This window comes from Thermobia domestica, chromosome 6, assembly GCF_964235325.1.
Source record: "Thermobia domestica chromosome 6, izTheDome1.hap1.1, whole genome shotgun sequence".
NCBI classification, from domain to species: domain Eukaryota; kingdom Metazoa; phylum Arthropoda; class Insecta; order Zygentoma; family Lepismatidae; genus Thermobia; species Thermobia domestica.
The window spans coordinates 215,547,549-215,619,637 of record NC_137459.1 but is presented as its reverse complement, the minus strand read 5'-3'; positions in this window follow the sequence as shown (position 1 = coordinate 215,619,637).

Genomic DNA, 72,089 nt, shown 5'->3' with positions numbered 1-72,089 from the left:
AAATTAATAATCTAATATTTTTATATTCATCTACTGAGTCCCCACTTACACTTTATCACAACATAAAAGTGGGATATGTATATCTCTATAAAATATGTACGAGGAAAATACACTAATTTTTCGGATAAAGATGAGCAAAATATTCCCTCAAATAAAGCTGAAACACGAGCAGTGCCGTCTTTAAAATTAATTAACTAATAATTTTATCTTCATCTAAAGGGTCCGCACTTACAGTTTATCACCTTATAAAAGTGCGATATGTATATCTCTATAAAATATGTACGAGGAAAATACATGAATTTTTCGGATAAAGATGAGGAAAATATTCACTCAAATGAAGCTGAAAAACGAGCAGTGCCTACTTTAAAATTTATTAACTAATAATGTTATATCCATTTAAAAGGTCCCCGCTTACAGTTTATCACCGTATAAAAGTAGGATTTGTATATCTTTATAAAATATAAACAAGGAAAGTACACTAATTTTTCGGATGAACATGAGCAAAATATTCCCTCAAATAAAGCTGAAAAACGATCAGTGCCAACTGTAAAATTAATAATTTAATAATTTTATGGTCATCTATAGGTACCCAACTTAGAGTTTATATCCATATAGAAGTGGGATATGTATATCTCTATAAAATATGTACGAGGAAAACACACTAATTTTTCGGATAAAGATGAACAAAATACTCCCTCAAATTTAGCTGAAAAACGAGTAGTGCCAACTTTAAAATATAATTAACAAATAATTTCATCTTGATCTAAAGGGTCTCCATTTAAAGTTTCTCACCATATAAAAGTGGGATATATATATCTCTGTAAAATATGTACGAGGAAAATACACTAATTTTTCGGATAAAGATGAGCAAAATATTCCCTCAAATTATGCTGAAAACGAGCAGGGCCAACTTTGAAATTAATTAACTAATAATTCTATATTCACCTAAAGGGTCCCCACTTACAGTTTATCATCATATAAAAGTAGGATTTGTATATCTTTATAAAATATAAACAAGGAAAATACACTAATTTTTCGGATGAACATGAGCAAAATATTCCCTCAAATAAAGCTGAAAAACGATCAGTGCCAACTGTAAAATTAATAATTTAATAATTTTATGGTCATCTATAGGTACCCAACTTAGAGTTTATATCCATATAGAAGTGGGATATGTATATCTCTATAAAATATGTACGAGGAAAACACCCTAATTTTTCGGATAAAAATGAGCAAAATATTCCCTCAAATTATGGTGAAAGACGACCAGTGCCAACTGTAAAATTAATATTTTTTTATAATTTTATGGTCATCTATAGGTTCCCCACTTACAGTTTATTTCCATATAGAAGTGGGATATGTATATCTCTATAAAATATGTACGAGGAAAGAACACTAATTTTTCGGATAAAGATGAGCAAAATATTCCCTCAAATTAAGCTGAAAAACGACCAGTCCCAACTTTAAAATTAATAATCTAATATTTTTATATTCATCTACAGCGTCCCGACTTACAGTTTATCACCACATAAAAGTGGGATATGTATATCTCTATAAAATATGTACGAGGAAAATACACTAATTTTTCGCATAAAGATGAGCAAAATATTCCCTCAAATAAAGTTGAAAAACGACCAGTGCCAAATTTAAAAATAATAATCTAATAATTTTATGTTCATCTCCAGGGTCCCCATTTACAGTTTATCACCATATAAAAGAGGGATATGTATATCTCTATAAAATATGTACGAGGAAATTACACTAATTTTTCGGATATAGATGGGCAAAAATTCCCTCAAATAAAGCTGAAAAACGACCAGTGTCAACTTTAAAATTAATTAACTAATAATTTTATATTCATCTGCAGGGTCCCCACTTACAGTTTATCACCATATAAAAGTGGGATATGTATATCTCTATAAAATATGTACGAGGAAAATACTCTAATTTTTCGGATAAAGATTAGCAAAATATTCCCTCAAATAAAGCTGAAAAACGACCAGTGCCAACTTTAAAATTAATAATCTAATAATTTTATATTCATATAAAGGGTCTTCACTTACAGTTTTTCACCAGATAAAAGTGGGAAAAGCAGTGATTCTAGCAGACATTTGTCCGCAGACAAAACGAAATTTCCAAGGGTTGCCAGTAAACTTTTTAAATGTGTACTATCAAAACCATTCACGGTACTTCTAGTGCAATGTCAATAACGATTCACGTCTATAACTTAATATGCACAAAATATGCTAACATGTATAATATCTAATTTAATTTTCATATATATAGCGATTAATTTTTCAGAAAATAACACCAAAGATGAGCAAAATATTCCCTCAAATAAAGCTGAAAAACGAGTAGTGCCAACTTTAAAATATAATTAACTAATATTTTTATATTCATCTAAAGGGTCCCCACTTACAGTTTATTACCATATAAAAGTGGGATATGTATATCTCTATAAAATATGTACGAGGAAAATACACTATTTTTTCGGTTAAAAATGAGCAAAATATTCCCTCAAATAAAGCTGAAACACAAGCAGTGCAGTCTTTAAAATTAATTAACTAATAATTTTATGTTCATCTAAAGGGTCCGCACTTACAGTTTATCACCTTATAAAAGTGCGATATGTATATCTCTATAAAATATGTACGAGGAAAATACATGAATTTTTCGGATAAAGATGAGGAAAATATTCACTCAAATGAAGCTGAAAAACGAGCAGTGCCAACTTCAAAATTAATTAACTAATAATTTTATATCCATCTAAAAGGTCCCCGCTTACAGTTTATCACCGTATAAAAGTGGTATATGTATATCTCTATAAAATATGTACGTGGAAAATACACTAATTTTTAGGATAAAGATGAACAAAATACTCCCTCAAATTTAGCTGAAAAACGAGCAGTGCCAACTGTAAAATTAATTAACAAATAATTCCATCTTTATCTAAAGGGTCTCCATTTAAAGTTTCTCACCATATAAAAGTGGGATATATATATCTCTGTAAAATATGTACGAGGAAAATACACTAATTTTTCGGATAAAGATGAGCAAAATATTCCCTCAAATAAAGCTGAAAAACGAGCAGTGCCAACTTCAAAATTAATTAACTAATAGCTTTATATTCATCTAGAGAGTCCCCACTTACAGTTTATCACCATATAAAAGTGGGATATGTATACCTCTATAAAATATATACGAGGAAATAAACTAATTTTTCGGATAAAGATGAGCAAAATATTCCCTCAAATTATGCTGAAAAACGACCAATGCCAACTGTAAAATTAATAATTTAATAATTTTATGGTCATCTACAGGTTCCCCACTTACAGTTTATCACCATATAAAATTGGGATATGTATATCTCTATGAAATATGTACGAGGAAAGGAACACTATATTTTCGGATAAATATGAGCAAAATATTCCCTCAAATTAAGCTGAAAAACGACCAGTGCCAACTTTAAAATTAATAATCTAATATTTTTATATTCATCTACTGGGTCCCCAATTACACTTTATCACAACATAAAAGTGGGATATGTATATCTCTATAAAATATGTACGAGGAGAATACACTAATTTTTCGGATAAAGATGAGCAAAATATTCCCTCAAATAAAGCTGAAACACAAGCAGTGCAGTCTTTAAAATTAATTAACTAATAATTTTATGTTCATCTAAAGGGTCCGCACTTACAGTTTATCACCTTATAAAAGTGCGATATGTATATCTCTATAAAATATGTACGAGGAAAATACATGAATTTTTCGGATAAAGATGAGGAAAATATTCACTCAAATGAAGCTGAAAAACGAGCAGTGCCAACTTTAAAATTAATTAACTAATAATTTTATATCCATCTAAAAGGTCCCCGCTTACAGTTTATCACCGTATAAAAGTGGTATATGTATATCTCTATAAAATATGTACGTGGAAAATACACTAATTTTTAGGATAAAGATGAACAAAATACTCCCTCAAATTTAGCTGAAAAACGAGCAGTGCCAACTGTAAAATTAATTAACAAATAATTCCATCTTTATCTAAAGGGTCTCCATTTAAAGTTTCTCACCATATAAAAGTGGGATATATATATATCTGTAAAATATGTACGAGGAAAATACACTAATTTTTCGGATAAAGATGAGCAAAATATTCCCTCAAATAAAGCTGAAAAACGAGCAGTGCCAACTTCAAAATTAATTAACTAATAGCTTTATATTCATCTAGAGAGTCCCCACTTACAGTTTATCACCATATAAAAGTGGGATATGTATACCTCTATAAAATATATACGAGGAAATAAACTAATTTTTCGGATAAAGATGAGCAAAATATTCCCTCAAATTATGCTGAAAAACGACCAATGCCAACTGTAAAATTAATAATTTAATAATTTTATGGTCATCTACAGGTTCCCCACTTACAGTTTATCACCATATAAAATTGGGATATGTATATCTCTATGAAATATGTACGAGGAAAGGAACACTATATTTTCGGATAAATATGAGCAAAATATTCCCTCAAATTAAGCTGAAAAACGACCAGTGCCAACTTTAAAATTAATAATCTAATATTTTTATATTCATCTACTGGGTCCCCACTTACACTTTATCACAACATAAAAGTGGGATATGTATATCTCTATAAAATATGTACGAGGAAAATACACTAATTTTTCGGATAAAGATGAGCAAAATATTCCCTCAAATAAAGCTGAAACACGAGCAGTGCCTTCTTTAAAATTAATTAACTAATAATTTTATGTTCATCTAAAGGGTCCGCACTTACAGTTTATCACCTTATAAAAGTGCGATATGTATATCTCTATAAAATATGTACGAGGAAAATACATGAATTTTTCGGATAAAGATGACGAAAATATTCACTCAAATGAAGATGAAAAACGAGCAGTGCCAACTTTAAAATTAATTAACTAATAATTTTATATCCATCTAAAGGGTCCCCGCTTACAGTTTATCACCGTATAAAAGTGGTATATGTATATCTCTATAAAATATGTACGTGGAAAATACACTAATTTTTCGGATAAAGATGAACAAAATACTCCCTCAAATTTAGCTGAAAAACGAGCAGTGCCAACTGTAAAATTAATTAACAAATAATTCCATCTTGATCTAAAGGGTCTCCATTTAAAGTTTCTCACCATATAAAAGTGGGATATATATATCTCTGTAAAATATGTACGAGGAAAATACACTAATTTTCCGGATAAAGATGAGCAAAATATTCCCTCAAATTATGCTGAAAAACGACCAATGCCAACAGTAAAATTAATAATTTAATAATTTTATGGTCATCTACAGGTTCCCCACTTACAGTTTATCACCATATAAAATTGGGATATGTATATCTCTATGAAATATGTACGAGGAAAGGAACACTATATTTTCGGATAAATATGAGCAAAATATTCCCTCAAATTAAGCTGAAAAACGACCAGTGCCAACTTTAAAATTAATAATCTAATATTTTTATATTCATCTACTGGGTCCCCACTTACACTTTATCACAACATAAAAGTGGGATATGTATATCTCTATAAAATATGTACGAGGAAAATACACTAATTTTTCGGATAAAGATGAGCAAAATATTCCCTCAAATAAAGCTGAAACACGAGCAGTGCCGTCTTTAAAATTAATTAACTAATAATTTTATGTTCATCTAAAGGGTCCGCACTTACAGTTTATTACCTTATAGAAGTGCGATATGTATATCTCTATAAAATATGTACGAGGAAAATACATGAATTTTTCGGATAAAGATGAGGAAAATATTCACTCAAATGAAGCTGAAAAACGAGCAGTGCCAACTTTAAAATTAATTAACTAATAATTTTATATCCATCTAAAAGGTCCCCGCTTACAGTTTATCACCGTATAAAAGTGGTATATGTATATCTCTATAAAATATGTACGTGGAAAATACACTAATTTTTCGGATAAAGATGAACAAAATACTCCCTCAAATTTAGCTGAAAAACGAGCAGTGCCAACTGTAAAATTAATTAACAAATAATTTCATCTTGATCTAAAGGGTCTCAATTTAAAGTTTCTCACCATATAAAAGTGGGATATATATATCTCTGTAAAATATGTACGAGGAAAATACACTAATTTTTCGGATAAAGATGAGCAAAATATTCCCTCAAATTATGCTGAAAAACGACCAATGCCAACTGTAAAATTAATAATTTAATAATTTTATAGTCATCTACAGGTTCCCCACTTACAGTTTATCACCATATAAAATTGGGATATGTATATCTCTATGAAATATGTACGAGGAAAGGAACACTATATTTTCGGATAAATATGAGCAAAATATTCCCTCAAATTAAGCTGAAAAACGACCAGTGCCAACTTTAAAATTAATAATCTAATATTTTTATATTCATCTACTGGGTCCCCACTTACACTTTATCACAACATAAAAGTGGGATATGTATATCTCTATAAAATATGTACGAGGAAAATACACTAATTTTTCGGATAAAGATGAGCAAAATATTCCCTCAAATTATGGTGAAAGACGACCAGTGCCAACTGTAAAATTAATATTTTTTTATAATTTTATGGTCATCTATAGGTTCCCCACTTACAGTTTATTTCCATATAGAAGTGGGATATGTATATCTCTATAAAATATGTACGAGGAAAGAACACTAATTTTTCGGATAAAGATGAGCAAAATATTCCCTCAAATTAAGCTGAAAAACGACCAGTCCCAACTTTAAAATTAATAATCTAATATTTTTATATTCATCTACAACGTCCCGACTTACAGTTTATCACCACATAAAAGTGGGATATGTATATCTCTATAAAATATGTACGAGGAAAATACACTAATTTTTCGGATAAAGATGAGCAAAATATTCCCTCAAATAAAGTTGAAAAACGACCAGTGCCAAATTTAAAAATAATAATCTAATAATTTTATATTCATCTCCAGGGTCCCCATTTACAGTTTATCACCATATAAAAGAGGGATATGTATATCTCTATAAAATATGTACGAGGAAATTACACTAATTTTTCGGATATAGATGGGCAAAAATTCCCTCAAATAAAGCTGAAAAACGACCAGTGTCAACTTTGAAATTAATTAACTAATAATTTTATATTCATCTGCAGGGTTCCCACTTACAGTTTATCACCATATAAAAGTGGGATATGTATATCTCTATGAAATATGTACGAGGAAAGGAACACTATATTTTCGGATAAATATGAGCAAAATATTCCCTCAAATAAAGCTGAAACACGAGCAGTGCCGTCTTTAAAATTAATTAACTAATAATTTTATCTTCATCTAAAGGGTCCGCACTTACAGTTTATCACCTTATAAAAGTGCGATATGTATATCTCTATAAAATATGTACGAGGAAAATACATGAATTTTTCGGATAAAGATGAGGAAAATATTCACTCAAATGAAGCTGAAAAACGAGCAGTGCCTACTTTAAAATTTATTAACTAATAATGTTATATCCATTTTAAAGGTCCCCGCTTACAGTTTATCACCGTATAAAAGTAGGATTTGTATATCTTTATAAAATATAAACAAGGAAAGTACACTAATTTTTCGGATGAACATGAGCAAAATATTCCCTCAAATAAAGCTGAAAAACGATCAGTGCCAACTGTAAAATTAATAATTTAATAATTTTATGGTCATCTATAGGTACCCAACTTAGAGTTTATATCCATATAGAAGTGGGATATGTATATCTCTATAAAATATGTACGAGGAAAACACACTAATTTTTCGGATAAAGATGAACAAAATACTCCCTCAAATTTAGCTGAAAAACGAGTAGTGCCAACTTTAAAATATAATTAACAAATAATTTCATCTTGATCTAAAGGGTCTCCATTTAAAGTTTCTCACCATATAAAAGTGGGATATATATATCTCTGTAAAATATGTACGAGGAAAATACACTAATTTTTCGGATAAAGATGAGCAAAATATTCCCTCAAATTATGCTGAAAACGAGCAGGGCCAACTTTGAAATTAATTAACTAATAATTCTATATTCACCTAAAGGGTCCCCACTTACAGTTTATCACCATATAAAAGTAGGATTTGTATATCTTTATAAAATATAAACAAGGAAAATACACTAATTTTTCGGATGAACATGAGCAAAATATTCCCTCAAATAAAGCTGAAAAACGATCAGTGCCAACTGTAAAATTAATAATTTAATAATTTTATGGTCATCTATAGGTACCCAACTTAGAGTTTATATCCATATAGAAGTGGGATATGTATATCTCTATAAAATATGTACGAGGAAAACACCCTAATTTTTCGGATAAAAATGAGCAAAATATTCCCTCAAATTATGGTGAAAGACGACCAGTGCCAACTGTAAAATTAATATTTTTTTATAATTTTATGGTCATCTATAGGTTCCCCACTTACAGTTTATTTCCATATAGAAGTGGGATATGTATATCTCTATAAAATATGTACGAGGAAAGAACACTAATTTTTCGGATAAAGATGAGCAAAATATTCCCTCAAATTAAGCTGAAAAACGACCAGTCCCAACTTTAAAATTAATAATCTAATATTTTTATATTCATCTACAGCGTCCCGACTTACAGTTTATCACCACATAAAAGTGGGATATGTATATCTCTATAAAATATGTACGAGGAAAATACACTAATTTTTCGCATAAAGATGAGCAAAATATTCCCTCAAATAAAGTTGAAAAACGACCAGTGCCAAATTTAAAAATAATAATCTAATAATTTTATATTCATCTCCAGGGTCCCCATTTACAGTTTATCACCATATAAAAGAGGTTTATGTATATCTCTATAAAATATGTACGAGGAAATTACACTAATTTTTCGGATATAGATGGGCAAAAATTCCCTCAAATAAAGCTGAAAAACGACCAGTGTCAACTTTAAAATTAATTAACTAATAATTTTATATTCATCTGCAGGGTCCCCACTTACAGTTTATCACCATATAAAAGTGGGATATGTATATCTCTATAAAATATGTACGAGGAAAATACTCTAATTTTTCGGATAAAGATTAGCAAAATATTCCCTCAAATAAAGCTGAAAAACGACCAGTGCCAACTTTAAAATTAATAATCTAATAATTTTATATTCATATAAAGGGTCTTCACTTACAGTTTTTCACCAGATAAAAGTGGGAAAAGCAGTGATTCTAGCAGACATTTGTCCGCAGACAAAACGAAATTTCCAAGGGTTGCCAGTAAACTTTTTAAATGTGTACTATCAAAACCATTCACGGTACTTCTAGTGCAATGTCAATAACGATTCACGTCTATAACTTAATATGCACAAAATATGCTAACATGTATAATATCTAATTTAATTTTCATATATATAGCGATTAATTTTTCAGAAAATAACACCAAAGATGAGCAAAATATTCCCTCAAATAAAGCTGAAAAACGAGTAGTGCCAACTTTAAAATATAATTAACTAATATTTTTATATTCATCTAAAGGGTCCCCACTTACAGTTTATTACCATATAAAAGTGGGATATGTATATCTCTATAAAATATGTACGAGGAAAATACACTATTTTTTCGGTTAAAAATGAGCAAAATATTCCCTCAAATAAAGCTGAAACACAAGCAGTGCAGTCTTTAAAATTAATTAACTAATAATTTTATGTTCATCTAAAGGGTCCGCACTTACAGTTTATCACCTTATAAAAGTGCGATATGTATATCTCTATAAAATATGTACGAGGAAAATACATGAATTTTTCGGATAAAGATGAGGAAAATATTCACTCAAATGAAGCTGAAAAACGAGCAGTGCCAACTTCAAAATTAATTAACTAATAATTTTATATCCATCTAAAAGGTCCCCGCTTACAGTTTATCACCGTATAAAAGTGGTATATGTATATCTCTATAAAATATGTACGTGGAAAATACACTAATTTTTAGGATAAAGATGAACAAAATACTCCCTCAAATTTAGCTGAAAAACGAGCAGTGCCAACTGTAAAATTAATTAACAAATAATTCCATCTTTATCTAAAGGGTCTCCATTTAAAGTTTCTCACCATATAAAAGTGGGATATATATATCTCTGTAAAATATGTACGAGGAAAATACACTAATTTTTCGGATAAAGATGAGCAAAATATTCCCTCAAATAAAGCTGAAAAACGAGCAGTGCCAACTTCAAAATTAATTAACTAATAGCTTTATATTCATCTAGAGAGTCCCCACTTACAGTTTATCACCATATAAAAGTGGGATATGTATACCTCTATAAAATATATACGAGGAAATAAACTAATTTTTCGGATAAAGATGAGCAAAATATTCCCTCAAATTATGCTGAAAAACGACCAATGCCAACTGTAAAATTAATAATTTAATAATTTTATGGTCATCTACAGGTTCCCCACTTACAGTTTATCACCATATAAAATTGGGATATGTATATCTCTATGAAATATGTACGAGGAAAGGAACACTATATTTTCGGATAAATATGAGCAAAATATTCCCTCAAATTAAGCTGAAAAACGACCAGTGCCAACTTTAAAATTAATAATCTAATATTTTTATATTCATCTACTGGGTCCCCACTTACACTTTATCACAACATAAAAGTGGGATATGTATATCTCTATAAAATATGTACGAGGAGAATACACTAATTTTTCGGATAATGATGAGCAAAATATTCCCTCAAATAAAGCTGAAACACAAGCAGTGCAGTCTTTAAAATTAATTAACTAATAATTTTATGTTCATCTAAAGGGTCCGCACTTACAGTTTATCACCTTATAAAAGTGCGATATGTATATCTCTATAAAATATGTACGAGGAAAATACATGAATTTTTCGGATAAAGATGAGGAAAATATTCACTCAAATGAAGCTGAAAAACGAGCAGTGCCAACTTTAAAATTAATTAACTAATAATTTTATATCCATCTAAAAGGTCCCCGCTTACAGTTTATCACCGTATAAAAGTGGTATATGTATATCTCTATAAAATATGTACGTGGAAAATACACTAATTTTTAGGATAAAGATGAACAAAATACTCCCTCAAATTTAGCTGAAAAACGAGCAGTGCCAACTGTAAAATTAATTAACAAATAATTCCATCTTTATCTAAAGGGTCTCCATTTAAAGTTTCTCACCATATAAAAGTGGGATATATATATCTCTGTAAAATATGTACGAGGAAAATACACTAATTTTTCGGATAAAGATGAGCAAAATATTCCCTCAAATAAAGCTGAAAAACGAGCAGTGCCAACTTCAAAATTAATTAACTAATAGCTTTATATTCATCTAGAGAGTCCCCACTTACAGTTTATCACCATATAAAAGTGGGATATGTATACCTCTATAAAATATATACGTGGAAATAAACTAATTTTTCGGATAAAGATGAGCAAAATATTCCCTCAAATTATGCTGAAAAACGACCAATGCCAACTGTAAAATTAATAATTTAATAATTTTATGGTCATCTACAGGTTCCCCACTTACAGTTTATCACCATATAAAATTGGGATATGTATATCTCTATGAAATATGTACGAGGAAAGGAACACTATATTTTCGGATAAATATGAGCAAAATATTCCCTCAAATTATGCTGAAAAACGACCAGTGCCAACTTTAAAATTAATAATCTAATATTTTTATATTCATCTACTGGGTCCCCACTTACACTTTATCACAACATAAAAGTGGAATATGTATATCTCTATAAAATATGTACGAGGAAAATACACTAATTTTTCGGATAAAGATGAGCAAAATATTCCCTCAAATAAAGCTGAAACACGAGCAGTGCCTTCTTTAAAATTAATTAACTAATAATTTTATGTTCATCTAAAGGGTCCGCACTTACAGTTTATCACCTTATAAAAGTGCGATATGTATATCTCTATAAAATATGTACGAGGAAAATACATGAATTTTTCGGATAAAGATGACGAAAATATTCACTCAAATGAAGCTGAAAAACGAGCAGTGCCAACTTTAAAATTAATTAACTAATAATTTTATATCCATCTAAAAGGTCCCCGCTTACAGTTTATCACCGTATAAAAGTGGTATATGTATATCTCTATAAAATATGTACGTGGAAAATACACTAATTTTTCGGATAAAGATGAACAAAATACTCCCTCAAATTTAGCTGAAAAACGAGCAGTGCCAACTGTAAAATTAATTAACAAATAATTCCATCTTGATCTAAAGGGTCTCCATTTAAAGTTTCTCACCATATAAAAGTGGGATATATATATCTCTGTAAAATATGTACGAGGAAAATACACTAATTTTCCGGATAAAGATGAGCAAAATATTCCCTCAAATTATGCTGAAAAACGACCAATGCCAACAGTAAAATTAATAATTTAATAATTTTATGGTCATCTACAGGTTCCCCACTTACAGTTTATCACCATATAAAATTGGGATATGTATATCTCTATGAAATATGTACGAGGAAAGGAACACTATATTTTCGGATAAATATGAGCAAAATATTCCCTCAAATTAAGCTGAAAAACGACCAGTGCCAACTTTAAAATTAATAATCTAATATTTTTATATTCATCTACTGGGTCCCCACTTACACTTTATCACAACATAAAAGTGGGATATGTATATCTCTATAAAATATGTACGAGGAAAATACACTAATTTTTCGGATAAAGATGAGCAAAATATTCCCTCAAATAAAGCTGAAACACGAGCAGTGCCGTCTTTAAAATTAATTAACTAATAATTTTATGTTCATCTAAAGGGTCCGCACTTACAGTTTATTACCTTATAGAAGTGCGATATGTATATCTCTATAAAATATGTACGAGGAAAATACATGAATTTTTCGGATAAAGATGAGGAAAATATTCACTCAAATGAAGCTGAAAAACGAGCAGTGCCAACTTTAAAATTAATTAACTAATAATTTTATATCCATCTAAAAGGTCCCCGCTTACAGTTTATCACCGTCTAAAAGTGGTATATGTATATCTCTATAAAATATGTACGTGGAAAATACACTAATTTTTCGGATAAAGATGAACAAAATACTCCCTCAAATTTAGCTGAAAAACGAGCAGTGCCAACTGTAAAATTAATTAACAAATAATTTCATCTTGATCTAAAGGGTCTCAATTTAAAGTTTCTCACCATATAAAAGTGGGATATATATATCTCTGTAAAATATGTACGAGGAAAATACACTAATTTTTCGGATAAAGATGAGCAAAATATTCCCTCAAATTATGCTGAAAAACGACCAATGCCAACTGTAAAATTAATAATTTAATAATTTTATAGTCATCTACAGGTTCCCCACTTACAGTTTATCACCATATAAAATTGGGATATGTATATCTCTATGAAATATGTACGAGGAAAGGAACACTATATTTTCGGATAAATATGAGCAAAATATTCCCTCAAATTAAGCTGAAAAACGACCAGTGCCAACTTTAAAATTAATAATCTAATATTTTTATATTCATCTACTGGGTCCCCACTTACACTTTATCACAACATAAAAGTGGGATATGTATATCTCTATAAAATATGTACGAGGAAAATACACTAATTTTTCGGATAAAGATGAGCAAAATATTCCCTCAAATTATGGTGAAAGACGACCAGTGCCAACTGTAAAATTAATATTTTTTTATAATTTTATGGTCATCTATAGGTTCCCCACTTACAGTTTATTTCCATATAGAAGTGGGATATGTATATCTCTATAAAATATGTACGAGGAAAGAACACTAATTTTTCGGATAAAGATGAGCAAAATATTCCCTCAAATTAAGCTGAAAAACGACCAGTCCCAACTTTAAAATTAATAATCTAATATTTTTATATTCATCTACAACGTCCCGACTTACAGTTTATCACCACATAAAAGTGGGATATGTATATCTCTATAAAATATGTACGAGGAAAATACACTAATTTTTCGGATAAAGATGAGCAAAATATTCCCTCAAATAAAGTTGAAAAACGACCAGTGCCAAATTTAAAAATAATAATCTAATAATTTTATATTCATCTCCAGGGTCCCCATTTACAGTTTATCACCATATAAAAGAGGGATATGTATATCTCTATAAAATATGTACGAGGAAATTACACTAATTTTTCGGATATAGATGGGCAAAAATTCCCTCAAATAAAGCTGAAAAACGACCAGTGTCAACTTTAAAATTAATTAACTAATAATTTTATATTCATCTGCAGGGTCCCCACTTACAGTTTATCACCATATAAAAGTGGGATATGTATATCTCTATGAAATATGTACGAGGAAAGGAACACTATATTTTCGGATAAATATGAGCAAAATATTCCCTCAAATTAAGCTGAAAAACGACCAGTGCCAACTTTAAAATTAATAATCTAATATTTTTATATTCATCTACTGGGTCCCCACTTACACTTTATCACAACATAAAAGTGGGATATGTATATCTCTATAAAATATGTACGAGGAAAATACACTAATTTTTCGGATAAAGATGAGCAAAATATTCCCTCAAATAAAGCTGAAACACGAGCAGTGCCGTCTTTAAAATTAATTAACTAATAATTTTATCTTCATCTAAAGGGTCCGCACTTACAGTTTATCACCTTATAAAAGTGCGATATGTATATCTCTATAAAATATGTACGAGGAAAATACATGAATTTTTCGGATAAAGATGAGGAAAATATTCACTCAAATGAAGCTGAAAAACGAGCAGTGCCTACTTTAAAATTTATTAACTAATAATGTTATATCCATCTAAAAGGTCCCCGCTTACAGTTTATCACCGTATAAAAGTAGGATTTGTATATCTTTATAAAATATAAACAAGGAAAGTACACTAATTTTTCGGATGAACATGAGCAAAATATTCCCTCAAATAAAGCTGAAAAACGATCAGTGCCAACTGTAAAATTAATAATTTAATAATTTTATGGTCATCTATAGGTACCCAACTTAGAGTTTATATCCATATAGAAGTGGGATATGTATATCTCTATAAAATATGTACGAGGAAAACACACTAATTTTTCGGATAAAGATGAACAAAATACTCCCTCAAATTTAGCTGAAAAACGAGTAGTGCCAACTTTAAAATATAATTAACAAATAATTTCATCTTGATCTAAAGGGTCTCCATTTAAAGTTTCTCACCATATAAAAGTGGGATATATATATCTCTGTAAAATATGTACGAGGAAAATACACTAATTTTTCGGATAAAGATGAGCAAAATATTCCCTCAAATTATGCTGAAAACGAGCAGGGCCAACTTTGAAATTAATTAACTAATAATTCTATATTCACCTAAAGGGTCCCCACTTACAGTTTATCACCATATAAAAGTAGGATTTGTATATCTTTATAAAATATAAACAAGGAAAATACACTAATTTTTCGGATGAACATGAGCAAAATATTCCCTCAAATAAAGCTGAAAAACGACCAGTGTCAACTTTAAAATTAATTAACTAATAATTTTATATTCATCTGCAGGGTCCCCACTTACAGTTTATCACCATATAAAAGTGGGATATGTATATCTCTATAAAATATGTACGAGGAAAATACTCTAATTTTTCGGATAAAGATTAGCAAAATATTCCCTCAAATAAAGCTGAAAAACGACCAGTGCCAACTTTAAAATTAATAATCTAATAATTTTATATTCATATAAAGGGTCTTCACTTACAGTTTTTCACCAGATAAAAGTGGGAAAAGCAGTGATTCTAGCAGACATTTGTCCGCAGACAAAACGAAATTTCCAAGGGTTGCCAGTAAACTTTTTAAATGTGTACTATCAAAACCATTCACGGTACTTCTAGTGCAATGTCAATAACGATTCACGTCTATAACTTAATATGCACAAAATATGCTAACATGTATAATATGTAATTTAATTTTCATATATATAGCGATTAATTTTTCAGAAAATAACACCAAAGATGAGCAAAATATTCCCTCAAATAAAGCTGAAAAACGAGTAGTGCCAACTTTAAAATATAATTAACTAATATTTTTATATTCATCTAAAGGGTCCCCACTTACAGTTTATTACCATATAAAAGTGGGATATGTATATCTCTATAAAATATGTACGAGGAAAATACACTATTTTTTCGGTTAAAAATGAGCAAAATATTCCCTCAAATAAAGCTGAAACACAAGCAGTGCAGTCTTTAAAATTAATTAACTAATAATTTTATGTTCATCTAAAGGGTCCGCACTTACAGTTTATCACCTTATAAAAGTGCGATATGTATATCTCTATAAAATATGTACGAGGAAAATACATGAATTTTTCGGATAAAGATGAGGAAAATATTCACTCAAATGAAGCTGAAAAACGAGCAGTGCCAACTTCAAAATTAATTAACTAATAATTTTATATCCATCTAAAAGGTCCCCGCTTACAGTTTATCACCGTATAAAAGTGGTATATGTATATCTCTATAAAATATGTACGTGGAAAGTACACTAATTTTTAGGATAAAGATGAACAAAATACTCCCTCAAATTTAGCTGAAAAACGAGCAGTGCCAACTGTAAAATTAATTAACAAATAATTCCATCTTTATCTAAAGGGTCTCCATTTAAAGTTTCTCACCATATAAAAGTGGGATATATATATCTCTGTAAAATATGTACGAGGAAAATACACTAATTTTTCGGATAAAGATGAGCAAAATATTCCCTCAAATAAAGCTGAAAAACGAGCAGTGCCAACTTCAAAATTAATTAACTAATAGCTTTATATTCATCTAGAGAGTCCCCACTTACAGTTTATCACCATATAAAAGTGGGATATGTATACCTCTATAAAATATATACGAGGAAATAAACTAATTTTTCGGATAAAGATGAGCAAAATATTCCCTCAAATTATGCTGAAAAACGACCAATGCCAACTGTAAAATTAATAATTTAATAATTTTATGGTCATCTACAGGTTCCCCACTTACAGTTTATCACCATATAAAATTGGGATATGTATATCTCTATGAAATATGTACGAGGAAAGGAACACTATATTTTCGGATAAATATGAGCAAAATATTCCCTCAAATTAAGCTGAAAAACGACCAGTGCCAACTTTAAAATTAATAATCTAATATTTTTATATTCATCTACTGGGTCCCCACTTACACTTTATCACAACATAAAAGTGGGATATGTATATCTCTATAAAATATGTACGAGGAGAATACACTAATTTTTCGGATAAAGATGAGCAAAATATTCCCTCAAATAAAGCTGAAACACAAGCAGTGCAGTCTTTAAAATTAATTAACTAATAATTTTATGTTCATCTAAAGGGTCCGCACTTACAGTTTATCACCTTATAAAAGTGCGATATGTATATCTCTATAAAATATGTACGAGGAAAATACATGAATTTTTCGGATAAAGATGAGGAAAATATTCACTCAAATGAAGCTGAAAAACGAGCAGTGCCAACTTTAAAATTAATTAACTAATAATTTTATATCCATCTAAAAGGTCCCCGCTTACAGTTTATCACCGTATAAAAGTGGTATATGTATATCTCTATAAAATATGTACGTGGAAAATACACTAATTTTTAGGATAAAGATGAACAAAATACTCCCTCAAATTTAGCTGAAAAACGAGCAGTGCCAACTGTAAAATTAATTAACAAATAATTCCATCTTTATCTAAAGGGTCTCCATTTAAAGTTTCTCACCATATAAAAGTGGGATATATATATCTCTGTAAAATATGTACGAGGAAAATACACTAATTTTTCGGATAAAGATGAGCAAAATATTCCCTCAAATAAAGCTGAAAAACGAGCAGTGCCAACTTCAAAATTAATTAACTAATAGCTTTATATTCATCTAGAGAGTCCCCACTTACAGTTTATCACCATATAAAAGTGGGATATGTATACCTCTATAAAATATATACGAGGAAATAAACTAATTTTTCGGATAAAGATGAGCAAAATATTCCCTCAAATTATGCTGAAAAACGACCAATGCCAACTGTAAAATTAATAATTTAATAATTTTATGGTCATCTACAGGTTCCCCACTTACAGTTTATCACCATATAAAATTGGGATATGTATATCTCTATGAAATATGTTCGAGGAAAGGAACACTATATTTTCGGATAAATATGAGCAAAATATTCCCTCAAATTAAGCTGAAAAACGACCAGTGCCAACTTTAAAATTAATAATCTAATATTTTTATATTCATCTACTGGGTCCCCACTTACACTTTATCACAACATAAAAGTGGGATATGTATATCTCTATAAAATATGTACGAGGAAAATACACTAATTTTTCGGATAAAGATGAGCAAAATATTCCCTCAAATAAAGCTGAAACACGAGCAGTGCCTTCTTTAAAATTAATTAACTAATAATTTTATGTTCATCTAAAAGGTCCCCGCTTACAGTTTATCACCGTATAAAAGTGGTATATGTATATCTCTATAAAATATGTACGTGGAAAATACACTAATTTTTCGGATAAAGATGAACAAAATACTCCCTCAAATTTAGCTGAAAAACGAGCAGTGCCAACTGTAAAATTAATTAACTAATAATTTTATATCCATCTAAAAGGTCCCCGCTTACAGTTTATCACCGTATAAAAGTGGTATATGTATATCTCTATAAAATATGTACGTGGAAAATACACTAATTTTTCGGATAAAGATGAACAAAATACTCCCTCAAATTTAGCTGAAAAACGAGCAGTGCCAACTGTAAAATTAATTAACAAATAATTTCATCTTGATCTAAAGGGTCTCAATTTAAAGTTTCTCACCATATAAAAGTGGGATATATATATCTCTGTAAAATATGTACGAGGAAAATACACTAATTTTTCGGATAAAGATGAGCAAAATATTCCCTCAAATTATGCTGAAAAACGACCAATGCCAACTGTAAAATTAATAATTTAATAATTTTATAGTCATCTACAGGTTCCCCACTTACAGTTTATCACCATATAAAATTGGGATATGTATATCTCTATGAAATATGTACGAGGAAAGGAACACTATATTTTCGGATAAATATGAGCAAAATATTCCCTCAAATTAAGCTGAAAAACGACCAGTGCCAACTTTAAAATTAATAATCTAATATTTTTATATTCATCTACTGGGTCCCCACTTACACTTTATCACAACATAAAAGTGGGATATGTATATCTCTATAAAATATGTACGAGGAAAATACACTAATTTTTCGGATAAAGATGAGCAAAATATTCCCTCAAATTATGGTGAAAGACGACCAGTGCCAACTGTAAAATTAATATTTTTTTATAATTTTATGGTCATCTATAGGTTCCCCACTTACAGTTTATTTCCATATAGAAGTGGGATATGTATATCTCTATAAAATATGTACGAGGAAAGAACACTAATTTTTCGGATAAAGATGAGCAAAATATTCCCTCAAATTAAGCTGAAAAACGACCAGTCCCAACTTTAAAATTAATAATCTAATATTTTTATATTCATCTACAACGTCCCGACTTACAGTTTATCACCACATAAAAGTGGGATATGTATATCTCTATAAAATATGTACGAGGAAAATACACTAATTTTTCGGATAAAGATGAGCAAAATATTCCCTCAAATAAAGTTGAAAAACGACCAGTGCCAAATTTAAAAATAATAATCTAATAATTTTATATTCATCTCCAGGGTCCCCATTTACAGTTTATCACCATATAAAAGAGGGATATGTATATCTCTATAAAATATGTACGAGGAAATTACACTAATTTTTCGGATATAGATGGGCAAAAATTCCCTCAAATAAAGCTGAAAAACGACCAGTGTCAACTTTAAAATTAATTAACTAATAATTTTATATTCATCTGCAGGGTCCCCACTTACAGTTTATCACCATATAAAAGTGGGATATGTATATCTCTATGAAATATGTACGAGGAAAGGAACACTATATTTTCGGATAAATATGAGCAAAATATTCCCTCAAATTAAGCTGAAAAACGACCAGTGCCAACTTTAAAATTAATAATCTAATATTTTTATATTCATCTACTGGGTCCCCACTTACACTTTATCACAACATAAAAGTGGGATATGTATATCTCTATAAAATATGTACGAGGAAAATACACTAATTTTTCGGATAAAGATGAGCAAAATATTCCCTCAAATAAAGCTGAAACACGAGCAGTGCAGTCTTTAAAATTAATTAACTAATAATTTTATCTTCATCTAAAGGGTCCGCACTTACAGTTTATCACCTTATAAAAGTGCGATATGTATATCTCTATAAAATATGTACGAGGAAAATACAAGAATTTTTCGGATAAAGATGAGGAAAATATTCACTCAAATGAAGCTGAAAAACGAGCAGTGCCTACTTTAAAATTTATTAACTAATAATGTTATATCCATCTAAAAGGTCCCCGCTTACAGTTTATCACCGTATAAAAGTAGGATTTGTATATCTTTATAAAATATAAACAAGGAAAGTACACTAATTTTTCGGATGAACATGAGCAAAATATTCCCTCAAATAAAGCTGAAAAACGATCAGTGCCAACTGTAAAATTAATAATTTAATAATTTTATGGTCATCTATAGGTACCCAACTTAGAGTTTATATCCATATAGAAGTGGGATATGTATATCTCTATAAAATATGTACGAGGAAAACACACTAATTTTTCGGATAAAGATGAACAAAATACTCCCTCAAATTTAGCTGAAAAACGAGTAGTGCCAACTTTAAAATATAATTAACAAATAATTTCATCTTGATCTAAAGGGTCTCCATTTAAAGTTTCTCACCATATAAAAGTGGGATATATATATCTCTGTAAAATATGTACGAGGAAAATACACTAATTTTTCGGATAAAGATGAGCAAAATATTCCCTCAAATTATGCTGAAAACGAGCAGGGCCAACTTTGAAATTAATTAACTAATAATTCTATATTCACCTAAAGGGTCCCCACTTACAGTTTATCACCATATAAAAGTAGGATTTGTATATCTTTATAAAATATAAACAAGGAAAATACACTAATTTTTCGGATGAACATGAGCAAAATATTCCCTCAAATAAAGCTGAAAAACGATCAGTGCCAACTGTAAAATTAATAATTTAATAATTTTATGGTCATCTATAGGTACCCAACTTAGAGTTTATATCCATATAGAAGTGGGATATGTATATCTCTATAAAATATGTACGAGGAAAACACCCTAATTTTTCGGATAAAAATGAGCAAAATATTCCCTCAAATTATGGTGAAAGACGACCAGTGCCAACTGTAAAATTAATATTTTTTTATAATTTTATGGTCATCTATAGGTTCCCCACTTACAGTTTATTTCCATATAGAAGTGGGATATGTATATCTCTATAAAATATGTACGAGGAAAGAACACTAATTTTTCGGATAAACATGAGCAAAATATTCCCTCAAATTAAGCTGAAAAACGACCAGTGCCAACTTTAAAATTAATAATCTAATATTTTTATATTCATCTACTGGGTCCCCACTTACACTTTATCACAACATAAAAGTGGGATATGTATATCTCTATAAAATATGTACGAGGAAAATACACTAATTTTTCGGATAAAGATGAGCAAAATATTCCCTCAAATAAAGTTGAAAAACGACCAGTGCCAAATTTAAAAATAATAATCTAATAATTTTATATTCATCTCCAGGGTCCCCATTTACAGTTTATCACCATATAAAAGAGGGATATGTATATCTCTATAAAATATGTACGAGGAAATTACACTAATTTTTCGGATATAGATGGGCAAAAATTCCCTCAAATAAAGCTGAAAAACGACCAGTGTCAACTTTAAAATTAATTAACTAATAATTTTATATTCATCTGCAGGGTCCCCACTTACAGTTTATCACCATATAAAAGTGGGATATGTATATCTCTATAAAATATGTACGAGGAAAATACTCTAATTTTTCGGATAAAGATTAGCAAAATATTCCCTCAAATAAAGCTGAAAAACGACCAGTGCCAACTTTAAAATTAATAATCTAATAATTTTATATTCATATAAAGGGTCTTCACTTACAGTTTTTCACCAGATAAAAGTGGGAAAAGCAGTGATTCTAGCAGACATTTGTCCGCAGACAAAACGAAATTTCCAAGGGTTGCCAGTAAACTTTTTAAATGTGTACTATCAAAACCATTCACGGTACTTCTAGTGCAATGTCAATAACGATTCACGTCTATAACTTAATATGCACAAAATATGCTAACATGTATAATATCTAATTTAATTTTCATATATATAGCGATTAATTTTTCAGAAAATAACACCAAAGATGAGCAAAATATTCCCTCAAATAAAGCTGAAAAACGAGTAGTGCCAACTTTAAAATATAATTAACTAATATTTTTATATTCATCTAAAGGGTCCCCACTTACAGTTTATTACCATATAAAAGTGGGATATGTATATCTCTATAAAATATGTACGAGGAAAATACACTATTTTTTCGGTTAAAAATGAGCAAAATATTCCCTCAAATAAAGCTGAAACACAAGCAGTGCAGTCTTTAAAATTAATTAACTAATAATTTTATGTTCATCTAAAGGGTCCGCACTTACAGTTTATCACCTTATAAAAGTGCGATATGTATATCTCTATAAAATATGTACGAGGAAAATACATGAATTTTTCGGATAAAGATGAGGAAAATATTCACTCAAATGAAGCTGAAAAACGAGCAGTGCCAACTTTAAAATTAATTAACTAATAATTTTATATCCATCTAAAGGTCCCCGCTTACAGTTTATCACCGTATAAAAGTGGTATATGTATATCTCTATAAAATATGTACGTGGAAAATACACTAATTTTTAGGATAAAGATGAACAAAATACTCCCTCAAATTTAGCTGAAAAACGAGCAGTGCCAACTGTAAAATTAATTAACAAATAATTCCATCTTTATCTAAAGGGTCTCCATTTAAAGTTTCTCACCATATAAAAGTGGGATATATATATCTCTGTAAAATATGTACGAGGAAAATAAACTAATTTTTCGGATAAAGATGAGCAAAATATTCCCTCAAATAAAGCTGAAAAACGAGCAGTGCCAACTTCAAAATTAATTAACTAATAGCTTTATATTCATCTAGAGAGTCCCCACTTACAGTTTATCACCATATAAAAGTGGGATATGTATACCTCTATAAAATATATACGAGGAAATAAACTAATTTTTCGGATAAAGATGAGCAAAATATTCCCTCAAATTATGCTGAAAAACGACCAATGCCAACTGTAAAATTAATAATTTAATAATTTTATGGTCATCTACAGGTTCCCCACTTACAGTTTATCACCATATAAAATTGGGATATGTATATCTCTATGAAATATGTACAAGGAAAGGAACACTATATTTTCGGATAAATATGAGCAAAATATTCCCTCAAATTAAGCTGAAAAACGACCAGTGCCAACTTTAAAATTAATAATCTAATATTTTTATATTCATCTACTGGGTCCCCACTTACACTTTATCACAACATAAAAGTGGGATATGTATATCTCTATAAAATATGTACGAGGAAAATACACTAATTTTTCGGATAAAGATGAGCAAAATATTCCCTCAAATAAAGCTGAAACACGAGCAGTGCCTTCTTTAAAATTAATTAACTAATAATTTTATGTTCATCTAAAGGGTCCGCACTTACAGTTTATCACCTTATAAAAGTGCGATATGTATATCTCTATAAAATATGTACGAGGAAAATACATGAATTATTCGGATAAAGATGACGAAAATATTCACTCAAATGAAGCTGAAAAACGAGCAGTGCCAACTTTAAAATTAATTAACTAATAATTTTATATCCATCTAAAACGTCCCCGCTTACAGTTTATCACCGTATAAAAGTGGTATATGTATATCTCTATAAAATATGTACGTGGAAAATACACTAATTTTTCGGATAAAGATGAACAAAATACTCCCTCAAATTTAGCTGAAAAACGAGCAGTGCCAACTGTAAAATTAATTAACAAATAATTCCATCTTGATCTAAAGGGTCTCCATTTAAAGTTTCTCACCATATAAAAGTGGGATATATATATCTCTGTAAAATATGTACGAGGAAAATACACTAATTTTCCGGATAAAGATGAGCAAAATATTCCCTCAAATTATGCTGAAAAACGACCAATGCCAACAGTAAAATTAATAATTTAATAATTTTATGGTCATCTACAGGTTCCCCACTTACAGTTTATCACCATATAAAATTGGGATATGTATATCTCTATGAAATATGTACGAGGAAAGGAACACTATATTTTCGGATAAATATGAGCAAAATATTCCCTCAAATTAAGCTGAAAAACGACCAGTGCCAACTTTAAAATTAATAATCTAATATTTTTATATTCATCTACTGGGTCCCCACTTACACTTTATCACAACATAAAAGTGGGATATGTATATCTCTATAAAATATGTACGAGGAAAATACACTAATTTTTCGGATAAAGATGAGCAAAATATTCCCTCATATAAAGCTGAAACACGAGCAGTGCCGTCTTTAAAATTAATTAACTAATAATTTTATGTTCATCTAAAGGGTCCGCACTTACAGTTTATCACCTTATAGAAGTGCGATATGTATATCTCTATAAAATATGTACGAGGAAAATACATGAATTTTTCGGATAAAGATGAGGAAAATATTCACTCAAATGAAGCTGAAAAACGAGCAGTGCCAACTTTAAAATTAATTAACTAATAATTTTATATCCATCTAAAAGGTCCCCGCTTACAGTTTATCACCGTATAAAAGTGGTATATGTATATCTCTATAAAATATGTACGTGGAAAATACACTAATTTTTCGGATAAAGATGAACAAAATACTCCCTCAAATTTAGCTGAAAAACGAGCAGTGCCAACTGTAAAATTAATTAACAAATAATTTCATCTTGATCTAAAGGGTCTCAATTTAAAGTTTCTCACCATATAAAAGTGGGATATATATATCTCTGTAAAATATGTACGAGGAAAATACACTAATTTTTCGGATAAAGATGAGCAAAATATTCCCTCAAATTATGCTGAAAAACGACCAATGCCAACTGTAAAATTAATAATTTAATAATTTTATAGTCATCTACAGGTTCCCCACTTACAGTTTATCACCATATAAAATTGGGATATGTATATCTCTATGAAATATGTACGAGGAAAGGAACACTATATTTTCGGATAAATATGAGCAAAATATTCCCTCAAATTAAGCTGAAAAACGACCAGTGCCAACTTTAAAATTAATAATCTAATATTTTTATATTCATCTACTGGGTCCCCACTTACACTTTATCACAACATAAAAGTGGGATATGTATATCTCTATAAAATATGTACGAGGAAAATACACTAATTTTTCGGATAAAGATGAGCAAAATATTCCCTCAAATTATGGTGAAAGACGACCAGTGCCAACTGTAAAATTAATATTTTTTTATAATTTTATGGTCATCTATAGGTTCCCCACTTACAGTTTATTTCCATATAGAAGTGGGATATGTATATCTCTATAAAATATGTACGAGGAAAGAACACTAATTTTTCGGATAAAGATGAGCAAAATATTCCCTCAAATTAAGCTGAAAAACGACCAGTCCCAACTTTAAAATTAATAATCTAATATTTTTATATTCATCTACAACGTCCCGACTTACAGTTTATCACCACATAAAAGTGGGATATGTATATCTCTATAAAATATGTACGAGGAAAATACACTAATTTTTCGGATAAAGATGAGCAAAATATTCCCTCAAATAAAGTTGAAAAACGACCAGTGCCAAATTTAAAAATAATAATCTAATAATTTTATATTCATCTCCAGGGTCCCCATTTACAGTTTATCACCATATAAAAGAGGGATATGTATATCTCTATAAAATATGTACGAGGAAATTACACTAATTTTTCGGATATAGATGGGCAAAAATTCCCTCAAATAAAGCTGAAAAACGACCAGTGTCAACTTTAAAATTAATTAACTAATAATTTTATATTCATCTGCAGGGTCCCCACTTACAGTTTATCACCATATAAAAGTGGGATATGTATATCTCTATGAAATATGTACGAGGAAAGGAACACTATATTTTCGGATAAATATGAGCAAAATATTCCCTCAAATTAAGCTGAAAAACGACCAGTGCCAACTTTAAAATTAATAATCTAATATTTTTATATTCATCTACTGGGTCCCCACTTACACTTTATCACAACATAAAAGTGGGATATGTATATCTCTATAAAATATGTACGAGGAAAATACACTAATTTTTCGGATAAAGATGAGCAAAATATTCCCTCAAATAAAGCTGAAACACGAGCAGTGCCGTCTTTAAAATTAATTAACTAATAATTTTATCTTCATCTAAAGGGTCCGCACTTACAGTTTATCACCTTATAAAAGTACGATATGTATATCTCTATAAAATATGTACGAGGAAAATACATGAATTTTTCGGATAAAGATGAGGAAAATATTCACTCAAATGAAGCTGAAAAACGAGCAGTGCCTACTTTAAAATTTATTAACTAATAATGTTATATCCATCTAAAAGGTCCCCGCTTACAGTTTATCACCGTATAAAAGTAGGATTTGTATATCTTTATAAAATATAAACAAGGAAAGTACACTAATTTTTCGGATGAACATGAGCAAAATATTCCCTCAAATAAAGCTGAAAAACGATCAGTGCCAACTGTAAAATTAATAATTTAATAATTTTATGGTCATCTATAGGTACCCAACTTAGAGTTTATATCCATATAGAAGTGGGATATGTATATCTCTATAAAATATGTACGAGGAAAACACACTAATTTTTCGGATAAAGATGAACAAAATACTCCCTCAAATTTAGCTGAAAAACGAGTAGTGCCAACTTTAAAATATAATTAACAAATAATTTCATCTTGATCTAAAGGGTCTCCATTTAAAGTTTCTCACCATATAAAAGTGGGATATATATATCTCTGTAAAATATGTACGAGGAAAATACACTAATTTTTCGGATAAAGATGAGCAAAATATTCCCTCAAATTATGCTGAAAACGAGCAGGGCCAACTTTGAAATTAATTAACTAATAATTCTATATTCACCTAAAGGGTCCCCACTTACAGTTTATCACCATATAAAAGTAGGATTTGTATATCTTTATAAAATATAAACAAGGAAAATACACTAATTTTTCGGATGAACATGAGCAAAATATTCCCTCAAATAAAGCTGAAAAACGACCAGTGTCAACTTTAAAATTAATTAACTAATAATTTTATATTCATCTGCAGGGTCCCCACTTACAGTTTATCACCATATAAAAGTGGGATATGTATATCTCTATAAAATATGTACGAGGAAAATACTCTAATTTTTCGGATAAAGATTAGCAAAATATTCCCTCAAATAAAGCTGAAAAACGACCAGTGCCAACTTTAAAATTAATAATCTAATAATTTTATATTCATATAAAGGGTCTTCACTTACAGTTTTTCACCAGATAAAAGTGGGAAAAGCAGTGATTCTAGCAGACATTTGTCCGCAGACAAAACGAAATTTCCAAGGGTTGCCAGTAAACTTTTTAAATGTGTACTATCAAAACCATTCACGGTACTTCTAGTGCAATGTCAATAACGATTCACGTCTATAACTTAATATGCACAAAATATGCTAACATGTATAATATCTAATTTAATTTTCATATATATAGCGATTAATTTTTCAGAAAATAACACCAAAGATGAGCAAAATATTCCCTCAAATAAAGCTGAAAAACGAGTAGTGCCAACTTTAAAATATAATTAACTAATATTTTTATATTCATCTAAAGGGTCCCCACTTACAGTTTATTACCATATAAAAGTGGGATATGTATATCTCTATAAAATATGTACGAGGAAAATACACTATTTTTTCGGTTAAAAATGAGCAAAATATTCCCTCAAATAAAGCTGAAACACAAGCAGTGCAGTCTTTAAAATTAATTAACTAATAATTTTATGTTCATCTAAAGGGTCCGCACTTACAGTTTATCACCTTATAAAAGTGCGATATGTATATCTCTATAAAATATGTACGAGGAAAATACATGAATTTTTCGGATAAAGATGAGGAAAATATTCACTCAAATGAAGCTGAAAAACGAGCAGTGCCAACTTCAAAATTAATTAACTAATAATTTTATATCCATCTAAAAGGTCCCCGCTTACAGTTTATCACCGTATAAAAGTGGTATATGTATATCTCTATAAAATATGTACGTGGAAAATACACTAATTTTTAGGATAAAGATGAACAAAATACTCCCTCAAATTTAGCTGAAAAACGAGCAGTGCCATCTGTAAAATTAATTAACAAATAATTCCATCTTTATCTAAAGGGTCTCCATTTAAAGTTTCTCACCATATAAAAGTGGGATATATATATCTCTGTAAAATATGTACGAGGAAAATACACTAATTTTTCGGATAAAGATGAGCAAAATATTCCCTCAAATAAAGCTGAAAAACGAGCAGTGCCAACTTCAAAATTAATTAACTAATAGCTTTATATTCATCTAGAGAGTCCTCACTTACAGTTTATCACCATATAAAAGTGGGATATGTATACCTCTATAAAATATATACGAGGAAATAAACTAATTTTTCGGATAAAGATGAGCAAAATATTCCCTCAAATTATGCTGAAAAACGACCAATGCCAACTGTAAAATTAATAATTTAATAATTTTATGGTCATCTACAGGTTCCCCACTTACAGTTTATCACCATATAAAATTGGGATATGTATATCTCTATGAAATATGTACGAGGAAAGGAACACTATATTTTCGGATAAATATGAGCAAAATATTCCCTCAAATTAAGCTGAAAAACGACCAGTGCCAACTTTAAAATTAATAATCTAATATTTTTATATTCATCTACTGGGTCCCCACTTACACTTTATCACAACATAAAAGTGGGATATGTATATCTCTATAAAATATGTACGAGGAGAATACACTAATTTTTCGGATAAAGATGAGCAAAATATTCCCTCAAATAAAGCTGAAACACAAGCAGTGCAGTCTTTAAAATTAATTAACTAATAATTTTATGTTCATCTAAAGGGTCCGCACTTACAGTTTATCACCTTATAAAAGTGCGATATGTATATCTCTATAAAATATGTACGAGGAAAATACATGAATTTTTCGGATAAAGATGAGGAAAATATTCACTCAAATGAAGCTGAAAAACGAGCAGTGCCAACTTTAAAATTAATTAACTAATAATTTTATATCCATCTAAAAGGTCCCCGCTTACAGTTTATCACCGTATAAAAGTGGTATATGTATATCTCTATAAAATATGTACGTGGAAAATACACTAATTTTTAGGATAAAGATGAACAAAATACTCCCTCAAATTTAGCTGAAAAACGAGCAGTGCCAACTGTAAAATTAATTAACAAATAATTCCATCTTTATCTAAAGGGTCTCCATTTAAAGTTTCTCACCATATAAAAGTGGGATATATATATCTCTGTAAAATATGTACGAGGAAAATACACTAATTTTTCGGATAAAGATGAGCAAAATATTCCCTCAAATAAAGCTGAAAAACGAGCAGTGCCAACTTCAAAATTAATTAATTAATAGCTTTATATTCATCTAGAGAGTCCCCACTTACAGTTTATCACCATATAAAAGTGGGATATGTATACCTCTATAAAATATATACGAGGAAATAAACTAATTTTTCGGATAAAGATGAGCAAAATATTCCCTCAAATTATGCTGAAAAACGACCAATGCCAACTGTAAAATTAATAATTTAATAATTTTATGGTCATCTACAGGTTCCCCACTTACAGTTTATCACCATATAAAATTGGGATATGTATATCTCTATGAAATATGTACGAGGAAAGGAACACTATATTTTCGGATAAATATGAGCAAAATATTCCCTCAAATTAAGCTGAAAAACGACCAGTGCCAACTTTAAAATTAATAATCTAATATTTTTATATTCATCTACTGGGTCCCCACTTACACTTTATCACAACATAAAAGTGGGATATGTATATCTCTATAAAATATGTACGAGGAAAATACACTAATTTTTCGGATAAAGATGAGCAAAATATTCCCTCAAATAAAGCTGAAACACGAGCAGTGCCTTCTTTAAAATTAATTAACTAATAATTTTATGTTCATCTAAAGGGTCCGCACTTACAGTTTATCACCTTATAAAAGTGCGATATGTATATCTCTATAAAATATGTACGAGGAAAATACATGAATTTTTCGGATAAAGATGACGAAAATATTCACTCAAATGAAGCTGAAAAACGAGCAGTGCCAACTTTAAAATTAATTAACTAATAATTTTATATCCATCTAAAAGGTCCCCGCTTACAGTTTATCACCGTATAAAAGTGGTATATGTATATCTCTATAAAATATGTACGTGGAAAATACACTAATTTTTCGGATAAAGATGAACAAAATACTCCCTCAAATTTAGCTGAAAAACGAGCAGTGCCAACTGTAAAATTAATTAACAAATAATTCCATCTTGATCTAAAGGGTCTCCATTTAAAGTTTCTCACCATATAAAAGTGGGATATATATATCTCTGTAAAATATGTACGAGGAAAATACACTAATTTTCCGGATAAAGATGAGCAAAATATTCCCTCAAATTATGCTGAAAAACGACCAATGCCAACAGTAAAATTAATAATTTAATAATTTTATGGTCATCTACAGGTTCCCCACTTACAGTTTATCACCATATAAAATTGGGATATGTATATCTCTATGAAATATGTACGAGGAAAGGAACACTATATTTTCGGATAAATATGAGCAAAATATTCCCTCAAATTAAGCTGAAAAACGACCAGTGCCAACTTTAAAATTAATAATCTAATATTTTTATATTCATCTACTGGGTCCCCACTTACACTTTATCACAACATAAAAGTGGGATATGTATATCTCTATAAAATATGTACGAGGAAAATACACTAATTTTTCGGATAAAGATGAGCAAAATATTCCCTCAAATAAAGCTGAAACACGAGCAGTGCCGTCTTTAAAATTAATTAACTAATAATTTTATGTTCATCTAAAGGGTCCGCACTTACAGTTTATTACCTTATAGAAGTGCGATATGTATATCTCTATAAAATATGTACGAGGAAAATACATGAATTTTTCGGATAAAGATGAGGAAAATATTCACTCAAATGAAGCTGAAAAACGAGCAGTGCCAACTTTAAAATTAATTAACTAATAATTTTATATCCATCTAAAAGGTCCCCGCTTACAGTTTATCACCGTATAAAAGTGGTATATGTATATCTCTATAAAATATGTACGTGGAAAATACACTAATTTTTCGGATAAAGATGAACAAAATACTCCCTCAAATTTAGCTGAAAAACGAGCAGTGCCAACTGGAAAATTAATTAACAAATAATTTCATCTTGATCTAAAGGGTCTCAATTTAAAGTTTCTCACCATATAAAAGTGGGATATATATATCTCTGTAAAATATGTACGAGGAAAATACACTAATTTTTCGGATAAAGATGAGCAAAATATTCCCTCAAATTATGCTGAAAAACGACCAATGCCAACTGTAAAATTAATAATTTAATAATTTTATAGTCATCTACAGGTTCCCCACTTACAGTTTATCACCATATAAAATTGGGATATGTATATCTCTATGAAGTATGTACGAGGAAAGGAACACTATATTTTCGGATAAATATGAGCAAAATATTCCCTCAAATTAAGCTGAAAAACGACCAGTGCCAACTTTAAAATTAATAATCTAATATTTTTATATTCATCTACTGGGTCCCCACTTACACTTTATCACAACATAAAAGTGGGATATGTATATCTCTATAAAATATGTACGAGGAAAATACACTAATTTTTCGGATAAAGATGAGCAAAATATTCCCTCAAATTATGGTGAAAGACGACCAGTGCCAACTGTAAAATTAATATTTTTTTATAATTTTATGGTCATCTATAGGTTCCCCACTTACAGTTTATTTCCATATAGAAGTGGGATATGTATATCTCTATAAAATATGTACGAGGAAAGAACACTAATTTTTCGGATAAAGATGAGCAAAATATTCCCTCAAATTAAGCTGAAAAACGACCAGTCCCAACTTTAAAATTAATAATCTAATATTTTTATATTCATCTACAACGTCCCGACTTACAGTTTATCACCACATAAAAGTGGGATATGTATATCTCTATAAAATATGTACGAGGAAAATACACTAATTTTTCGGATAAAGATGAGCAAAATATTCCCTCAAATAAAGTTGAAAAACGACCAGTGCCAAATTTAAAAATAATAATCTAATAATTTTATATTCATCTCCAGGGTCCCCATTTACAGTTTATCACCATATAAAAGAGGGATATGTATATCTCTATAAAATATGTACGAGGAAATTACACTAATTTTTCGGATATAGATGGGCAAAAATTCCCTCAAATAAAGCTGAAAAACGACCAGTGTCAACTTTAAAATTAATTAACTAATAATTTTATATTCATCTGCAGGGTCCCCACTTACAGTTTATCACCATATAAAAGTGGGATATGTATATCTCTATGAAATATGTACGAGGAAAGGAACACTATATTTTCGGATAAATATGAGCAAAATATTCCCTCAAATTAAGCTGAAAAACGACCAGTGCCAACTTTAAAATTAATAATCTAATATTTTTATATTCATCTACTGGGTCCCCACTTACACTTTATCACAACATAAAAGTGGGATATGTATATCTCTATAAAATATGTACGAGGAAAATACACTAATTTTTCGGATAAAGATGAGCAAAATATTCCCTCAAATAAAGCTGAAACACGAGCAGTGCCGTCTTTAAAATTAATTAACTAATAATTTTATCTTCATCTAAAGGGTCCGCACTTACAGTTTATCACCTTATAAAAGTGCGATATGTATATCTCTATAAAATATGTACGAGGAAAATACATGAATTTTTCGGATAAAGATGAGGAAAATATTCACTCAAATGAAGCTGAAAAACGAGCAGTGCCTACTTTAAAATTTATTAACTAATAATGTTATATCCATCTAAAAGGTCCCCGCTTACAATTTATCACCGTATAAAAGTAGGATTTGTATATCTTTATAAAATATAAACAAGGAAAGTACACTAATTTTTCGGATGAACATGAGCAAAATATTCCCTCAAATAAAGCTGAAAAACGATCAGTGCCAACTGTAAAATTAATAATTTAATAATTTTATGGTCATCTATAGGTACCCAACTTAGAGTTTATATCCATATAGAAGTGGGATATGTATATCTCTATAAAATATGTACGAGGAAAACACACTAATTTTTCGGATAAAGATGAACAAAATACTCCCTCAAATTTAGCTGAAAAACGAGTAGTGCCAACTTTAAAATATAATTAACAAATAATTTCATCTTGATCTAAAGGGTCTCCATTTAAAGTTTCTCACCATATAAAAGTGGGATATATATATCTCTGTAAAATATGTACGAGGAAAATACACTAATTTTTCGGATAAAGATGAGCAAAATATTCCCTCAAATTATGCTGAAAACGAGCAGGGCCAACTTTGAAATTAATTAACTAATAATTCTATATTCACCTAAAGGGTCCCCACTTACAGTTTATCACCATATAAAAGTAGGATTTGTATATCTTTATAAAATATAAACAAGGAAAATACACTAATTTTTCGGATGAACATGAGCAAAATATTCCCTCAAATAAAGCTGAAAAACGATCAGTGCCAACTGTAAAATTAATAATTTAATAATTTTATGGTCATCTATAGGTACCCAACTTAGAGTTTATATCCATATAGAAGTGGGATATGTATATCTCTATAAAATATGTACGAGGAAAACACCCTAATTTTTCGGATAAAAATGAGCAAAATATTCCCTCAAATTATGGTGAAAGACGACCAGTGCCAACTGTAAAATTAATATTTTTTTATAATTTTATGGTCATCTATAGGTTCCCCACTTACAGTTTATTTCCATATAGAAGTGGGATATGTATATCTCTATAAAATATGTACGAGGAAAGAACACTAATTTTTCGGATAAATATGAGCAAAATATTCCCTCAAATTAAGCTGAAAAACGACCAGTGCCAACTTTAAAATTAATAATCTAATATTTTTATATTCATCTACTGGGTCCCCACTTACACTTTATCACAACATAAAAGTGGGATATGTATATCTCTATAAAATATGTACGAGGAAAATACACTAATTTTTCGGATAAAGATGAGCAAAATATTCCCTCAAATAAAGTTGAAAAACGACCAGTGCCAAATTTAAAAATAATAATCTAATAATTTTATATTCATCTCCAGGGTCCCCATTTACAGTTTATCACCATATAAAAGAGGGATATGTATATCTCTATAAAATATGTACGAGGAAATTACACTAATTTTTCGGATATAGATGGGCAAAAATTCCCTCAAATAAAGCTGAAAAACGACCAGTGTCAACTTTAAAATTAATTAACTAATAATTTTATATTCATCTGCAGGGTCCCCACTTACAGTTTATCACCATATAAAAGTGGGATATGTATATCTCTATAAAATATGTACGAGGAAAATACTCTAATTTTTCGGATAAAGATTAGCAAAATATTCCCTCAAATAAAGCTGAAAAACGACCAGTGCCAACTTTAAAATTAATAATCTAATAATTTTATATTCATATAAAGGGTCTTCACTTACAGTTTTTCACCAGATAAAAGTGGGAAAAGCAGTGATTCTAGCAGACATTTGTCCGCAGACAAAACGAAATTTCCAAGGGTTGCCAGTAAACTTTTTAAATGTGTACTATCAAAACCATTCACGGTACTTCTAGTGCAATGTCAATAACGATTCACGTCTATAACTTAATATGCACAAAATATGCTAACATGTATAATATCTAATTTAATTTTCATATATATAGCGATTAATTTTTCAGAAAATAACACCAAAGATGAGCAAAATATTCCCTCAAATAAAGCTGAAAAACGAGTAGTGCCAACTTTAAAATATAATTAACTAATATTTTTATATTCATCTAAAGGGTCCCCACTTACAGTTTATTACCATATAAAAGTGGGATATGTATATCTCTATAAAATATGTACGAGGAAAATACACTATTTTTTCGGTTAAAAATGAGCAAAATATTCCCTCAAATAAAGCTGAAACACAAGCAGTGCAGTCTTTAAAATTAATTAACTAATAATTTTATGTTCATCTAAAGGGTCCGCACTTACAGTTTATCACCTTATAAAAGTGCGATATGTATATCTCTATAAAATATGTACGAGGAAAATACATGAATTTTTCGGATAAAGATGAGGAAAATATTCACTCAAATGAAGCTGAAAAACGAGCAGTGCCAACTTTAAAATTAATTAACTAATAATTTTATATCCATCTAAAAGGTCCCCGCTTACAGTTTATCACCGTATAAAAGTGGTATATGTATATCTCTATAAAATATGTACGTGGAAAATACACTAATTTTTAGGATAAAGATGAACAAAATACTCCCTCAAATTTAGCTGAAAAACGAGCAGTGCCAACTGTAAAATTAATTAACAAATAATTCCATCTTTATCTAAAGGGTCTCCATTTAAAGTTTCTCACCATATAAAAGTGGGATATATATATCTCTGTAAAATATGTACGAGGAAAATACACTAATTTTTCGGATAAAGATGAGCAAAATATTCCCTCAAATAAAGCTGAAAAACGAGCAGTGCCAACTTCAAAATTAATTAACTAATAGCTTTATATTCATCTAGAGAGTCCCCACTTACAGTTTATCACCATATAAAAGTGGGATATGTATACCTCTATAAAATATATACGAGGAAATAAACTAATTTTTCGGATAAAGATGAGCAAAATATTCCCTCAAATTATGCTGAAAAACGACCAATGCCAACTGTAAAATTAATAATTTAATAATTTTATGGTCATCTACAGGTTCCCCACTTACAGTTTATCACCATATAAAATTGGGATATGTATATCTCTATGAAATATGTACAAGGAAAGGAACACTATATTTTCGGATAAATATGAGCAAAATATTCCCTCAAATTAAGCTGAAAAACGACCAGTGCCAACTTTAAAATTAATAATCTAATATTTTTATATTCATCTACTGGGTCCCCACTTACACTTTATCACAACATAAAAGTGGGATATGTATATCTCTATAAAATATGTACGAGGAAAATACACTAATTTTTCGGATAAAGATGAGCAAAATATTCCCTCAAATAAAGCTGAAACACGAGCAGTGCCTTCTTTAAAATTAATTAACTAATAATTTTATGTTCATCTAAAGGGTCCGCACTTACAGTTTATCACCTTATAAAAGTGCGATATGTATATCTCTATAAAATATGTACGAGGAAAATACATGAATTTTTCGGATAAAGATGACGAAAATATTCACTCAAATGAAGCTGAAAAACGAGCAGTGCCAACTTTAAAATTAATTAACTAATAATTTTATATCCATCTAAAACGTCCCCGCTTACAGTTTATCACCGTATAAAAGTGGTATATGTATATCTCTATAAAATATGTACGTGGAAAATACACTAATTTTTCGGATAAAGATGAACAAAATACTCCCTCAAATTTAGCTGAAAAACGAGCAGTGCCAACTGTAAAATTAATTAACAAATAATTCCATCTTGATCTAAAGGGTCTCCATTTAAAGTTTCTCACCATATAAAAGTGGGATATATATATCTCTGTAAAATATGTACGAGGAAAATACACTAATTTTCCGGATAAAGATGAGCAAAATATTCCCTCAAATTATGCTGAAAAACGACCAATGCCAACAGTAAAATTAATAATTTAATAATTTTATGGTCATCTACAGGTTCCCCACTTACAGTTTATCACCATATAAAATTGGGATATGTATATCTCTATGAAATATGTACGAGGAAAGGAACACTATATTTTCGGATAAATATGAGCAAAATATTCCCTCAAATTAAGCTGAAAAACGACCAGTGCCAACTTTAAAATTAATAATCTAATATTTTTATATTCATCTACTGGGTCCCCACTTACACTTTATCACAACATAAAAGTGGGATATGTATATCTCTATAAAATATGTACGAGGAAAATACACTAATTTTTCGGATAAAGATGAGCAAAATATTCCCTCATATAAAGCTGAAACACGAGCAGTGCCGTCTTTAAAATTAATTAACTAATAATTTTATGTTCATCTAAAGGGTCCGCACTTACAGTTTATCACCTTATAGAAGTGCGATATGTATATCTCTATAAAATATGTACGAGGAAAATACATGAATTTTTCGGATAAAGATGAGGAAAATATTCACTCAAATGAAGCTGAAAAACGAGCAGTGCCAACTTTAAAATTAATTAACTAATAATTTTATATCCATCTAAAAGGTCCCCGCTTACAGTTTATCACCGTATAAAAGTGGTATATGTATATCTCTATAAAATATGTACGTGGAAAATACACTAATTTTTCGGATAAAGATGAACAAAATACTCCCTCAAATTTAGCTGAAAAACGAGCAGTGCCAACTGTAAAATTAATTAACAAATAATTTCATCTTGATCTAAAGGGTCTCAATTTAAAGTTTCTCACCATATAAAAGTGGGATATATATATCTCTGTAAAATATGTACGAGGAAAATACACTAATTTTTCGGATAAAGATGAGCAAAATATTCCCTCAAATTATGCTGAAAAACGACCAATGCCAACTGTAAAATTAATAATTTAATAATTTTATAGCCATCTACAGGTTCCCCACTTACAGTTTATCACCATATAAAATTGGGATATGTATATCTCTATGAAATATGTACGAGGAAAGGAACACTATATTTTCGGATAAATATGAGCAAAATATTCCCTCAAATTAAGCTGAAAAACGACCAGTGCCAACTTTAAAATTAATAATCTAATATTTTTATATTCATCTACTGGGTCCCCACTTACACTTTATCACAACATAAAAGTGGGATATGTATATCTCTATAAAATATGTACGAGGAAAATACACTAATTTTTCGGATAAAGATGAGCAAAATATTCCCTCAAATTATGGTGAAAGACGACCAGTGCCAACTGTAAAATTAATATTTTTTTATAATTTTATGGTCATCTATAGGTTCCCCACTTACAGTTTATTTCCATATAGAAGTGGGATATGTATATCTCTATAAAATATGTACGAGGAAAGAACACTAATTTTTCGGATAAAGATGAGCAAAATATTCCCTCAAATTAAGCTGAAAAACGACCAGTCCCAACTTTAAAATTAATAATCTAATATTTTTGTATTCATCTACAACGTCCCGACTTACAGTTTATCACCACATAAAAGTGGGATATGTATATCTCTATAAAATATGTACGAGGAAAATACACTAATTTTTCGGATAAAGATGAGCAAAATATTCCCTCAAATAAAGTTGAAAAACGACCAGTGCCAAATTTAAAAATAATAATCTAATAATTTTATATTCATCTCCAGGGTCCCCATTTACAGTTTATCACCATATAAAAGAGGGATATGTATATCTCTATAAAATATGTACGAGGAAATTACACTAATTTTTCGGATATAGATGGGCAAAAATTCCCTCAAATAAAGCTGAAAAACGACCAGTGTCAACTTTAAAATTAATTAACTAATAATTTTATATTCATCTGCAGGGTCCCCACTTACAGTTTATCACCATATAAAAGTGGGATATGTATATCTCTATGAAATATGTACGAGGAAAGGAACACTATATTTTCGGATAAATATGAGCAAAATATTCCCTCAAATTAAGCTGAAAAACGACCAGTGCCAACTTTAAAATTAATAATCTAATATTTTTATATTCATCTACTGGGTCCCCACTTACACTTTATCACAACATAAAAGTGGGATATGTATATCTCTATAAAATATGTACGAGGAAAATACACTAATTTTTCGGATAAAGATGAGCAAAATATTCCCTCAAATAAAGCTGAAACACGAGCAGTGCCGTCTTTAAAATTAATTAACTAATAATTTTATCTTCATCTAAAGGGTCCGCACTTACAGTTTATCACCTTATAAAAGTGCGATATGTATATCTCTATAAAATATGTACGAGGAAAATACATGAATTTTTCGGATAAAGATGAGGAAAATATTCACTCAAATGAAGCTGAAAAACGAGCAGTGCCTACTTTAAAATTTATTAACTAATAATGTTATATCCATCTAAAAGGTCCCCGCTTACAGTTTATCACCGTATAAAAGTAGGATTTGTATATCTTTATAAAATATAAACAAGGAAAGTACACTAATTTTTCGGATGAACATGAGCAAAATATTCCCTCAAATAAAGCTGAAAAACGATCAGTGCCAACTGTAAAATTAATAATTTAATAATTTTATGGTCATCTATAGGTACCCAACTTAGAGTTTATATCCATATAGAAGTGGGATATGTATATCTCTATAAAATATGTACGAGGAAAACACACTAATTTTTCGGATAAAGATGAACAAAATACTCCCTCAAATTTAGCTGAAAAACGAGTAGTGCCAACTTTAAAATATAATTAACAAATAATTTCATCTTGATCTAAAGGGTCTCCATTTAAAGTTTCTCACCATATAAAAGTGGGATATATATATCTCTGTAAAATATGTACGAGGAAAATACACTAATTTTTCGGATAAAGATGAGCAAAATATTCCCTCAAATTATGCTGAAAACGAGCAGGGCCAACTTTGAAATTAATTAACTAATAATTCTATATTCACCTAAAGGGTCCCCACTTACAGTTTATCACCATATAAAAGTAGGATTTGTATATCTTTATAAAATATAAACAAGGAAAATACACTAATTTTTCGGATGAACATGAGCAAAATATTCCCTCAAATAAAGCTGAAAAACGATCAGTGCCAACTGTAAAATTAATAATTTAATAATTTTATGGTCATCTATAGGTACCCAACTTAGAGTTTATATCCATATAGAAGTGGGATATGTATATCTCTATAAAATATGTACGAGGAAAACACCCTAATTTTTTCGGATAAAAATGAGCAAAATATTCCCTCAAATTATGGTGAAAGACGACCAGTGTCAACTGTAAAATTAATATTTTTTTATAATTTTATGGTCATCTATAGGTTCCCCACTTACAGTTTATTTCCATATAGAAGTGGGATATGTATATCTCTATAAAATATGTACGAGGAAAGAACACTAATTTTTCGGATAAAGATGAGCAAAATATTCCCTCAAATTAAGCTGAAAAACGACCAGTCCCAACTTTAAAATTAATAATCTAATATTTTTATATTCATCTACAGCGTCCCGACTTACAGTTTATCACCACATAAAAGTGGGATATGTATATCTCTATAAAATATGTACGAGGAAAATACACTAATTTTTCGGATAAAGATGAGCAAAATATTCCCTCAAATAAAGTTGAAAAACGACCAGTGCCAAATTTAAAAATAATAATCTAATAATTTTATATTCATCTCCAGGGTCCCCATTTACAGTTTATCACCATATAAAAGAGGGATATGTATATCTCTATAAAATATGTACGAGGAAATTACACTAATTTTTCGGATATAGATGGGCAAAAATTCCCTCAAATAAAGCTGAAAAACGACCAGTGTCAACTTTAAAATTAATTAACTAATAATTTTATATTCATCTGCAGGGTCCCCACTTACAGTTTATCACCATATAAAAGTGGGATATGTATATCTCTATAAAATATGTACGAGGAAAATACTCTAATTTTTCGGATAAAGATTAGCAAAATATTCCCTCAAATAAAGCTGAAAAACGACCAGTGCCAACTTTAAAATTAATAAACTAATAATTTTATATTCATATAAAGGGTCTTCACTTACATTTTTTCACCAGATAAAAGTGGGAAAAGCAGTGATTCTAGCAGACATTTGTCCGCAGACAAAACGAAATTTCCAAGGGTTGCCAGTAAACTTTTTAAATGTGTACTATCAAAACCATTCACGGTACTTCTAGTGCAATGTCAATAACGATTCACGTCTATAACTTAATATGCACAAAATATGCTAACATGTATAATATCTAATTTAATTTTCATATATATAGCGATTAATTTTTCAGAAAATAACACCAAAGATGAGCAAAATATTCCCTCAAATAAAGCTGAAAAACGAGTAGTGCCAACTTTAAAATATAATTAACTAATATTTTTATATTCATCTAAAGGGTCCCCACTTACAGTTTATTACCATATAAAAGTGGGATATGTATATCTCTATAAAATATGTACGAGGAAAATACACTATTTTTTCGGTTAAAAATGAGCAAAATATTTCCTCAAATAAAGCTGAAAAACGAGCAGTGCCAACTTCAAAATTAATTAACTAATAGCTTTATATTCATCTAGAGATTCCCCACTTACAGTTTATCACTATATAAAAGTGGGATATGTATATCTCTATAAAATATATACGAGGAAATAAACTAATTTTTTCGGATTAAGATGAGCAAAATATTCCCTCAAATTATGCTGAAATCGACCATTGCCAACTGTAAAATTAATAATTTAATAATTTAATAATTTTATGGTCATCTACAGGTACCACACTTACAATTTATCATCATATAAAATTGGGATATGTATATCTCTATAAAATATGTACGAGGAAAAGAACACTAATTTTTCGGATAAATATGAGCAAAATATTCCCTCAAATTAAGCTGAGAAACGACCAGTGCCAACTTTAAAATTAATAATCAAATATTTTTATATTCATCTACAGGGTTCCCACTTACACTTTATCACAACATAAAAGTGGGATATGTATATCTCTATTAAATATGTACGAGGAAAATAAACTAATTTTTCGGATAAAGATGAGAAAAATATACCCTCAAATAAAGCTGAAAAACGAGCAGTGCCAACTTTAAAATTAATTAACTAATAATTTTATATCCATCTAAACGGTCCCCGCTTACAGTTTGTCACCGTATAAAAGTGGGATATGTATATCTCTATAAAATATTTACGAGGAAAATACACTAATTTTTCGGAAAAAGATGAGCAAAATATTCCTTCAAATAAAGCTGAAAAACGAGCAGTGCCAACTTTAAAATTAATTAACTAATAATTCTATATTCATCTAAATGTTCCCCACTTACAGTTTATCATCATATAAAAGTGGGATATGTATATCTCCATAAAATATGTACGAGGAAAAAACACTAATTTTGCGGATAAAGATGAGCAAAATATTCCCTCAAATTATGCTGAAAAACGACCAGTGACAACTGTAAAATTAGTAATTTAATAATTTTATGGTCATCTATAGGGTCCCCACTTACAGTTTATCTCCATATAGAAGTGGGATATGTATATCTCTATAAAATATGTACGAGGAAAGCACACTAATTTTTCGGATAAAGATGAGCAAAATATTCCCTCAAATTATGCTGAAAAACGACCAGTGCCAAGTGTAAACTTAATAATTTAATAATTTTATATTCATCTATAGGTTCCACACTTACAGTTTATCTCCATATAGAAGTGGGATATGTATATCTCTATAAAATATGTACGAGGAAAGTACACTAATTTTTCGGATAAAGATGAGCAAAATATTCCCTCAAATTATGCTGAAAAACGACCAATGCCAACTGTAAAATTAATAATTTAATAATTTTATGGTCATCTGCAGGTTCCCCACTTACAGTTTATCACCATATAAAATTGGGATATGTATATCTCTATGAAATGTGTACGAGGAAAGAACACTAATTTTTCGGATACATATGAGCAAAATATTCCCTCAAATTAAGCTGAAAAACGAGCAGTGCCAACTTTAAAATTAATTAACTAATAATTTTATGTTCATCTAAAGGGTAAGCACTTACAGTTTATCACCATATGAAAATGGGGTATGTAAATCTCTATAAAATATGTACGAGGAAAATACACTAATTTTTCAGATAAAGATTAGAAATATTCCCTCAAATAAAGCTGAAAAACGAGCAGTGCCATCTTTAAAATTAATTAACTAATAATTTTATTTTTATCTCAAGGGTCCCCACTTATAGTTTATCACCATATAAAAGTGGGATATGTATATCTCTATAAAATATGTACGAGGAAAATACACTAATTTTTCGGATAAAGATGAGCAAAATATTCCCTCAAATAAAGCTGAAAAACGACCAGTGCCAACTTTGAAATTAATAATCTAATAATTTTATATTCATCTACAGGGTCTTCACTTACAGTTTATCACCACATAAAAGTGGGAACCGCAGTGATTCTAGCAGACATATGTCCGCAGACAAAACGAAATTTCCCAGGGTTGCCAGTAAATATTTTAAATGTGTACTATCAAAACCAATCACGGTACTTCTAGTGCAATGTCAATAACGATTCACGTCTATAACTTAATATGTACATAATACGTTAACATGTATAATATCTAATTTAATTTTCGTATATATAGCGAGTAATTTTTCAGAAAATAACACCAAAGATGAGCAAAATATTCCCTCAAATTAAGCTGAAAAAGGAGTAGTGCCAACTTTAAAATTAATTAACTAACAATTTTATATTCATCTAAAGGGTCCCCACTTACAGTTTGTCACCATATAAAAGTGGGATATGTATATATCTATAAAATATGTCCGAGGAAATTGCACTAATTTTCCGGATAAAGATGAGCAAAATATTCCCTCAAATAAAGCTGAAAAACGAGCAGCGCTAACTTTAAAATTAATTAACTAATAATTTTATATTCATCTAAAGGGTCCCCACTAATAGTTTATCACCATATAAAAGTAGGATATGTATATATCTATAAAATATGTCCGAGGAAATTGCAGTAATTTTCCGGATAAAGATGAGCAAAATATTCCCTCAAATTATGCTGAAAAACGAGCAGTGCGAACTTTAATATTAATTAACTAATAATTTTATATTCATCTATAGGGTTCCCACTTACAGTTTATCACCATATAAAAGTGGGATATGTATATCTCTATAAAATATGTACGAGGAAAATACACTAATTTTTCGGATAAAGATGAGCAAAATATTCCCTCAAATAAAGCTGAAAAACGAGCAGTGCCAACTTTAAAATTAATTAACTAATAATTTTATTTTTATCTACAGTGTCCCCACTTACAGTTTATCACCATATAAAAGTGGGATATGTATATCTCTATAAAATATTACGAGGAAAGTACATGAATTTTCGGATAAAGATGAGCAAAATATTCCCTCAAATAAAGTTGAAAAACGAGCAGTGCCAACCTTAAAATTAATTAACTAAAAATTTTTTATTCATCTAAAGGGTTTCCACTTACAGTTTATCACCATATAAAAGTGGGATATGTATATCTCTATAAAATATGTACGAGGAAAAGACACTAATTTTTCGGATAAAGATGAACAAAATATTCCCTCAAATAAAGCTGAAAAACGAGCAATGCCCACTGTAAAATTAATTAATTAATAATTTCATGTTCATCTAAGGGGTCCCCCACTTACAGTTTATCACCATATAAAAGTGGGATATGTATATCTCTATAAAATATAAACGAGGAAAGTACACGAATTTTTCGGATGAAGATGAGCAAAATATTCCCTCAAATAAAGCTGAAAAACGACCAGTGACAACTGGAAAATTAGTAATTTAATAATTTTATGGTCATCTATACGTTCCCCACTTACAGTTTATCTCCATATAGAAGTGGGATATGTATATCTCTATAAAATATGTATGAGGAAAACACACTAATTTTTCGGATAAAGATGAGCAAAATATTCCCTCCAATTATGCTGAAAAACGACCAGTGCCAACTGTAAACTTAATAATTTAATAATTTTATGGTCATCTATAGGTTCCCCACTTACAGTTTATCTCCATATAGAAGTGGGATATGTATATCTCTATAAAATATTACGAGGAAAGAACACTAATTTTTCGGATAAAGATGAGAAAAATATTCCCTCAAATTAAGCTGAAAAATGACCAGTCCCAACTTTAAAATTAATAATCTATTATTTTTATATTCATCTACAGCGTCCCCACTTACAGTTTATCACCACAAGAAAGTGGGATATGTATATCTCTATAAAATATGTACGAGGAAAATACACTAATTTTTCGGATAAAAATGAGCAAAATATTCCCCCAAATAAAGTTGAAAAACGACCAGTGCCAACTTTAAAATTAATAATCTGATAATTTTATGTTCATCTACAGGTACCCCACTTACAGTTTATCACCATATAAAAGTGGGATATGTATAACTCTATAAAATATGTACGAGGAAGTTACACTAATTTTTCGGATAAAGATGAGCAAAATATTCCCTCAAATAAAGCTGAAAAACGACCAGTGTCAACTTTAAAATTAATTAACTAATAATTTTATATTCATCTACAGGGTCCCCACTTACAGTTTATCACCACATAAAAGTGGGATATGTATATCCCTATAAAATATGTACGAGGAAAATACACTAATTTTTCGGATAAAGATGAGCAAAATATTCCCTCAAATAAAGTTGAAAAACGACGAGTGCCAAATTTAAAAATAAAAATCTAATAATTTTATATTCATCTACAGGGTCCCCACTTACAGTTTATCACCATATAAAAGTGGGATATGTATATCTCTATAAAATATGTACGAGGAAATTACACTAATTTTTCGGATAAAGATGAGCAAAAATTCCCTCAAATAAAGCTGAAAAACGACCAGTGTCAACTTTAAAATTAATTAACTAAAATTTTATATTCATCTGCAGGGTCCCCACTTACAGTTTATCACCATATAAAAGTGGGATCTGTATATCTCTATAAAATATGTACGAGGAAAATACTCTAATTTTCCGGATTAAGATTAGCAAAATATTCCCTCAAATAAAGCTGAAAAACGACCAGTGCCAACTTTAAAATTAATAATCTAATAATTTTATATTCATATACAGGGTCTTCACTTACAGTTTATCACCAGATAAAAGTGGGAAAAGCAGTGATTCTAGCAGACATTTGTCCGCAGACAAAACGAAATTTCCAAGGGTTGCCAGTAAACATTTTAAATGTGTACTATCAAAACCAATCACGGTACTTCTAGTGCAATGTCAATAACGATTCACGTCTATAACTTAATATGCACATAATATGCTAACATGTATAATATCTAATTTAATTTTCATATATATAGCGATTAATTTTTCAGAAAATAACACCAAAGATGAGCAAAATATTCCCTCAAATAAAGCTGAAAAACGAGTAGTGCCAACTTAAAAATATAATTAACTAATAATTTTTTATTCATCTAAAGGGTCCCCACTTACAGTTTATCACCATATAAAAGTGGGATATGTATATCTCTATAAAATATGTACGAGGAAAATACACTATTTTTTCGGATAAAGATGAGCCAAATATTTCCTCAAATAAAGCTGAAAAACGAGCAGTGCCAACTTCAAAATTAATTAACTAATAGTTTTATATTCATCTAGAGGGTCCCCACTTACAGTTTATCACCATATAAAAGTGGGATATGTATATCTCTATAAAATATATACGAGGAAAATAAACTAATTTTTCGGATAAAGATGAACAAAATATTCCCTCAAATTATGCTGAAAAACGAGCAGTGCCAACTTTAAAATTAATTAACTAATAATTTCATATTCATCTAAAGGGTCTCCACTTACAGTTTATCACCATATGAAAATGGGATATGTATATCTCTATAAAATATGTACGAGGAAAATACACTAATTTTTCGGATAAAGACGAGCTAAATATTCCCTCAAATAAAGCTGAAAAACGAGCAGTGCCAACTTAAAAATTAATTAACTAATAATTCTATATTCATCTAAAGGGTCCCCACTTACAGTTTATCACCATATGAAAATGGGATATGTATATCACTATAAAATATGTACGAGGAAAATACACTAATTTTTCAGATAAAGATTAGAAATATTCCCTCGAATAAAGCTGAAAAACGAGCAGTGTCATCTTTAAAATTAATTAACTAATAATTTTATTTTTATCTCAAGGGTCCCAACTTATAGTTTATCACCATATAAAAGTGGGATATGTATATCTCTATCAAATATGTACGAGGAAAATACATGAATTTTTCGGATAAAGATGAGCAAAATATTCCCTGAAATAAAGCTGAAAAACGAGCAGTGCCATCTTTAAAATTAATTAACTAATAATTTTATGTTGATCTAAAGGGTTCGCACTTACAGCTTATCACTTTATAAAAGTGGGATATGTATATCTGTATAAAATATGTACGAGGAAATTACACTAATTTTTCGGATAAAGATGAGCAAAATATTCCCTCAAATAAAGCTGAAAAACGACCAGTGTCAACTTTAAAATTAAATAACTAACAATTTTATATTCATCAGCAGGGTCCCCACTTACAGTTTATCACCATATAAAAGTGGGATATGTATATCTCTATAAAATATGTACGAGGAAAATACACTAATTTTTCGGATAAAGATGAGCAAAATATTCCCTCAAATAAAGCTGAAAAACGACCAGTGCCAACTTTGAAATTAATAATCTAATAATTTTATATTCATCTACAGGGTCTTCACTTACAGTTTATCACCACATAAAAGTGGGAACCGCAGTCATTCTAGCAGACATATGTCCGCAGACAAAACGAAATTTCCCAGGGTTGCCAGTAAATATTTTAAATGTGTACTATCAAAACCAATCACGGTACTTCTAGTGCAATGTCAATAACGATTCACGTCTATAACTTAATATGTACATAATACGTTAACATGTATAATATCTAATTTAATTTTCGTATATATAGCGAGTAATTTTTCAGAAAATAACACCAAAGATGAGCAAAATATTCCCTCAAATTAAGCTGAAAAAGGAGTAGTGCGAACTTTAAAATTAATTAACTAACAATTTTATATTCATCTAAAGGGTCCCCACTTACAGTTTGTCACCATATAAAAGTGGGATATGTATATATGTATAAAATATGTCCGAGGAAATTGCACTAATTTTCCGGATAAAGATGAGCAAAATATTCCCTCAAATAAAGCTGGAAAACGAGCAGCGCTAACTTTAAAATTAATTAACTAATAATTTTATATTCATCTAAAGGGTCCCCACTAACAGTTTATCACCATATAAAAGTAGGATATGTATATATCTATAAAATATGTCCGAGGAAATTGCAGTAATTTTCCGGATAAAGATGAGCAAAATATTCCCTCAATATATGCTGAAAAACGAGAAGTGCGAACTTTAATATTAATTAACTAATAATTTTATATTCATCTATAGGGTTCCCACTTACAGTTTATCACCATATAAAAGTGGGATATGTATATCTCTATAAAATATGTACGAGGAAAATACACTAATTTTTCGGATAAAGATGAGCAAAATATTCCCTCAAATAAAGCTGAAAAACGAGCAGTGCCAACTTTAAAATTAATTAACTAATAATTTTATTTTTATCTACAGTGTCCCCACTTACAGTTTATCACCACATAAAAGTGGGATATGTATATCTCTATAAAATATTACGAGGAAAGTACATGATTTTCGGATAAAGATGAGCAAAATATTCCCTCAAATAAAGTTGAAAAACGAGCAGTGCCAACCTTAAAATTAATTAACTAAAAATTTTTTATTCATCTAAAGGGTTTCCACTTACAGTTTATCACCATATAAAAGTGGGATATGTATATCTCTATAAAATATGTACGAGGAAAAAACACTAATTTTTCGGATAAAGGTGAACAAAATATTCCTTCAAATAAAGCTGAAAAACGACCAGTGCCAACTTTAAAATTAATTAACAAATAATTTCATATTCATCTAAAGGGTCTCCATTTAAAGTTTCTCACCATATAAAAGTGGGATATATATGTGTCTGTAAAATATGTACGAGGAAAGTACACTAATTTTTCGGATAAAGATGAGCAAAATATTCCCTCAAATTATGCTTATAAACGAGCAGTGCCAACTTAAAAATTAATTAACTAATAATTCTATATTCAATTAAAGGGTCCCCACTTACAGTTTTTCACCATATAAAAGTAGGATTTGTATATCTCTATAAAATATAAACAAGGAAAATACACTAATTTCTCGGATGAACATGAGCAAAATATTCCCTCAAATAAAGCTGGAAAACGATCAGTGCCAACTGTAAAATTAATAATTTAATAATTTTATGGTCATCTATAGGTTCCTAACTTAGAGTTTATATCCATATAGAAGTGGGATATGTATATCTCTATAAAATATGTACGAGGAAAACACACTAATTTTTCGGATAAAGATGAACAAAATATTCCCTCAAATTATGCTGAAAGACGACCAGTTCCAACTGTAAAATTAATATTTTTTTATAATTTTATGGTCATCTATAGGTTCCCCACTTAGTTTTTCTCCATATAGAAGTGGGATATGTATATCTCTATAAAATATGTACGAGTAAAGAACACTACATTTCCGGATAAAGATGAGCAAAATATTCCCTCAAATTAAGCTGAAAAACGACCAGTCTCAACTTTAAAATAAATAATCTAATATTTTTATATTCATCTGCAGCGTCGCCACTTACAGTTTGTCACCACATCAAAGTGGGATATGTATATCTCTATAAAATATGTACGAGGAAAATACACTAATTTTTCGGATAAAGATGAGCAAAATATTCCCCCAAATAAAGTTGAAAAACGACTAGTGCGAACTTTAAAATTAATAATCTAATAATTTTATATTCATCTACAGGTACCCCACTTACAGTTTATCGCCATATGAAAATGGGATATGTATATCTCTATAAAATATGTACGAGGAAAATACACTAATTTTTCGCATAAAGATGACCAAAATATTCCCTCAAATTAAGCTGAAAAACGAGCAGTGCCAACTTTAAAATTAATTAACTAATAATTTCATATTCATCTAAAGGGTCTCCACTTACAGTTTATCACCATATGAATATGGGATATGTATATCTCTATAAAATATAAACGAGGAAAATATACTAATTTTTCGGATAAAGATGAGCAAAATATTCCCTCAAATTATGCTGAAAAACGACCAATGCCAACTGTAAAATTAATAATTTAATAATTTTATGGTCATCTGCAGGTTCCCCACTTACAGTTTATCACCATATAAAATTGGGATATGTATATCTCTATGAAATATGTACGAGGAAAGAACTCTAATTTTTCGGAAAAAAATGTGAGCAAAATATTCCCTGAAATTAAGCTGAAAAACGAGCAGTGCCAACTTTAAAATTAATTAACAAATAATTTCATATTCATCTAAAGGGTCCCCACTTACAGTTTATCACCATATGAAAATGGGATATGTAAATCTCTATAAAATATGTACGAGGAAAATACACTAATTTTTCAGATAAAGATTAGAAATATTCCCTCAAATAAAGCTGAAAAACGAGCAGTGCCATCTTTAAAATTAATTAACTAATAATTTTATTTTTATCTCAAGGGTCCCCACTTATAGTTTATCACCATATAAAAGTGGGATATGTATATCTCTATAAAATATGTACGAGGAAAATACATGAATTTTTCGGATAAAGATGAGCAAAATATTCCCTCAAATAAAGCTGAAAAACGAGCAGTGCCATCTTTAAAATTAATTAACTAATAATTTTATGTTCATCTAAAGGGTAAGCACTTACAGTTTATCACCTTATAAAAGTGAGATATGTATATCTCTATAAAATATGTACGTGGAAAGTACATGAATTTTTCGGATAAAGATGAGCAAAATATTCCCTCAAATAAAGCTGAAAAACGAGCAGTGCCAACTTTAAAATTAATTAACAAATAATTTCATATTCATCTAAAGGGTCTCCATTTAAAGTTTCTCACCATATAAAAGTGGGATATATATGTGTCTGTAAAATATGTACGAGGAAAATACACTAATTTTTCGGATAGAGATGAGCAAAATATTCCCTCAAATTATGCTTATAAACGAGCAGGGCCAACTTTGAAATTAATTAACTAATAATTCTATATTCACTTAAAGGGTCCCCACTTACAGTTTTTCACCATATAAAAGTAGGATTTGTATATCTCTATAAAATATAAACAAGGAAAATACACTAATTTTTCGGATGAACATGAGCAAAATATTCCCTCAAATAAAGCTGAAAAACGATCAGTGCCAACTCTAAAATTAATAATTTAATAATTTTATGGTCATCTATAGGTTCCCTACTTAGAGTTTATATCCATATAGAAGTGGGATATGTATATCTCTATAAAATATGTACGAGGAAAACACACTAATTTTTCGGATAAAGATGAACAAAATATTCCCTCAAATTATGCTGAAAGACGACCAGTGCCAACTGTAAAATTAATATTTTTTTTATAATTTTATGGTCATCTATAGGTTCCCCACTTACAGTTTATCTCCATATAGAAGTGGGATATGTATATCTCTATAAAATATGTACGAGGAAAGAACACTACAATTCCGGATAAAGATGAGCAAAATATTCCCTCAAATTAAACTGAAAAACGACCAGTCCCAACTTTAAAATTAATAATCTGATATTTTTATATTCATCTACAGCCTCCCCACTTACAGTTTATCACTACATAAAAGTGGGATATGTATATCTCTATAAAATATGCACGAGGAAAATACACTAATTTTTCGGATAAAGATGAGCAAAATATTCCCCCAAATATAGTTGAAAACGACCAGTCCCAACTTTAAAATTAATAATCTAATAATTTTATATTCATCTTCAGAGTCCCCACTTACAGTTTATCACCATATAAAAGTGGGATATGTATAACTCTATAAAATATGTACGAGGAAATTACACTAATTTTTCGGATAAAGATGAGCAAAATATTCCCTCAAATAAAGCTGAAAAACGACCAGTGTCAACTTTAAAATTAATTAACTAATAATTTTATATTCATCAGCAGGGTCCCCACTTACAGTTTATCACCATATAAAAGTGGGATATGTATATCTCTATAAAATATGTACGAGGAAAATACACTAATTTTTCGGATAAAAATGAGCAAAATATTCCCTCAAATAAAGCTGAAAAACGACCAGTGCCAACTTTGAAATTAATAATCTAATAATTTTATATTCATCTACAGGGTCTTCACTTACAGTTTATCACCACATAAAAGTGGGAACCGCAGTGATTCTAGCAGACATATGTCCGCAGACAAAACGAAATTTCCCAGGGTTGCCAGTAAATATTTTAAATGTGTACTATCAAAACGAATCACGGTACTTCTAGTGCAATGTCAATAACGATTCACGTCTATAACTTAATATGTACATAATACGTTAACATGTATAATATCTAATTTAATTTTCGTATATATAGCGAGTAATTTTTCAGAAAATAACACCAAAGATGAGCAAAATATTCCCTCAAATTAAGCTGAAAAAGGAGTAGTGCCAACTTTAAAATTAATTAACTAACAATTTTATATTCATCTAAAGGGTCCCCACTTACAGTTTGTCACCATATAAAAGTGGGATATGTATATATCTATAAAATATGTCCGAGGAAATTGCACTAATTTTCCGGATAAAGATGAGCAAAATATTCCCTCAAATAAAGCTGAAAAACGAGCAGCGCTAACTTTAAAATTAATTAACTAATAATTTTATATTCATCTAAAGGGACCCCACTAACAGTTTATCACCATATAAAAGTAGGATATGTATATATCTATAAAATATGTCCTAGGAAATTGCAGTAATTTTCCGGATAAAGATGAGCAAAATATTCCCTCAAATTATGCTCAAAAACGAGCAGTGCGAACTTTAATATTAATTAACTAATAATTTTATATTCATCTATAGGGTTCCCACTTACAGTTTATCACCATATAAAAATGGGATATGTATATCTCTATAAAATATGTACGAGGAAAATACACTAATTTTTCGGATAAAGATGAGCAAAATATTCCCTCAAATAAAGCTGAAAAACGAGCAGTGCCAACTTTAAAATTAATTAACTAATAATTTTATTTTTATCTACAGTGTCCCCACTTACAGTTTATCACCATATAAAAGTGGGATATGTATATCTCTATAAAATATTACGAGGAAAGTACATGAATTTTCGGATAAAGATGAGCAAAATATTCCCTCAAATAAAGTTGAAAAACGAGCAGTGCCAACCTTAAAATTAATTAGCTAAAAATTTTTTATTCATCTAAAGGGTTTCCACTTACAGTTTATCACCATATAAAAGTGGGATATGTATATCTCTATAAAATATGTACGAGGAAAAAACACTAATTTTTCGGATAAAGATGAACAAAATATTCCCTCAAATAAAGCTGAAAAACGAGCAATGCCCACTGTAAAATTAATTAACTAATAATTTCATATTCATCTAAGGGGTCCCCACTTACAGTTTATCACCATATAAAAGTGGGATATGTATATCACTATAAAATATGTACGAGGAAAGTACATGAATTTTTCGGATGAAGATGAGCAAAATATTCCCTCAAATAAAGCTGAAAAACGACCAGTGACAACTGTAAAATTAGTAATTTAATAATTTTATGGTCATCTGTACGTTCCCCACTTACAGTTTATCTCCATATAGAAGTGGGATATGTATATCTCTATAAAATATGTATGAGGAAAACACACTAATTTTTCGGATAAAGATGAGCAAAATATTCCCTCCAATTATGCTGAAAAACGACCAGTGCCAACTGTAAATTTAATAATTTAGTAATTTTATGGTCATCTATAGGTTCCCCACTTACAGTTTATCTCCATATAGAAGTGGGATATGTATATCTCTATAAAATATTACGAGGAAAGAACACTAATTTTTCGGATAAAGATGAGCAAAATATTCCCTCAAATAAAGCTGAAAAACGACCAGTGTCAACTTTAAAATTAATTAACTAATAATTTTATATTCATCTACAGGGTCCCCACTTACAGTTTATCACCACATAGAAGTGGGATATGAATATCCCTATAAAATATGTACGAGGAAAATACACTAATTTTTCGGATAAAGATGAGCAAAATATTCCCTCAAATAAAGTTGAAAAACGACCAGTGCCAAATTTAAAAATAATAATCTAATAATTTTATATTCATCTACAGGGTCCCCACTTACAGTTTATCACCATATAAATGTGGGATATGTATATCTCTATAAAATATGTACGAGGAAATTACACTAATTTTTCGGATAAATATGAGCAAAAATTCCCTCAAATAAAGCTGAAAAACGACCAGTGTCAACTTTAAAATTAATTAACTAAAATTTTATATTCATCTGCAGGGTCCCCACTTACAGTTTATCACCATATAAAAGTGGGATCTGTATATCTCTATAAAATATGTACGAGGAAAATACTCTAATTTTCCGGATAAAGATTAGCAAAATATTCCCTCAAATAAAGCTGAAAAACGACCAGTGCCAACTTTAAAATTAATAATCTAATAATTCTATATTCATATACTGGGTCTTCACTTACAGTTTATCACCAGATAAAAGTGGGAAAAGCAGTGATTCTAGCAGACATTTGTCCGCAGACAAAACGAAATTTCCAAGGGTTGCCAGTAAACATTTTAAATGTGTACTATGAAAACCAATCACGGTACTTCTAGTGCAATGTCAATAACGATTCACGTCTATAACTTAATATGCACATAATATGCTAACATGTATAATATCTAATTTAATTTTCATATATATAGCGATTAATTTTTCAGAAAATAACACCAAAGATGAGCAAAATATTCCCTCAAATAAAGCTGAAAAACGAGTAGTGCCAACTTTAAAATATAATTAACTAATAATTTTTTATTCATCTAAAGGGTCCCCACTTACAGTTTATCACCATATAAAAGTGGGATATGTATATCTCTATAAAATATGTACGAGGAAAATACACTTTTTTTTCGGATAAAGATGAGCAAAATATTTCCTCAAATAAAGCTGTAAAACGAGCAGTGCCAACTTCAAAATTAATTAACTAATAGTTTTATATTCATCTAGAGGGTCCCCACTTACAGTTTATCACCATATAAAAGTGGGATATGTATATCTCTATAAAATATATACAAGGAAAATAAACTAATTTTTCGGATAAAGATGAGCAAAATATTCCCTCAAATTATGCTGAAAAACGACCAATGCCAACTGCAAAATTAATAGTTTAATAATTTTATGGTCATCTACAGGTTCCCCACTTACAGTTTATCACCATATAAAATTGGGATATGTATATCTCTATGAAATATGTACGAGGAAAGAACACTAATTTTTCGGATAAATATGAGCAAAATATTCCCTCAAATTAAGCTGAAAAACGAGCAGTGCCAACTTTAAAATTAATTAACTAATAATTTCATATTCATCTAAAGGGTCTCCACTTACAGTTTATCACCATATGAAAATGGGATATGTATATCTCTATAAAATATGTACGAGGAAAATACACTAATTTTTCGGATAAAGATGAGCTAAATATTCCCTCAAATAAAGCTGAAAAACGAGCAGTGCCAACTTAAAAATTAATTAACTAATAATTTTATATTCATCTAAAGGGTCCCCACTTACAGTTTATCACCATATGAAAATGGGATATGTATATCACTATAAAATATGTACGAGGAAATTACACTAATTTTTCAGATAAAGATTAGAAATATTCCCTCGAATAAAGCTGAAAAACGAGCAGTGTCGTCTTTAAAATTAATTAACTAATAATTTTATTTTTATCTCAAGGGTCCCTACTTATAGTTTATCACCATATAAAAGTGGGATATGTATATCTCTATCAAATATGTACGAGGAAAATACATGAATTTTTCGGATAAAGATGAGCAAAATATTCCCTGAAATAAAGCTGAAAAACGAGCAGTGCCATCTTTAAAATTAATTAACTAATAATTTTATGTTGATCTAAATGGTCCGCACTTACAGCTTATCACTTTATAAAAGTGGGATATGTATATGTGTATAAAATATGTACGAGGAAATTACACTAATTTTTCGGATAAAGATGAGCAAAATATTCCCTCAAATAATGCTGAAAAACGACCAGTGTCAACTTTAAAATTAATTAACTAATAATTTTGTATTCATCAGCAGGGTCCCCACTTACAGTTTATCACCATATAGAAGTGGGATATGTATATCTCTATAAAATATGTACGAGGAAAATACACAAATTTTTCGGATAAAGATGAGCAAAATATTCCCTCAAATAAAGCTGAAAAACGACCAGTGCCAACTTTGAAATTAATAATCTAATAATTTTATATTCATCTACAGGGTCTTCACTTACAGTTTATCACCACATAAAAGTGGGAACCGCAGTGATTCTAGCAGACATATGTCCGCAGACAAAACGAAATTTCCCAGGGTTGCCAGTAAATATTTTAAATGTGTACTATCAAAACCAATCACGGTACTTCTAGTGCAATGTCAATAACGATTCACGTCTATAACTTAATATGTACATAATACGTTAACATGTATAATATCTAATTTAATTTTCGTATATATAGCGAGTAATTTTTCAGAAAATAACACCAAGGATGAGCAAAATATTCCCTCAAATTAAGCTGAAAAAGGAGTAGTGCCAACTTTAAAATTAATTAACTAACAATTTTATATTCATCTAAAGGGTCCCCACTTACAGTTTGTCACCATATAAAAGTGGGATATGTATATATCTATAAAATATGTCCGAGGAAATTGCACTAATTTTCCGGATAAAGATGAGCAAAATATTCCCTCAAATAAAGCTGAAAAACGAGCATCGCTAACTTTAAAATTATTTAACTAATAATTTTATATTCATCTAAAGGGTCCCCACTAACAGTTTATCACCATATAAAAGTAGGATATGTATATATCTATAAAATATGTCCGAGGAAATTCCAGTAATTTTCCGGATAAAGATGAGCAAAATATTCCCTCAAATTATGCTGAAAAACGAGCAGTGCGAACTTTAATATTAATTAACTAATAATTTTATATTCATCTATAGGGTTCCCACTTACAGTTTATTACCATATAAAAGTGGGATATGTATATCTCTATAAAATATGTACGAGGAAAATACACTAATTTTTCGGATAAAGATGAGCAAAATATTCCCTCAAATAAAGCTGAAAAACGAGCAGTGCCAACTTTAAAATTAATTAACTAATAATTTTATTTTTATCTACAGTGTCCGCACTTACAATTTATCACCATATAAAAGTGGGATATGTATATCTCTATAAAATATTACGAGGAAAGTACATGAATTTTCGGATAAAGATGAGCAAAATATTCCCTCAAATAAAGTTGAAAAACGAGCAGTGCCAACCTTAAAATTAATTAACTAAAAATTTTTTATTCATCTAAAGGGTTTCCACTTACAGTTTATCACCATATAAAAGTGGGATATGTATATCTCTATAAAATATGTACGAGGAAAAAACACTAATTTTTCGGATAAAGATGAACAAAATATTCCCTCAAATAAAGCTGAAAAACGAGCAATGCCCACTGTAAAATTAATTAACTAATAATTTCATATTCATCTAAGGGGTCCCCACTTACAGTTTATCACCATATAAAAGTGGGATATGTATATCTCTATAAAATATGTACGAGGAAAAATACATGAATTTTTCGGATGAAGATGAGCAAAATATTACCTCAAATAAAGCTGAAAAACGACCAGTGACAACTGTAAAATTAGTAATTTAATAATTTTATGGTCATCTATACGTTCCCCACTTACAGTTTATCTCCATATAGAAGTGGGATATGTATATCTCTATAAAATATGTATGAGGAAAACACACTAATTTTTCGCTTAAAGATGAGAAAAATATTCCCTCCAATTATGCTGAAAAACGACCAGTGCCAACTGCAAACTTAATAATTTAATAATTTTATGGTCATCTATAGGTTCCCCACTTACAGTTTATCTCCATATAGAAGTGGGATATGTATATCTCTATAAAATATGTAGGAGGAAAGAACACTAATTTTTCGGATAAAGATGAGCAAAATATTCCCTCAAATTAAGCTGAAAAATGACCAGTCCCAACTTTAAAATTAATAATCTATTATTTTTATATTCATCTACAGCCTCCCCACTTACAGTTTATCACCACAAGAAAGTGGGATATGTATATCTCTATAAAATATGTACGAGGAAAATACACTAATTTTTCGGATAAAAATGAGCAAAATATTCCCCCAAATAAAGTTGAAAAACGACCAGTGCCAACTTTAAAATTAATAATCTGATAATTTTATGTTCATCTACAGGTACCCCACTTACAGTTTATCACCATATAAAAGTGGGATATGTATAACTCTATAAAATATGTACGAGGAAATTACACTAATTTTTCGGATAAAGATGAGCAAAATATTCCCTCAAATAAAGCTGAAAAACGACCAGTGTCAACTTTAAAATTAATTAACTAATAATTTTAGATTCATCTACAGGGTCCCCACTTACAGATTTTTACCACATAAAAGTGGGATATGTATATCCCTATAAAATATGTACGAGGAAAATACACTAATTTTTCGGATAAAGATGAGAAAAATATTCCCTCAAATAAAGTTGAAAAACGACCAGTGCCAAATTTAAAAATAATAATCTAATAATTTTATATTCATCTACAGGGTCCCCACCTACAGTTTATCACCATATAAAAGTGGGATATGTATATCTCTATAAAATATGTACGAGGAAATTACACTAATTTTTCGGATAAAGATGAGCAAAAATTCCCTCAAATAAAGCTGAAAAACGACCAGTGTCAACTTTAAAATTAATTAACTAAAATTCTATATTCATCTGCAGGGTCCCCACTTACAGTTTATCACCGAATAAAAGTGGGATCTGTATATCTCTATAAAATATGTACGAGGAATATACTCTAATTTTCCGGATAAAGATTAGCAAAATATTCCCTCAAATAAAGCTGAAAAACGACCAGTTCCAACTTTAAAATTAATAATCTAATAATTTTATATTCATATACAGGGTCTTCACTTACAGTTTATCACCAGATAAAAGTGGGAAAAGCAGTGATTCTAGCAGACATTTGTCCGCAGACAAAACGAAATTTCCAAGGGTTGCCAGTAAACATTTTAAATTTGTACTATCAAAACCAATCACGGTACTTCTAGTGCAATGTCAATAACGATTCACGTCTATAACTTAATATGCACATAATATGCTAACATGTATAATATCTAATTTAATTTTCATATATATGGTGATTAATTTTTCAGAAAATAACACCAAAGATGAGCAAAATATTCCCTCAAATAAAGCTGAAAAACGAGTAGTGCCAACTTTAAAATATAATTAACTAATAATTTTTTATTCATCTAAAGGGTCCCCACTTACAGTTTATCACCATATAAAAGTGGGATATGTATATCTCTATAAAATATGTACGAGGAAAATACACTATTTTTTCGGATAAAGATGAGCAAAATATTTCCTCAAATAAAGCTGAAAAACGAGCAGTGCCAACTTCAAAATTAATTAACTAATAGTTTTATATTCATCTAGAGGGTCCCCACTTACAGTTTATCACCATATAAAAGTGGGATATGTATATCTCTATAAAATATATACGTGGAAAATAAACTAATTTTTCGGATAAAGATGAGCAAAATATTCCCTCAAATTATGCTGAAAAACGACAAATGCCAACTGTAAAATTAATAGTTTAATAATTTTATGGTCATCTACAGGTTCCCCACTTACAGTTTATCACCATATAAAATTGGGATATGTATATCTCTATGAAATATGTACGAGGAAAGAACACTAATTTTTCGGATAAATATGAGCAAAATATTCCCTCAAATTAAGCTGAAAAACGAGCAGTGCCAACTTTAAAATTAATTAACTAATAATTTCATATTCATCTAAAGGGTCTCCACTTACAGTTTATCACCATATGAAAATGGGATATGTATATCTCTATAAAATATGTACGAGGAAAATACACTAATTTTTCGGATAAAGATGAGCTAAATATTCCCTCAAATAAAGCTGAAAAACGAGCAGTGCCTACTTAAAAATTAATTAACTAATAATTCTATATTCATCTAAAGGGTCCCCACTTAGAGTTTATCACCATATGAAAATGGGATATGTGTATCACTATAAAATATGTACGAGGAAAATACACTAATTTTTCAGATAAAGATTAGAAATATTCCCTCGAATAAAGCTGAAAAACGAGCAGTGTCATCTTTAAAATTAATTAACTAATAATTTTATTTTTATCTCAAGGGTCGCTACTTATAGTTTATCACCATATAAAAGTGGGATATGTATATCTCTATCAAATATGTACGAGGAAAATACATGAATTTTTCGGATAAAGATGAGCAAATATTCCCTGAAATAAAGCTGAAAAACGAGCAGTGCCATCTTTAAAATTAATTAACTAATAATTTTATGTTGATCTAAAGGGTCCGCACTTACAGCTTATCACTTTATAAAAGTGGGATATGTATATCTGTATAAAATATGTACGAGGAAAATACATGAATTTTTCGGATAAAGATGAGCAAAATATTCCCTCAAATAAAGCTGAAAAACGAGCAGTGCCAACTTTAAAATTAATTAACAAATAATTTCATATTCATCTAAAGGGTCTCCGTTTAAAGTTTCTCACCATATAAAAGTGGGATATATATGTGTCTGTAAAATATGTACGAGGAAAATACACTAATTTTTTTGATAAAGATGAGCAAAATATTACCTCAAATTATGCTTATAAACGAGCACGGCCAACTTTGAAATTAATTAACTAATAATTCTATATTCACCTAAAGGGTCCCCACTTACAGTTTTTCACCATATAAAAGTAGGATTTGTATATCTCTATAAAATATAAACAAGGAAAATACACTAATTTTTCGGATGAACATGAGCAAAATATTCCCTCAAATAAAGCTGAAAAACGATGAGTGCCAACTGTAAAATTAATAATTTAATAATTTTATGGTCATCTATATGTACCCCACTTAAAGTTTATCACCATATAAAATTGGGATATGTATATCTCTATGAAATATGTACGAGGAAAGAACACTAATTTTTCGGATAAATATGAGCAAAATATTCCCTCAAATTAAGCTGAAAAACGAGCAGTGCAAACTTTAAAATTAATTAACTAATAATTTCATATTCATCTAAAGGGTCTCCACTTACAGTTTATCACCATATGAAAATGGGATATGTATATCTCTATAAAATATGTACGAGGAAAATACACTAATTTTTCGGATAAAGATGAGCTAAATATTCCCTCAAATAAAGCTGAAAAACGAGCAGTGCCAACTTAAAAATTAATTAACTAATAATTCTATATTCATCTAAAGGGTCCCCACTTACAGTTTATCACCATATGAAAATAGGATATGTATATCTCTATAAAATATGTACGAGGAAAATACACTAATTTTTCAGATAAAGATTAGAAATATTCCCTCAAATAAAGCTGAAAAACGAGCAGTGCCAACTGTAAAATTAATAATTATTAATTTTATGGTCATCCTCAGGTTCCCCACTTACAGTTTATCACCATATAAAATTGGGATATGTATATCTCTATGAAATATGTACGAGGAAAGAACACTAATTTTTCGGATAAATATGAGCAAAATATTCCTCAAATTAAGCTGAAAAACGAGCAGTGCCAACTTTAAAATTAATTAACTAATAATTTTATGTTCATCTAAAGGGTAAGCACTTACAGTTTATCACCTTATAAAAGTGAGATATGTATATCTCTATAAAATATGTACGTGGAAAGTACATGAATTTTTCGGATAAAGATGAGCAAAATATTTCCTCAAATAAAGCTGAAAAACGAGCAGTACCAACTTTAAAATTAATTAACAAATAATTTCATATTCATCTAAAGGGTCTCCATTTAAAGTTTCTCACCATATAAAAGTGGGATATATATGTGTCTGTAAAATATGTACGAGGAAAATACACTAATTTTTCGGATAGAGATGAGCAAAATATTCCCTCAAATTATGCTTATAAACGAGCAGGGCCAACTTTGAAATTAATTAACTAATAATTCTATATTCACTTAGAGGGTCCCCACTTACAGTTTTTCACCATATAAAAGTAGGATTTGTATATCTCTATAAAATATAAACAAGGAAAATACACTAATTTTTCGGATGAACATGAGCAAAATATTCCCTCAAAAAAAGCTAAAAAACGATCAGTGCCAACTCTAAAATTAATAATTTAATAATTTTATGGTCATCTATAGGTTCCCAACTTAGAGTTTATATCCATATAGAAGTGGGATATGTATATCTCTATAAAATATGTACGAGGAAAACACACTAATTTTTCGGATAAAGATGAACAAAATATTCCCTCAAATTATGCTGAAAGACGACCAGTGCCAACTGTAAAATTAATATTTTTTTATAATTTTATGGTCATCTATAGGTTCCCCACTTACAGTTTATCTCCATATAGAAGTGGGATATGTATATCTCTATAAAATATGTACGAGGAAAGAACACTACAATTCCGGATAAAGATGAGCAAAATATTCCCTCAAATTAAACTGAAAAACGACCAGTCCCAACTTTAAAATTAATAATCTGATATTTTTATATTCATCTACAGCCTCCCCACTTACAGTTTATCACTACATAAAAGTGGGATATGTATATCTCTATAAAATATGCACGAGGAAAATACACTAATTTTTCGGATAAAGATGAGCAAAATATTCCCCCAAATATAGTTGAAAAACGACCAGTCCCAACTTTAAAATTAATAATCTAATAATTTTATATTCATCTTCAGAGTCCCCACTTACAGTTTATCACCATATAAAAGTGGGATATGTATAACTCTATAAAATATGTACGAGGAAATTACACTAATTTTTCGGATAAAGATGAGCAAAATATTCCCTCAAATAAAGCTGAAAAACGACCAGTGTCAACTTTAAAATTAATTAACTAATAATTTTATATTCATCAGCAGGGTCCCCACTTACAGTTTATCACCATATAAAAGTGGGATATGTATATCTCTATAAAATATGTACGAGGAAAATACACTAATTTTTCGGATAAAAATGAGCAAAATATTCCCTCAAATAAAGCTGAAAAACGACCAGTGCCAACTTTGAAATTAATAATCTAATAATTTTATATTCATCTACAGGGTCTTCACTTACAGTTTATCACCACATAAAAGTGGGAACCGCAGTGATTCTAGCAGACATATGTCCGCAGACAAAACGAAATTTCCCAGGGTTGCCAGTAAATATTTTAAATGTGTACTATCAAAACGAATCACGGTACTTCTAGTGCAATGTCAATAACGATTCACGTCTATAACTTAATATGTACATAATACGTTAACATGTATAATATCTAATTTAATTTTCGTATATATAGCGAGTAATTTTTCAGAAAATAACACCAAAGATGAGCAAAATATTCCCTCAAATTAAGCTGAAAAAGGAGTAGTGCCAACTTTAAAATTAATTAACTAACAATTTTATATTCATCTAAAGGGTCCCTACTTACAGTTTGTCACCATATAAAAGTGGGATATGTATATATCTATAAAATATGTCCGAGGAAATTGCACTAGTTTTCCGGATAAAGATGAGCAAAATATTCCCTCAAATAAAGCTGAAAAACGAGCAGCGCTAACTTTAAAATTAATTAACTAATAATTTTATATTCATCTAAAGGGACCCCACTAACAGTTTATCACCATATAAAAGTAGGATATGTATATATCTATAAAATATGTCCTAGGAAATTGCAGTAATTTTCCGGATAAAGATGAGCAAAATATTCCCTCAAATTATGCTCAAAAACGAGCAGTGCGAACTTTAATATTAATTAACTAATAATTTTATATTCATCTATAGGGTTCCCACTTACAGTTTATCACCATATAAAAGTGGGATATGTATATCTCTATAAAATATGTACGAGGAAAATCCACTAATTTTTCGGATAAAGATGAGCAAAATATTCCCTCAAATAAAGCTGAAAAACGAGCAGTGCCAACTTTAAAATTAAATAACTAATAATTTTATTTTTATCTACAGTGTCCCCACTTACAGTTTATCACCATATAAAAGTGGGATATGTATATCTCTATAAAATATTACGAGGAAAGTACATGAATTTTCGGATAAAGATGAGCAAAATATTCCCTCAAATAAAGCTGAAAAACGAGCAGTGCCAACTTTAAAATTAATTAACTAATAATTTTATTTTTATCTACAGTGTCCCCACTTACAGTTTATCACCATATAAAAGTGGGATATGTATATCTCTATAAAATATTACGAGGAAAGTACATGAATTTTCGGATAAAGATGAACAAAATATTCCCTCAAATAAAGCTGAAAAACGAGCAATGCCCACTGTAAAATTAATTAACTAATAATTTCATATTCATCTAAGGGGTCCCCACTTACAGTTTATCACCATATAAAAGTGGGATATGTATATCACTATAAAATATGTACGAGGAAAGTACATGAATTTTTCGGATGAAGATGAGCAAAATATTCCCTCAAATAAAGCTGAAAAACGTCCAGTGACAACTGTAAAATTAGTAATTTAATAATTTTATGGTCATCTGTACGTTCCCCACTTACAGTTTATCTCCATATAGAAGTGGGATATGTATATCTCTATAAAATATGTATGAGGAAAAAACACTAATTTTTCGGATAAAGATGAGCAAAATATTCCCTCCAATTATGCTGAAAAACGACCAGTGCCAACTGTAAACTTAATAATTTAGTAATTTTATGGTCATCTATAGGTTCCCCACTTACAATTTATCTCCATATAGAAGTGGGATATGTATATCTCTATAAAATATTACGAGGAAAGAACACTAATTTTTCGGATAAAGATGAGCAAAATATTCCCTCAAATAAAGCTGAAAAACGACCAGTGTCAACTTTAAAATTAATTAACTAATAATTTTATATTCATCTACAGGGTCCCCACTTACAGTTTATCACCACATAAAAGTGGGATATGAATATCCCTATAAAATATGTACGAGGAAAATACACTAATTTTTCGGATAAAGATGAGCAAAATATTCCCTCAAATAAAGTTGAAAAACGACCAGTGCCAAATTTAAAAATAATAATCTAATAATTTTATATTCATCTACAGGGTCCCCACTTACAGTTTATCACCATATAAAAGTGGGATATGTATATCTCTATAAAATATGTACGAGGAAATTACACTAATTTTTCGGATAAAGATGAGCAAAAATTCCCTCAAATAAAGCTGAAAAACGACCAGTGTCAACTTTAAAATTAATTAACTAAAATTTTATATTCATCTGCAGGGTCCCCACTTACAGTTTATCACCATATAAAAGTGGGATATGTATATCTCTATAAAATATGTACGAGGAAAATACTCTAATTTTCCGGATAAAGATTAGCAAAATATTCCCTCAAATAAAGCTGAAAAACGACCAGTGCCAACTTTAAAATTAATAATCTAATAATTCTATATTCATATACTGGGTCTTCACTTACAGTTTATCACCAGATAAAAGTGGGAAAAGCAGTGATTCTAGCAGACATTTGTCCGCAGACAAAACGAAATTTCCAAGGGTTGCCAGTAAACATTTTAAATGTGTACTATGAAAACCAATCACGGTACTTCTAGTGCAATGTCAATAACGATTCACGTCTATAACTTAATATGCACATAATATGCTAACATGTATAATATCTAATTTAATTTTCATATATATAGCGATTAATTTTTCAGAAAATAACACCAAAGATGAGCAAAATATTCCCTCAAATAAAGCTGAAAAACGAGTAGTGCCAACTTTAAAATATAATTAACTAATAATTTTTTATTCATCTAAAGGGTCCCCACTTACAGTTTATCACCATATAAAAGTGGGATATGTATATCTCTATAAAATATGTACGAGGAAAATACACTATTTTTTCGGATAAAGATGAGCAAAATATTTCCTCAAATAAAGCTGTAAAACGAGCAGTGCCAACTTCAAAATTAATTAACTAATAGTTTTATATTCATCTAGAGGGTCCCCACTTACAGTTTATCACCATATAAAAGTGGGATATGTATATCTCTATAAAATATATACAAGGAAAATAAACTAATTTTTCGGATAAAGATGAGCAAAATATTCCCTCAAATTATGCTGAAAAACGACCAATGCCAACTGTAAAATTAATAGTTTAATAATTTTATGGTCATCTACAGGTTCCCCACTTACAGTTTATCACCATATAAAATTGGGATATGTATATCTCTATGAAATATGTACGAGGAAAGAACACTAATTTTTCGGATAAATATGAGCAAAATATTCCCTCAAATTAAGCTGAAAAACGAGCAGTGCCAACTTTAAAATTAATTAACTAATAATTTCATATTCATCTAAAGGGTCTCCACTTACAGTTTATCACCATATGAAAATGGGATATGTATATCTCTATAAAATATGTACGAGGAAAATACACTAATTTTTCGGATAAAGATGAGCTAAATATTCCCTCAAATAAAGCTGAAAAACGAGCAGTGCCAACTTAAAAATTAATTAACTAATAATTCTATATTCATCTAAAGGGTCCCCACTTACAGTTTATCACCATATGAAAATGGGATATGTATATCTCTATAAAATATGTACGAGGAAAATACACTAATTTTTCGGATAAAGATGAGCTAAATATTCCCTCGAATAAAGCTGAAAAACGAGCAGTGTCATCTTTAAAATTAATTAACTAATAATTTTATTTTTATCTCAAGGGTCCCTACTTATAGTTTATCACCATATAAAAGTGGGATATGTATATCTCTATCAAATATGTACGAGGAAAATACATGAATTTTTCGGATAAAGATGAGCAAAATATTCCCTGAAATAAAGCTGAAAAACGAGCAGTGCCATCTTTAAAATTAATTAACTAATAATTTTATGTTGATCTAAATGGTCCGCACTTACAGCTTATCACTTTATAAAAGTGGGATATGTATATGTGTATAAAATATGTACGAGGAAATTACACTAATTTTTCGGATAAAGATGAGCAAAATATTCCCTCAAATAATGCTGAAAAACGACCAGTGTCAACTTTAAAATTAATTAACTAATAATTTTATATTCATCAGCAGGGTCCCCACTTACAGTTTATCACCATATAGAAGTGGGATATGTATATCTCTATAAAATATGTACGAGGAAAATACACAAATTTTTCGGATAAAGATGAGCAAAATATTCCCTCAAATAAAGCTGAAAAACGACCAGTGCCAACTTTGAAATTAATAATCTAATAATTTTATATTCATCTACAGGGTCTTCACTTACAGTTTATCACCACATAAAAGTGGGAACCGCAGTGATTGTAGCAGACATATGTCCGCAGACAAAACGAAATTTCCCAGGATTGCCAGTAAATATTTTAAATGTGTACTATCAAAACCAATCACGGTACTTCTAGTGCAATGTCAATAACGATTCACGTCTATAACTTAATATGTACATAATACGTTAACATGTATAATATCTAATTTAATTTTCGTATATATAGCGAGTAATTTTTCAGAAAATAACACCAAAGATGAGCAAAATATTCCCTCAAATTAAGCTGAAAAAGGAGTAGTGCCAACTTTAAAATTAATTAACTAACAATTTTATATTCATCTAAAGGGTCCCCACTTACAGTTTGTCACCATATAAAAGTGGGATATGTATATATCTATAAAATATGTCCGAGGAAATTGCACTAATTTTCCGGATAAAGATGAGCAAAATATTCCCTCAAATAAAGCTGAAAAACGAGCAGCGCTAACTTTAAAATTAATTAACTAATAATTTTATATTCATCTAAAGGGTCCCCACTAACAGTTTATCACCATATAAAAGTAGGATATGTATATATCTATAAAATATGTCCGAGGAAATTCCAGTAATTTTCCGGATAAAGATGAGCAAAATATTCCCTCAAATTATGCTGAAAAACGAGCAGTGCGAACTTTAATATTAATTAACTAATAATTTTATATTCATCTATAGGGTTCCCACTTACAGTTTATTACCATATAAAAGTGGGATATGTATATCTCTATAAAATATGTACGAGGAAAATACACTAATTTTTCGGATAAAGATGAGCAAAATATTCCCTCAAATAAAGCTGAAAAACGAGCAGTGCCAACTTTAAAATTAATTAACTAATAATTTTATTTTTATCTACAGTGTCCGCACTTACAGTTTATCACCATATAAAAGTGGGATATGTATATCTCTATAAAATATTACGAGGAAAGTACATGAATTTTCGGATAAAGATGAGCAAAATATTCCCTCAAATAAAGTTGAAAAACGAGCAGTGCCAACCTTAAAATTAGTTAACTAAAAATTTTTTATTCATCTAAAGGGTTTCCACTTACAGTTTATCACCATATAAAAGTGGGATATGTATATCTCTATAAAATATGTACGAGGAAAAAACACTAATTTTTCGGATAAAGATGAGCAAAATATTCCCTCAAATAAAGCTGAAAAACGAGCAATGCACACTGTAAAATTAATTAACTAATAATTTCATATTCATCTAAGGGGTCCCCACTTACAGTTTATCACCATATAAAAGTGGGATATGTATATCTCTATAAAATATGTACGAGGAAAAATACATGAATTTTTCGGATGAAGATGAGCAAAATATTCCCTCAAATAAAGCTGAAAAACGACCAGTGACAACTGTAAAATTAGTAATTTAATAATTTTATGGTCATCTATACGTTCCCCACTTACAGTTTATCTCCATATAGAAGTGGGATATGTATATCTCTATAAAATATGTATGAGGAAAACACACTAATTTTTCGCATAAAGATGAGCAAAATATTCCCCCAAATAAAGTTGAAAAACGACCAGTGCCAACTTTAAAATTAATAATCTGATAATTTTATGTTCATCTACAGGTACCCCACTTACAGTTTATCACCATATAAAAGTGGGATATGTATAACTCTATAAAATATGTACGAGGAAAATACACTAATTTTTCGGATAAAAATGAGCAAAATATTCCCCCAAATAAAGTTGAAAAACGACCAGTGCCAACTTTAAAATTAATAATCTGATAATTTTATGTTCATCTGCTGGTACCCCACTTACAGTTTATCACCATATAAAAGTGGGATATGTATAACTCTATAAAATATGTACGAGGAAATTACACTAATTTTTCGGATAAAGATGAGCAAAATATTCCCTCAAATAAAGCTGAAAAACGACCAGTGTCAACTTTAAAATTAATTAACTAATAATTTTAGATTCATCTACAGGGTCCCCACTTACAGTTTATCACCACATAAAAGTGGGATATGTATATCTCTATAAAATATGTATGAGGAAAACACACTAATTTTTCGGATAAAGATGAGCAAAAATTCCCTCAAATAAAGCTGAAAAACGACCAGTGTCAACTTTAAAATTAATTAACTAAAATTCTATATTCATCTGCAGGGTCCCCACTTACAGTTTATCACCGTATAAAAGTGGGATCTGTATATCTCTATAAAATATGTACGAGGAAAATACTCTAATTTTCCGGATAAAGATTAGCAAAATATTCCCTCAAATAAAGCTGAAAAACGACCAGTGCCAACTTTAAAATTAATAATCTAATAATTTTATATTCATATACAGGGTCTTCACTTACAGTTTATCACCAGATAAAAGTGGGAAAAGCAGTGATTCTAGCAGACATTTGTCCGCAGACAAAACGAAATTTCCAAGGGTTGCCAGTAAACATTTTAAATTTGTACTATCAAAACCAATCACGGTACTTCTAGTGCAATGTCAATAACGATTCACGTCTATAACTTAATATGCACATAATATGCTAACATGTATAATATCTAATTTAATTTTCATATATATGGCGATTAATTTTTCAGAAAATAACACCAAAGATGAGCAAAATATTCCCTCAAATAAAGCTGAAAAACGAGTAGTGCCAACTTTAAAATATATTTAACTAATAATTTTTTATTCATCTAAAGGGTCCCCACTTACAGTTTATCACCATATAAAAGTGGGATATGTATATCTCTATAAAATATGTACGAGGAAAATACACTATTTTTTCGGATAAAGATGAGGAAAATATTTCCTCAAATAAAGCTGAAAAACGAGCAGTGCCAACTTCAAAATTAATTAACTAATAGTTTTATATTCATCTAGAGGGTCCCCACTTACAGTTTATCACCATATAAAAGTGGGATATGTATATCTCTATAAAATATATACGAGGAAAATAAACTAATTTTTCGGATAAAGATGAGCAAAATATTCCCTCAAATTATGCTGAAAAACGACAAATGCCAACTGTAAAATTAATAGTTTAATAATTTTATGGTCATCTACAGGTTCCCCACTTACAGTTTATCACCATATAAAATTGGGATATGTATATCTCTATGAAATATGTACGAGGAAAGAACACTAATTTTTCGGATAAATATGAGCAAAATATTCCCTCAAATTAAGCTGAAAAACGAGCAGTGCCAACTTTAAAATTAATTAACTAATAATTTCATATTCATCTAAAGGGTCTCCACTTACAGTTTATCACCATATGAAAATGGGATATGTATATCTCTATAAAATATGTACGAGGAAAATACACTAATTTTTCGGATAAAGATGAGCTAAATATTCCCTCAAATAAAGCTGAAAAACGAGCAGTGCCTACTTAAAAATTAATTAACTAATAATTCTATATTCATCTAAAGGGTCCCCACTTACAGTTTATCACCATATGAAAATGGGATATGTATATCACTATAAAATATGTACGAGGAAAATACACTAATTTTTCAGATAAAGATTAGAAATATTCCCTCGAATAAAGCTGAAAAACGAGCAGTGTCATTTTTAAAATTAATTAACTAATAATTTTATTTTTATCTCAAGAGTCCCTACTTATAGTTTATCACCATATAAAAGTGGGATATGTATATCTCTATCAAATATGTACGAGGAAAATACATGAATTTTTCGGATAAAGATGAGCAAATATTCCCTGAAATAAAGCTGAAAAACGAGCAGTGCCATCTTTAAAATTAATTAACTAATAATTTTATGTTGATCTAAAGGGTCCGCACTTACAGCTTATCACTTTATAAAAGTGGGATATGTATATCTGTATAAAATATGTACGAGGAAAATACATGAATTTTTCGGATAAAGATGAGCAAAATATTCCCTCAAATAAAGCTGAAAAACGAGCAGTGCCAACTTTAAAATTAATTAACAAATAATTTCATATTCATCTAAAGGGTCTCCATTTAAAGTTTCTCACCATATAAAAGTGGGATATATATGTGTCTGTAAAATATGTACGAGGAAAATACACTAATTTTTTTGATAAAGATGAGCAAAATATTACCTCAAATTATGCTTATAAACGAGCACGGCCAACTTTGAAATTAATTAACTAATAATTCTATATTCACCTAAAGGGTCCCCACTTACAGTTTTTCACCATATAAAAGTAGGATTTGTATATCTCTATAAAATATAAACAAGGAAAATACACTAATTTTTCGGATGAACATGAGCAAAATATTCCCTCAAATAAAGCTGAAAAACGATGAGTG